This window comes from Mesoplodon mirus, assembly GCF_964341445.2.
Source record: "Mesoplodon mirus genome assembly, chromosome: 17".
NCBI classification, from domain to species: domain Eukaryota; kingdom Metazoa; phylum Chordata; class Mammalia; order Artiodactyla; family Ziphiidae; genus Mesoplodon; species Mesoplodon mirus.
Window position 1 is genome coordinate 50,756,437 of NC_138993.1, and position 72,089 is coordinate 50,828,525.

General features: G+C 40.8%; 3 protein-coding genes across 16 annotated transcripts in view; 1 reads left to right on the plus strand and 2 right to left on the minus strand.

The window, feature by feature from the left end:
- Positions 1-17,248: 17,248 nt before the first annotated feature.
- CLN5 (CLN5 intracellular trafficking protein) lies at positions 17,249-26,508 on the plus strand. The gene is given in 5 exon segments (XM_082602393.1): positions 17,249-17,629; positions 17,631-17,803; positions 21,018-21,183; positions 21,731-21,956; positions 24,226-26,508. Coding segments are annotated over 5 exon segments (1,443 nt in total). The 5' UTR covers positions 17,249-17,263; the 3' UTR covers positions 24,738-26,508.
- FBXL3 (F-box and leucine rich repeat protein 3) lies at positions 23,070-49,072 on the minus strand. 2 transcript variants are annotated; one of them, XM_082602395.1, is made up of 7 exons: positions 48,724-49,072; positions 43,766-44,117; positions 41,018-41,140; positions 37,647-37,818; positions 31,139-31,409; positions 28,049-28,102; positions 23,070-23,885 (listed from the first exon to the last, which is right to left on the minus strand). In XM_082602395.1, exons 2-6 carry the CDS (start codon positions 44,114-44,116, stop codon positions 28,087-28,089), a joined length of 933 nt encoding a protein of 310 aa, XP_082458521.1. In that variant the 5' UTR covers position 44,117; positions 48,724-49,072; the 3' UTR covers positions 23,070-23,885; positions 28,049-28,086. The 2 variants fall into 2 exon arrangements, with proteins under 2 accessions (XP_082458521.1, XP_082458520.1); XM_082602394.1 differs by lacking the exons at positions 23,070-23,885; positions 28,049-28,102 and having other exon boundaries at positions 28,882-31,409.
- Positions 49,073-60,409: 11,337 nt separating this feature from the next.
- Positions 60,410-72,089, minus strand: part of MYCBP2 (MYC binding protein 2) — a 265,407-nt gene continuing 253,727 nt past the window's right edge. For all 13 annotated transcript variants that reach the window (XM_082601985.1, XM_082601982.1, XM_082601988.1 and 10 more), the window contains 9 exons: positions 71,619-71,747; positions 71,123-71,255; positions 69,735-69,838; positions 68,753-68,941; positions 67,600-67,707; positions 66,068-66,277; positions 63,955-64,062; positions 63,155-63,320; positions 60,410-61,244 (listed from right to left, as the gene is read on the minus strand). In XM_082601985.1, the coding sequence (XP_082458111.1) occupies positions 61,129-61,244; positions 63,155-63,320; positions 63,955-64,062; positions 66,068-66,277; positions 67,600-67,707; positions 68,753-68,941; positions 69,735-69,838; positions 71,123-71,255; positions 71,619-71,747 (1,263 nt within the window). In that variant the 3' untranslated portion in view covers positions 60,410-61,128. The remainder of the gene's footprint in view (positions 61,245-63,154; positions 63,321-63,954; positions 64,063-66,067; positions 66,278-67,599; positions 67,708-68,752; positions 68,942-69,734; positions 69,839-71,122; positions 71,256-71,618; positions 71,748-72,089) is intronic.

Sequence of the window (72,089 nt, forward strand, 5' to 3'; positions counted from 1 at the left end):
GATTCCTGCACAGAAAAGGTCCAGAAACAGACAGTCCTCCACTGTGATTCCCAGAACCCAAATGTGGGCCGCACGCCACATGCCACCTGTCACCTAAGAGCTGAATCAGAATCACAGTGGACCAAGATCTCCAAGTGATTCGTATACTCATTAGGTCTAGATTGGTGGCTCCCTAACTTGCTTGCATATAAAATTCATCTGGGAACCTTAATTCCAAAATCCAGGCCCTAAGGCCACAGGCCTTGATGGTTTTGAAGCCCACCAGGTAAGTTCAGGTGCAGCCATGCCTGAGAACCACTGGCCACTCTAGGTAAAGCACTGGTTCTCAAACTCGGCCACAGAGTAGACACCTGGGGAGCATCAAAACCCACTAACGTCTGTCTCTACCCTCAGAGTCCTATGTAACTGGTCTCAGGTGTTACCTGGGCATTGGGAGGTTTTAAAAATTCTCCAAGTGTTTCTCATGTGCTGCAGACCCAGAGCCTGGAACAGAGGTTCAAAATGGTAGCTGAGCCTGCACCACTCTTTCAGGAAGATGGTTTGGAAGTCAGGGAGCATTAATAAAAATGAACAGTTGGCCTCACAGTTTTCAGCTCACTCACCAGGTATCCTGACTGCATCGAGCTTGCTGAAGTTCAGGTCTGCCAAGTCTTGTGCATCTCCATGGGCCCTCCTGGCACTCTCCTCCGGCATATTTCTCTTCTCTTCTGTTGGGCTCTCTTTCAAGTGATTAATAATGTGCATCTGCTCGACATTAGGAGCAAATATCTTCACCTTCAAAAACAGAAATAAAAACAAATGATGTCATTACCTCTATGAAAGCAATTAAGCAAATCAATCTCACATCCTAAACCAGAAAGGAAAGTCAGAAAACTACTAAGTAATTCTGTGTGTCTTCACGGCCAACACCAACTGCAAATATTACAGGTCAACTGCAAGGGAGAAACTGCAGGGGATTTCTAGAGGAAAAAAAAATAGAGCTATAAATTAGCTTCCAGAAAGGAAGCCGAACAGAAAGAGGTTGGTTGCCTGTATTGTGTGTGAGTGTGTGTGTGTGTGTGTGTGTATTTAAAGAATATATATATGCTTTTTAAATGGATGAAAGGATCCAATTTGACAGACAGGAACAAATAGGGCTCCAAAACATGGGAGAATTGATTAAATCAGCCCTTGAAATCTTTCCAAAGCAGTCACTCTAAACCCTGGCTGCATATTAGAATCCCCTGGGGTGTTCGAGGCCCAAATAGACTATTTACATGGGAATCTTTGGGAGTATAGCACTAGCCTGAGCAATGGTATGTCTTAAAACCTCCCCAGGTGATTCCATCATTTGCCAGGTTGGCAATCCAGGATTTAAAGCAAATGAGATATAAAACTCACAACCTCAGGGCTCTGAGTTAAAATCCCAGGGCTTTTAATACCAAGAGCCCAAAGCAGATTTGGAAGGTCTCACTTGCCCCACTTCTATGCATCTAGCCACACCAAACTCTGGATTAACACCCACCCCCACCTGCCATCAGAAACGCTTGGACGGGGAGGGAATCACTGCAGTTCCCTTGCCCCCAACCCTTAAATCCTGCAGGGGCACTGATGTGGGGAGATATGAGAATTTGGAGGCTCAGGGCAGGCACCTGTATATTGGGGAGAGCCTTTGAGTCATACCTTCTTCACTGCCTTCTTGTCTACTCTCAAGCTTGAGGTTCAGTTCCTCTGGAGGTGGACAGGGCTGGTCTGAGTCAAATGTCCCCTGACTCTGAGAAGGCATCATTAGGGCTAGAAAGCATAAGGTCATGAGTCTCAGCCTTCTGTTACTAAACTTTGTATTTGATTAAAATATATATTAATATTCTAAACATGCTCTCTGCTCCATAGTTTTGTTTTTACAAAATTGAGTAATATCTCCTATCTTTGATATATGTGAGAGAGATTCTAAACACATACATATCCCATTATTTGTGAAAAGACTTAGAACATTCTGAAGGGAAAGAAAGACAGATGCAAACAAACATGAACTGGTTTTTAAACCAATAATTCTGGAAACAGATTGGCCTGCAGTTGCTTCATGGAATTAATTGGATCCACCAGCCCAAGGTGGAGGTGAAGGTCAAACATACTTCCACCACTAGGGTGCCCCTTGGACCCTTTAACAACGTGTTGCATTGTAATCAAGAGTAAACAAGTCCCCAAAACCAAACAACCCAATCCAAAAATGGGAAGAAGACCTAAGTAGACATTTCTCAAGCAGACATACAGATGGCCAAATGGCACATGGAAAGATGTTCGACATCACTAATTATTAGAGAAATGCAAATCAAAACTACAGTGAGGTACCACCTCACACCGGTCAGAATGGCCATCATCAAAAAGTCTACAGAGATGGGCTTCCCTGGTGGCACAGAGGTTGAGAGTCTGCCTGCCGATGCAGGGGACACGGGTTCGTGCCCAGTCCGGGAAGATCCCACATGCCGTGGAGTGGCTGGGCCCGTGAGCCATGGCCACTGGGCCTGCGCATCCAGAGCCTGTGCTCCGCAACGGGAGAGGCCACAACAGTGAGAGGCCCGTGTACCGCAAAAAAAAAAAAAAAAAAAAAATGTCTACAGAGAAAGCTTCAAGATGGTGGAGCAGTAAGACGTGGAGACCACCTTCCTCCCCACAAGTATATCAAAAATACATCTACATGTGGAACAGCTCCTACACAACACCTACTGAATGCTGGCAGAAGACTTCAGACGTCCCAAAAGGCAAGAAACTCCCCACGTACTTGGGTAGGGCAAAAGAAAAAAGGAAAAACAGAGACAAAAGAATAGGGACAGGACCCGCACCAGTGGGAGGGAGCCGTGAAGGAGGAAAGGTTTCCACACACTAGGAAGCCCCTTCGCGGGCGGAGACTGCGGGGGTGGAGGGGGGGAAGCTTCGGAGCCGCGGAGGAGAGCGTAGCAACAGGGGTGCGGAGGGCAAAGCAGAGAGATTCCCGCAGAGGATCGGTGCCGACCAGCACTCACCAGCCCGAGAGGCTTCTCTGCTCAACCACCGGGGCAGGCTGGGGCTGGGAGCTGAGGCTCGGGCTTCAGAGGTCAGACCCCAGGGAGAGGACTGGGGTTGGCTGCGTGAACACAGCCTGAAGGGGGCTACTGCGCCACAGCTAGCCGGGAGGGAGTCCGGGAAAAAGTCTGGAACTGCCTAAGAGGCAAGAGACCATTGTTTTGGGGTGCGCGCGAGGAGAGGGGATTAAGAGCACTGCCTAAACGAGCTCCAGAGACGGGCGCAAGCAATGGCTATCAGCGTGGACCCCAGAGACGGGCATGAGATGCTAAGGCTGCTGCTGCAGCCACCAAGAAGCCTGTGTGCAAGCACAGGTCACTATCCACACCTCCCCTCCTGGGAGCCTATGCAGCCCGCCATTGCCAGGGTCCCGTGATCCAGGGACAATTTCCCGGGAGAACACACGGCACGCCTCAGGCTGGTGCAACGTCACGCCGGCCTCTGCAGTTACAGGCTCACCCCGCATTCCGTACGCCTCCCTCCCCCCACCCCGTCTGAGTGAGCCAGAGCCCCCGAATCAGCGGCTCCTTTAACCCCGTCCTGTCTGCGTGAAAAACAGACGTGCTCAGGCGACCTACACACAGACGCAGGGTCAAATCCAAAGCTGAAACCCAGGAGCTGTGCGAACAAAGAAGAGAAAGGGAAATCTTTCCCAGCAGCCTCAGGAGCAGTGGATTAAATCTCCACAGTCAACTGGATGTACTCTGCATCTGTGGAATACCTGAACAGACAACGAATCATCCCAAAATTGAGGCGGTGGAATTTGGGAACAACTGTAGACTTGGGGTTTGCTTTCTGCATCTAATTTTTCTCTGGTTTTATGTTTGTCTTAGTTTAGTATTTAGAGCTTATTCACATTGGTAGATTTGTTTATTGATTTGGTTGCTCTCTTCCTTTTTTTTTTATACGTATATATTTTTTTCTTTTTCTCCTTTTGTGAGTGTGTATGTGTATGCTTCCTTGTGTGATTCTGTCTGTATAGCTTTGCTTTTACCATTCGTCCTAGGGTTCTGTCTGTCCGTGTTTTATTTGTTTGTTGTAGTATAGTTCTTAGCACTTTTTATCATTGGTGGATTTGTTTTGGTTTGGTTGCCGTCTCTTTCTTTTATTTTTTATTACTTTCTTATTGTTAATAATATTTTTTTATTTTTTAATTTAATTACTTTATTTTATTTATTTTATTTTTTCTTTGTTTCTTTCTTTTTCCTCCCTTTTCTTCTGAGCCATGTGGCTGACACAGCCTTGGTGCTCCAGCCGGGTGGCAGGCCTGAGCCTCTGAGGTGGGAGAGCCGAGTTCAGGACATTGGTCCACCAGAGACCTCCCGGCCCCACATAATATCAAATGGCCAAAGATCTCCCAGAGATCTCCACCTCAACACTAAGACCCAGCTCCACTCAACAACCAGCAAGCTACAGTGCTGGACACCCTATGGCAAACAACTAGCAAGACAGAAACACAACCCTACCCATTAGCAGAGAGGCTGCCTAAAATAATAATAAGTTCACAGACACCCAAAAACACAGCACCAGACGCGGCACTGCCCACCAAAAAGACAAGATTCAGTCTCATCCAGCAGAACACAGGCACCAGTCCCCTCCACCAGGAAGCCTACACAACCCACTGAACCAACCTTACCCACTGGGGGCAGACACCAAAAACAACGGCAACTATGAACCTGCAACCTGCAGAAAGGAGACCCCAAACACACTAAGTTTAACAAAATGAGAAGACAGAGAAATACACAGAATACGAAGGAGCAAGGTAAAAACCCATCAGACCAAATAAATGAAGAGGAAACAGTGGGTCTACCTGAGAAAGAATTCAGAGTAATGATAGTAAAGATGATCCAACATCTTGGTAATAGAATGGAGAAAATACAAGAAAAGTTTAAGAAGGACCTAGAAGAACTAAAGAGCAAACAAACAATGATGAACAACACAAAAAATGAAATTAAAAATTCTCTAGAAGGAATCAATAGCAGAATAACTGAGGCAGAAGAACGGATAAGAGACCTGGAAGATAAAATAGTGGAAATGACTACTACAGAGCAGAATAAAGAAAAAAGAATGAAAAGAATTGAGGACAGTCTCAGAGACCTCTGGGACAACATTAAATGCACCAACATTCAAATTATAGGGGTTCCAGAAGAAGAGAAAAAGAAAGGGTCTGAGAAAATATTTGAAGAGATTATAGTTGAAAACTTCCCTAATATGGGAAAGGAAATTGTTAATCAAGTCCAGGAAGCACAGAGAGCCCCATACAGGATAAATCCAAGAAAAAACATGCCAAAACACATATTAATCAAACTACCAAAAATTAAATACAGAGAAAATATATTGAAAGCAGCAAGGGAAAACCAACAAATAACATAAAAGGGAATCCCCATAAGGTTAACAGCTGATCTTTCAGCAGAAACTCTGCAAGCCAGAAGCGAGTGGCAGGACATATTTAAAGTGATGAGAAAGAAAAACCTACAACCAAGATTACTTTAACCAGTAAGAATCTCATTCATATTCGATGGAGAACTTAAAACCTTTACAGACAAGCAAAACCTAAGAGAATTTAGCACCACCAAACCAGCTTTAGAACAAATACTAAAGGAACGTCTCTAGGTAGGAAACACAAGAGAAAGAAAAGACCTACAATAACAAACGCAAAACTAAGAAATTAAGAAAATGGTAATAGGAACACACATATCGATAACCACCTTATATGTAAATGGATTAAATGCTCTAACCAAAAGACATAGACTGGCTGAATGGATACAAAAGGAAGACCCATATATATGCTGTCTACAAGAGACCCATTTCAGACCTAGGGACACATACAGACTGAAAGTGAGGGGATAGAAAAAGATATTCCATGCAAATGGAAATCAAAAGAAAGCTGGAGTAGCAATTTTCATATCAGACAAAATAGACTTTAAAATAAAGACTATTACAAGACACAAAGAAGGACACTACATAATGATCAAGGGATCAATCCAAGAAAAAGATATAACAATTGCACATATTTACGCACCCAACATAGGATCACCTCAATACTTAAGGCAAATGCTAACAGCCATAAAAGGGGAAATCGACAGTAATAAAATCATAATAAGGGACTTTAACACCCCACTTTCACCAATGGACAGATCATCCAAAATGAAATTAAATAAGAAAACACAAGCTTTAAATGATACATTATACAAGGTGAACTTAATTGATATTTAAAGGACATTCCATCCCAAAACAACAGAATACACTTTCCTCTCAAGTGCTCATGGAACATTCTCCAGGATAGATCATATCTTGGGTCACAAATCAAGCCTTGGTAAATTTAAGAACATTGAAATTGCATCAGGTATCTTTTCCGACTACAACGCTATGAGACTAGATATCAATTACAGGAAAAAATCTGTAAAAAATACAAACACATGGAGGCTAAACAATACACTACTAAATAACCAAGAGATCACTGAAGAAATCAAGGAGGAAGTCAAAAAATACCTAGAAACAGGGCTTCCCTGGTGGTGCAGTGGTTGAGAGTCTGCCTGCCAATGCAGGGGACACGGGTTCATGCCCTGGTCCGGGAAGATCCCACATGCCACAGAGCAGCTAGGCCCATGAGCCATGGCTGCTGAGCCTGCACGTCCAGAGCCTGTGCTCTGCAACAGGAGAGATCACAACAGCGAGAGGCCCGCGTACCACAAAACAAAACAAAACAAAACCCAAAAAACAAACAAAAAAAACTACAATGAGGTATCACCTCACACCAGTCAGAATGGCCACCATCTAAAAATCTACAAACAATAAATGCTGGAGATGGTGTGGAGAAAAGGGAACCCTCTTGCACTCTTGATGGGAATGTAAATTGATACAGCCACTATGGAGAAGAGTATGGAAGTTCCTTAAAAAACTAAAAATAGAACTGCCATATGACCCAGCAATCCCACTACTGGGAGCATACCCTGAGGAAATCATAATTCAAAAAGTGTCATGTACCACAATGTTCACTGCAGCTCTATTTACAATAGCCAGGACATGGAAGCAACCTAAGTGTCCATTGACAGGTGAATGGATAAAGAAGATGTGGCACATATATACAGTGGAATATTAGCCATACAAAGAAACGAAGTTGAGTTATTTGTATTGAGGTGGATGGACCTAGAGACTGTCATACAGCGTGAAGTAAGTCAGAAAGAGAAAAACAAATACCGTATACTAACACATATATATGGAATCTAAAAAAAAAAATGGTTCTGAAGAACCTAGGGGCAGGACAGGAATAAAGACGCAGACGTAGAGAATGGACTTGAGGATATGGGGAAGGGGAAGGGGAAGCTGGGATGAAGTGAGAGAATGGCATGGACATATATACACTACCAAGTGTAAAATAGGTAGCTACTGGGAAGCAGCCATGTAGCACAGGGAGATCAGCTCTGTGCTTTGTGTCCACCTAGAGGGGTGGGATAGGGAAGGTGGGAGGGAGATGCAAGTGGGAGGGGATATGGGGATATATGTATACGTATAGCTGATTCACTTTGTTATACAGCAGAAACTAACACACCATTGTAAAGCAATTATACTCCAATAAAGATGTTAAAAAAAAAAAAAGCCTACAAACAACATGCTACAGAGGGTGTAGAGAAAAGGAACCCTCCTACACTGGTGGTGAGAATGTAAGTTGGTACAGCTACTGTGGAATACAGTATGAAGCTTCCTCAGAAAACTAAAAATAGAATTACCATATGATCCAGCAACCCACTCCTGGCCATATATCTGCACAAAACTATAATTCAAAAAGGTATATGCACCGCTATGTTTATAGCAGCACTATTCACAATAGCCAAACCATGGAAACAACCTAAATGTTCATCAGTAGTTGAATGGATAAAGAAGATGTGGTACACACATGCAATGGAATACTACTCAGCTACAAAAAAGAACAAAATAATGCCATTTGTGGCAACATGGGTGCAACTAGAGATTATCATACTAAGTGAAGTCATAAAGAAAAAGACAAATTCCATATGATATCACTTATATGTGGAATCTAATATGACACAAATGAACCTGTCTATGAAGCAGAAACAGAATCATGGACATAGAAAACAGACTGGTGGTTGCCAAGGGGGAGGGGGTTGGGGGAGGGATGGAGTGGGAGGCTGGGGTGAGTAGATGTGAGCTTTTATATACAGGATGGATAAGCAACAGGTCTTACTGTATAGCACAGAGAACTGTATGAAATATCCTATGATAAACCATAATGGAAAAGAATATTTTTAAAAAAGAATGTATATATATGTATAACAGAATCACTTTGCTGTACAGCAATAATTAACACAACACTGTAAATCAACTATACTTCAATAAAAAATGAGTAAACAAGTCCCTCTACTTCTGAGGAACTTCGCCTCAAGGACAGACACCTGGGTTCATTAAACAACAACAACAACCCAGAGCTGGTAGGATGTTGCCCTGCACCCTCCAGGAAGTCAATAACACCCTGTTGAACAAATGAATGAATAACAGCCACATAAATTTTAATACCCTTCAAGGTAAAGAGGTGCTAGGTTTAAATGGTTTCTTCTCCTAAGTTTTAGAAGCAAGAGACTTGTTTCTGAAAGGAGGAGCTTTGTCACTACCTAGTAATGACTTTAAGCAAGTCATTTTTCCTCCTGGGGAAAGTCAGTGAGTTCCTCATGAATAGAAATATTCTCTGACTTCAAACTTCAAGTCTTGCAGTCAAAAAAATGAATGGGTAGCATATCTTAAACTATTATTTAAAAGAATGGTGTAGCCGCTGTGGAAATCAGTATGGTGGTTCCTCAAAAAGTTAAACATAGGATTACCGTATGATCCAATGATTCCACATATAGGTATGTACCCAAAAGAATTAAAAGAAGGTACTCAGCAGATACTTGTACACCAATGTTCATAGCAGCATTATTCACTATAGCCAAAAGATAAAAACAACCCAAATGTCTTGGACAGGTGACCGGATCAATTAATGTGATAGATGCATACAGTGGAATATTATTCATCATTAAAAAGGAATGAAATTCTGATACACACTACAACCTGGCTGAGGCTTGAAGACATTATGCTAAGTGAAATAAGCCAGCCACAAAAGGACAAATATTGTATGATTCCATTTACATGAGGTACCTAGAGTAGTCAAATCCATGGAGACAGAAAGTAGAGGTTAGCAGAGGCTGGGAGAGCGGGTAATGGGGAATTATTGTTCAATGGTAAGATTCTGCACCCACCTCCAGACTGTCCAGGTTTTTTCCACCTGAACCGACAAGCAATTCTCATAACACCTGCTGAGTGTCCTACAAATTCAACTCAATTCTGACACGATCTACCTGGAGATAGCGTTAGATCCCATAGGGTAAGGACTCACCCTACAAGACTGCCCCCACTTCACACACTAGTCTCAAGTCCAGGTTGTCACCTGTGCTTCTGACCAACCAGCTATAGATCAGAGACTCCAATGACCCCCCCCACCCCGCTCCATGGATTTGATTAATGTGCTAGAGCAGCTCACAGAACTCAGAGAAACATTTTACTTCCTAGATGACCAGTTTATTATAAAAAGATATAACTCAGGAACAGCCAGACAGAAGAGGAGCGTAGGGCAAGGTATGGGGAAGGGTGCAGACTTTCCAAGCCCTCTCTGAACCTTCCAATCTTCCCAAATTGCCACGTGTTCACCAACCCAGAAGCTCTCCCAACCCTGTCCTTCTGGATATTTAAGGAGGCGTCATTTATAGGCATGATTGATTAAATCATTGGCCATTGACAACTGAGTCAACTTCCAGCCCTTCTCCTCTAATGTGGACATCAGGGGAGGTGGGACTGGAAGTTCCAATCCTCTAATCATCTGGTTCGTTCCCCTGGCAACCAGCCCCCTTAGGTGCATCCAAAAGTCACTTTATAAACATAACAAAAGACATCTTTAAAGTTCACTTCACTTAGGAAATTCCTTGGGTTTTAGGTGCTTTGAGCCAGAAACAAGAGGACGACCATATATATATTTATAAAAAATCACAATATCAAAAACGGGTAGAGTTTCAGTTTGCCATGATGAAAAAGTTCCGGGAATGGATAGTGGTATGGTGGCACAGCATTGTGGATGTACTTAATGGCACTGAATCGCACACTTAAAAATGCTTAAGATGATAAAATTTGTTATGTATATTTTACTGCCAGAAAACCCAAACCAAACCAGAAACACGCTGTTGGCCATGGGCAACCACGTGGAGGTGCCTGTCAGGCTGCTGCAGATGAAGGACGGGCCTCTTAGGCTGAAGCCCTGCCTTCACACTAGGATGGTTAACATTCCCAGGGAGCCCGCTTTTCTTTGTCTAAAACGCAGTTCAGTAGCTGGCGACCGAGTGGAGGGGACAAAGGGGGAGAGTTGAATACAGTTCAAAATTAGAAAGAAGTAAACCGCACGAAAGGAAAAAGTTCACGGATGCGTCTGCCCCGCAACTCCGCAGAGGGAAAGCGCGCCCTCCTCCTGCCCTCGGGCTGTCCTGACCTTGCCCTGGTGCCTCAGCCCCGCCAGAGTTTGATGGGCTGCCATAGAAAGGGGCTGCCAGGGCTGCCACAGAAACGCCACATCCGCCAGGACGAAGGTGGGACAGCTGAGCCTTGCTGCGGGATGGGACGGCAGCGGGCTGCACTCGATCGCCGCCTGGCGGCGGACCGGCCTCGCGCACAGCCTGATGGAGAGGGTGTTGGCCAGGGGTCACCAGTCCGGCGGGAGAGAGAGCGCGCCTGATGAAACTGCACATCAGGACTAGGGGAAGCTGCAGCTATTGTCCCTTGTGCTGGGAAGGAAGAAAAGGTGTGCCAGGCAGCCGTAACCCAGATTTTATTAACCAGAATGTTTCATTTCAAAATTATCTTTAAATTTAAGAGGGGAAAAAAATACGGAATCCTACCTTTAGCTGGACCAAAGTAACTTCCATGCAATTTATTCCAAAAGAGAACATCAATATTTATATACAATAATTGTTTAATTTTAAAAAATTCAATAATACAAATGAATCTGTATACAAAACAGAAATAGACTCACAGACATAGAAAACAAACTTACGGTACCAAAGTGGAAAAGAGGGGGGAGGGATAAATTAGGAGTATGGGCTTAACAGACACAAACTACTATACATAAAATAGATAAGCAACAAGGTTTTACTGCATAGCACAGGGAACTATATGCAACATCTTGTAATAACCTATAGTGGAAAATAATCTGAAATACATATATATATATATGTATATATGTATATATGTATAACTGAATCACTTTGCTCTACACCTGAAACTAATACACTATTGTAAATCAACTATATTTCAATTGAAACAATTTTTTGCATCGTGTTCAATAGATTTTTTAACTGCTCAGCTCGAAAAGCAGAAGTTGAAGTGGTGTTTTTGACACAAAAAAAAACTGAACGAGAAGTGCCACTGCACCCTTTCATCTGCATCAGAGCTGAAGGACAAATAATTTCTTAGGTCACTTAAAATGGAAAGGTTGATGACCAGATACAGTGTGGACTGTAACTGAGAGCGGTGAAAGGAGCCAGTCTTGGCTAGGATGCTGTGCTCCTCCTGATATTTTGCGTTTCACAAATGTAGCAAGTTTTTAGAAAGTCCAATAACCATATCTGTAACCTAGTTTTCTTCTACGATCACAGGAAAGCAACAGCAAAGAATATGTTTACCTTGTTTAGCTAGGATGCTCCCCGAGTTTCTTTTGTATGACCTCATATATTGACCAGATATTTGAAAGAAATTTAGTCTTGTACTATTAAAGGGTGAAATCTACAATCTCCATCAATTACATCTCTACTTCCCCTGTTAGATTTTTAAATTACTAACCCTATCTTCCTCCAACAAAAATTTACTAAGCCCTTGTTATGTGCAGTGTTATAAATAAAGGACTACATCTACTTTCAAGAAGAAACCTACCTTTCTTAGCCTGGAGATAGATGCTGGTCATAAGTCACGGATGGAAGATTGCAAACCCATGAGGCTGATTCTAACTCTTGACCCAGAAGGACATTTTCATAGCCTAAGACTGTCAGTGATGCCTAAATTTAGAAAGAAGTGTACATGGTACCGACATCAGGCAGGGGAAAGAGCAGCTGCCTATGAAAACGCAGAGGCATCCGCCCACATCATTGAGGATAAGGAGGAACAGGAGAAGAAGGAGGAGGAGATATTAGTCAACTCGAGAAGCAGGATAACCGGGTGGCCGGAGCAAGTTCCATGTCTGCCTGCTGGGGATCTACCTTGAGTGATGTTGCGAAAGTTACTAATATCTCTGTGTCAACACTTCCGCAATCTGCAAGAGGGAAGTAGCACCTTTTTCGCAGGGCTGTTGGGAGGATTAAATATAGTAAATGTCAAGTGTGTCAAAACCTTAATAATGGGCTTCCCTGGTGGCGCAGTGGCTAAGAGTCCGCCTGCCGATGCAGGGGACACGGGTTCGTGCCCTGGTCCGGGAAGATCCCACATGCCGCGGAGCGGCTGGGCCCGTGAGCCATGGCCGCTGACCCTGCGCGTCCGGAGCCTGTGCTCCGCAGTGGGAGAGGCCACAACGGTGAGAGGCCCGCGTACTACAAAAAACAAAAACAAAAACAAAAAAAAACTTAATAATCATGTATTTCTGCTCACTGAATGGTAGGCACTGCTTCCTTTTGCTTGATATACATGAAAGCAAAGAGACGTTTTTGTTCTGAAGCTTTCTTGACAATATTAACAAACTGTTCACAACAGAAGTAAAAATATATGCAATAAATAACTAGAAGATTGTAAAGAATTGTTTAAAAGATTTAAAGTAACAAGTAAAAGAGTTTAAATCTGGAATTACTTGATTTAGGATTAGGGTAGAGGGTTAACTATAGCTCCACAGTCGTTTGTTTTAAAGTATCACATATTAAGTATGTGACACTAATTCCTTCAAGTGGATATAATTTGTAACTTTATTAAATTCACACTAAATTATACTGTTAAATTATCTTTGACCTAAAATAAGTTATGCTGTAGGTAAGTGAAACTGCCAATAAAAATCTGAAAATAGGGCCTATATATTGCTATATAGTTGATTGTATTTGTTTAAGCCAGTTAAGCACCTGTAAAACAGGTACGTGTACCCAAGTTTCATAGCTTTGGGGGGAGGGGGGGCTGTTAATGATTTGATTAACATCAAGATACTATTAACCTCTTGCATTAAAATTAGTACAGGAAATTAGTGTGCCCAGGGCAAGGGCTCTTAACCTTTCTTCATGTTCCATGGATCTCTTTGGCAGCCTGGTTAAACCCCTTCTCAGACTAATGTTTTTTAGTAACTAAAATAATATTAACACTGGATTTACAATATTGACACTGCATTATACGTGTCAATGAAAAAACTAATCAACAGTCTAAGAAAGAAATGGAAAATCTCATTCAAGTCAAACTGAGGATTATAACCCAGGAGACAGTCTCTCAGAGAGCTCTGAGAACTGTTCCAAAGAGTTAAGAGGGGAGGTCAGTATATATGTGATTCTGGGGAAGCCAGCATGTGCAATCAAGTGCACAGCTTGGTAGAAGTTTGTTGCTAGTCACGAGGAACAGATATCTTAGTTAATGGTTTTTTTTAGTATTTTTCTAAATATGGGAAGATGTAAGAATCCAGGTTCATAAAATTTTTTCTTCTGAAAATATCTAACTCTCTGAAGGCCAGTTCTGTCAGTTTTCCCAGAGCACAGAGTGCCTTATCCTGATCTTCACCCTTAATTCCTTTTAGGGTGTATTGTAGGTCAGGGACTGCAGTGGCTAATGAAATGATTCTTGTAGAACTGGATGGTGGGCAACATTCTTTGTTTTCCAATCCCTTCCCTTACAGTCTTAATTTCAGCCAAGGTCTGGGAGGCATTTCATGACCAGTTTGTCCCAAGGTGCTAGGAATGCTCATCCTCAGGTTAGGCAAGGATTTCCTTGGTAGGCCACTTAGTGTGTTGTTACTAAACTAGGCCCTGTTAACCATAGGCAAAAGCTTCTGTACCACCTGTTTTATTAGTCTGTTATGGTCCAGGACATGGTCCCCTCTTGTTGCTTCTTCCCATATCTACAGTTACACTATTACAATCATTGATCTTACGGAACTGTATATTTGGCCAATCATTTTAAGTCGCATCATCACCATTAATTTTATCTGAGGCTTGTCACACATTTGGTAATGCAAGAAACAATAATCTTGTAAAAGAGGCAGAATATTTACTAACATAGCCAGTAACATTAATAGGTCTTATATAAGTATTTAAGCTAAGAACTTCCATTAGGTGTGGCCCAGGATCTCCCCAGATCCTCTGACCAGTCTGTTCTGTACCAATCCCTATCTTTAAGGGAAATGATATATTGGCATTGTACATAAAGTTCATTAAAGATGTCTGCCCATATAAGGCCAGTGGTGAGTCATCGTGACCTCTTACGGGATTGAGAAAGGAATGATATCTTCTAAGGAGTTACAACATGGCTGGCGCCAGAAGGAGAAAAATTGATCTTTATGTTGAGCAGGTATTTCTGCCACCGGAGAGGTCTCGTTAACACATAATGCAGATGCACAGTGCACACTAGAGGGGAGCGAGGAAGCCCAGATGGAGAGAGAAAATATTTACATTTAAATTTTTCTTGTCTTGCCTTAAAATATGAATTTTTATTTCATCATAAGTGAGAAAGTAAAATTAGCTTGGACTGTAAAAATCTGCCCTGCCATCCAGGAGCCTGGAATAAAAGGCTGATAAAATCAGTTGCAAAATTAACATAAAGCAATATTTCTCCACAAACAGAGCTGTAAAGTGTCATAACCACCTCCTGCTTTCTGACTCACTGAGAACATTTGTTCTCTGAAGTTAAAGACTTAGAGAGTTTTTGCTGTTGGAAATTACATCAGTAAAAATGAAATATCTCACATTTACCTGGAGATTCTCAGCCCCTTAACACAGAGAAGCAGCTTCAATTTACAACCTTTACAACCCAGGTGCAGAGCTTGCAATAAGGGGTTTCTAGACACAAAAATTCCATCTCTATTTAAACTTCGTAGTATCCAAGGAAATAGGACCCCAGGTCCACTTTGTCATCTAAGCTGCACGTTGACTCTGTGTTGACACACAGCCTTGCTTTGAGCCTACCAAAATACTGCTCACTTAAATTTCACTTAAACTCCACCTTACCTCAGAATCCTATAACTCTATCTTTTCCTTTGCTTGGGGAGATGCCACGCAGTTCCTCTGTGAGCAACCTCCCACGATGCAACGGTTAATAAACCTGATTTTACTAGACTACAGTATTGTTCCACTATTGTGGTCTTAGGCTAATTGGAAAAGCCTGCAAAATAAACCAATTGGATTAAAATTCAGTCTATTTGTTGGGCCCTCAAAGTTTAAAAACGTCGGACTAGAAAGAAGTAGCAAGTATGATAAGGGCTCAGGCAACAATAGTCTGGAAGCCTCCTTAGCCTGGGGTGCTAGGGTCATAGCCAAGAAGAACAGAAGGCAGACCATAGCAGAGCAGATGGGAGCTACCGAGAGACTGAGTCAGGGCTAATATGAGCAAACGCTTTGTTAACCATTAGGGCTCCTTGCACACAGAGTGGAGAGACTGCACACCCAAGAGGGGAGATCCCCACCACAAACCAAGGTCGATCTGAAGCTTGGTTTTGTAGCTCTGGGAAATCCTGAGCAGGATAGAAAGTTCCACTGTGGCCCTCTAGTGTCTGGCCTCCTTATTTGTAAAGTCTATAATGTTTCTTCGGAGAGCTGCTGCTTTTAGCTTTAAGCCATGCTCAAGTGCGGGCCCACTCAGAATCCTGCAGGTGCCCTTCAGATCAAGCAGTACCCGTCCGCTGTCACCGCTAGGATGAGTTTCCCTCTCATCTTGGGTGGGTCTTTGGAGAAGCCTGCTTAGGTTTGGTGATTTTGAACTGGGTGGTGGTATTCGGAGGAGGGCTAGGGTTGGAGCCATCTAAATGCTTAGGTAAATGAGGGTTAAAATGAAGCCCCGCCTGAACCTCCCCAGAATCCCCAACCTGCCGCAGCAAGTGGGCAAAGGCGTGTGTGCATGTGTGCATGTGTGCGTAGAGGGGAACAATTCCCATCGACCCTCAGAAGGCCTGGCAGGCGTGGGGAAGCCAATGACACTCCCACCTCTCACCGTGCCCTCACCCCCGACCCCCCGCCCACCGGGTCACAACAGTCCCCTCTGGCCATTGCAGTCACCCTGCTCATTCCAACATACTTACAAATACTATGCTGGTTCATTCATGGTGTGGGTGACGTGAAAGCGTTGGAAAGCCCTGGTCTGAGTCCTGCAGGCTGCCCTTTTGTGAAACGAGTGACTGTAAGTGACCATAAGTGACTATAAATGATTATAAGTGTCTTTAATGCACTATTTATTTATTTTTGGCCGCATTAGGTCTTCGTTGCTGTGCGCGGGTTTTCTCTAGTTGCTGTGAGCGGGGGCTTCTCTTCCTTGCAGTGCTCGGGCTTCTCATTGCGGTGGCTCTCTTGTTGTGGAGCACGGGCTCTAGGCGCGCCGGCTTCAGTAGTTGTGACACGCGGGCTCAGTAGTTGTGGCTTGCGGTCTTAGTTGCTCTGCAGCATGTGGGATCTTCCCGGTCCAGGGCTCGAACCCTTGTGCCCTGCATTGGCAGGCGGATTCTTAACCACGGCGCCACCAGGGAAGTCCCTAATGCACTGTTCATAGACATACGTCAACCTCTGTCTATGAGAGCAGGGCAGGCCGTGAGTGCCTCATCAGAAGCAGGGCAGCTGATCCCGTTGTTTTCTTCAGGTGGTTCAAGGGTCAAAGAAGACAGAGTAATGCAGAATCTCCTTCGCAACTGAAGCGGTAGATATAAGGATGAACATGGTGGGGGGGCGGGCGGGGGAGGTGGGTGGATGTGAGCTACTTGTTAGTGCGGCCACTGTCATCACCGGCTTAGTCAGGTGAGGACCAGTCACTCCCGCATCATTGTCTTCCTCACTGCACTCACCTCCCCCATATATTCTCCTTCACTCAGATGTCTGTTGTCTCCTAGTCTGGGCCCTGAGGGATGAGGTAAGTGTTCAGTGCTAGAGAATCCAAAAGAGACCAAAGCTGGACTTTCTGTTTGCTTGTGGTGACTGTAGGGGGGAGGTCAGCAGAAGCTCCAAAGAAGCGGTGACCTTTAAACTGAGACATGAGGCCAAAAGAACTCGGCATTAAGAGTCAGAGAAAAACAAGGCCCACGGCCTGTTTGGGCTGCTCGGGGGAACTGGACCAAAGCGCCTTCCGGGTCGGCCAAGTCCAGAAGCCGCCCGCGCTCGGGGCACCGGACAGGAGAGGAGACGGGCCCGCGCGGAGACCCTGCGCCTCGCCCCTTAGGGCTCCGGGCGGCGTGAGGAGGACCGAGTCGCCGGGAGGGGCGCGCCGGGCAGGGGGCGGAGCCGCCGGCGGACAGTCGCCCGGGTCCCGGATTCGCTTGAGGGCGCGGCTCTACGCATGCTCGGCTCGCCGGCCCTCCGCCGTCGTGGGGCGCGGGAGGGGCAAGCAGCGGGAACCGCCTCATGGCGCAGGCGGGGAGAGCTGGTCCGGGGGCCTGGGGGCGGCGGTGCGCGGGCGGGGATGCGGCTCCGGTCTGCGCGCCTTGGCGCTGGGCCTCCGCGCTGCTCTGGCTGGCGACGGCGGCAGCGGCGGCGGCGAGCGGCCCCTCCCGGCGCCAGTGGCCGGTGCCCTACAAGTGAGTGCGCGGGCGCGGCGGGGCGGGAGTTCGCGCGCGCGGCCGAAGTTCGCGGGTCAAAGGCGGGGGGGTCGGGGAGGGGATTGTGTCCCGGTCGCGCAGTTGTGCGGGGGCGGCGCTCGGCGACCCTGAGGGCGCGGCGTTGAATGAAGTAGAGAGCTGTTGAGTCGCGGCTGTTTGCTGCGCGCCGCCCTGGGGTCACCTCCTCCCGGGACCCTTGAGCCATTTACGAGATGACCTAGACTCAGGGCTGCCCCGAATCGTGGATGAAAACGGAGTAATGTTATTTCGTCGCGTGACTGTCGGATACAAGTCGCTGACACTTCGAATAGTTTTGGGAGACCTTTAATATCGCATTTATTACTGTGTCATGCCCTCTCATTTAGTTATCTTGAGTGCATAACATTTGCGCGTCAAGTGTCCAGTTTACCCAGCTTGCCTGGGTTTGCCTGGGACTTCCCGTTTTTAGCACTAGAAGTCCGGCGACCCGGGAATCCACTCGCCCCCTCGGTTGGCGACCTCGTTTGTCCACTGTCTTTAGCCTGGAGGTAGGACGCTGGTCATAAGCTGAGGACAGGGAGACTGCAGATATGCGAAGCATATTTGAGCCTTTGAACTAGAAGAGTATTTACATGGCCTAATTGTCAGAGATGGCTAAGCAGAGAGAAGGAAAGAAAACATGGTGTCAACATCAGGCAGGAGAAGGGCCAGCAGCTTTTGAAAATGCACAACTATTTTGGATGACGAAATAGTGAGTTGGGAGACAGGATAACCTAGGGGTCGCGAGTGAGTTCTGGGCTCCGACCACTGCGGATCAAGTCAGGCTCCACCATCACTAGCTGTGTGATCTTGGGAAAGTTGCTCAGTATCTCAGTGTCCACATGTCCTGAGTCAAAAAGTAGGAACAGTAGTTACTTCAGGTTTGTTGGGGGGATTAAATCTAGTAAATGCTAGCCGGCTATTTTCAAACCTGAATACAGTATTGGTGTATTCTGCTCACTAAATGGCTCGCAGTACTTCCTTGTTTTGCTTGATATACATGAAAAGAGAAATTTGAGTTTGAAGCTGGTTTTCTTGAAAGTGTTAATAAAATGTTCAAAAGAAGTAAAAATTTAATATTCAATAAAACAAGGAAGAGATTGGAAATCCAAAACTACTTGATTTAAGGACAAGATATTGACTATGACTTCTTATGTTTCTTTAAAAGTTTGAAGTGTTAAGTACATGCCTTCATCTAATCCCCATCATAAAATTTTAACTTTATTAAGTTCACACTTAAATCATACTTTTGAAATTACCTTTGACCTAAAATAGATTTTGCTGTGGGTAAGTGAAACCTATATGTAGTTGCCCATTTGCTTAAACCAGGTAAGCACCTATAAAACAGTTAAGTATATCCAAGACTCGTAAGCTTTTAGGAGAGGTTGTCAATATTTTTGTCTAAATAAAGTTTTTTTTTTGGCTGTACCGCAGGGCTTGCGGGATCTTAGTTCCCTGACCAGGGATTGAACCCAGGCCAAGGCAGTGCAAGCACCGAATCCTAACCACTAGACCACCAGGGAACTCCCTAAATCAAGATTTTAACTCTTTAAATTAGAATAGACATTTTTGTTGATGTGTTAGGACTGTAAAGCAATAGATTGGGCTAGAACCTGAGGGAATCTAGGATTCTTAGAGGCTAGATAGAGGAAGCTGATTTCTCTTTCATCTTTCTCTCCAGTGGAAGGTGTGTAGTGAGTGTCTGCTGATCTGAAATCACCACAGTCCCCGCTCCCCGGTCCTACTGCCTTGGCCTTCTCAGGCTGCTTTCTCTCTTGTATTATTGCCCTGAGCTCCTCACTGACCTCTCAGCCTTAATTTGGCCTTTCTCCCCGCCCTTTTCTAATTCATAAAGTGAGGCTTATTTAGAGCAAATTCAGTTATATCACGTCTGCTACTTCAGATCCTTTCATTGATCTCCCTCCCGGGCTCAGCCCTCCCCAGCTGTGGCACTCTAGAGGGTGTCCTTCACATTGTCCAGACATACCTCTCGTTTTATTGCACTTCTCAGATACCGCATTTTTTACCAACTGAAGATTTGTGGCAACCTTGTGTGGTCAGATGGTAGTTAGCATTTTTTAGCAGTAAAGTATTTTTTAATTGAGGTACATACAATATGTTGGGTTTTTAAAGACATAATACTATTGCACGCTGAATAGACCACGGTATGTTGTAAACATAACTTTTATATGCACTGGGAAACTAAAAAGCTCGGGTGACTCCCTTCCCTTTACAGCGTCATCCGACGTATCGTGGTGGTCTGGAAGCGACCCACGCTGTCTCCGAGGTGCACCTGAATTAGGGCGAAGTGACAGTCCCTGCCTCCCTCTCCTCTCACCGCTGCTGCCTTGAAGCCTGAACTCCAGTCTTCCTTACCCACTTGAGACTCTTCCAGCGTGTCATGCTTGTCTTAGAGTATTTAGTGTTTTGTTTCCTTTTCCGTACTGACTTCCTAAAGTATTTTAAAAACCTAGGCTAGGCCTTCATCTCTTCCTTTGCCTCCTTACCCCCAGCCATCCCGCAGCAGGTAAAAATGATTTCTCCCTCTTTTGCACCCTCAGGACTTTGTGTATTTATTTCTTTGTAAGCACTCACCATGCTGCGCTTCATCGCTTGTTTAATGTCTTAGCAGCCCTCCCCCAGAGCTCCTGGAGGGGAGGAACAGCATTTTAACTTTTGTTTCCCTCCTTTCTAGTATAGTTGTAGATCCTCAGTAATATTGGTTGAAGGGGATGTCGGCTAATCCTCAAGAAAATAGAAAATGTGTTCTATTTAATTATGATTATCTTTGAATAATCTTAACATATGGATTGTTTGGGAAGTTCAATATCATTTGAAAGCTATTCCTTTATTCAGTAAATATCTGTCTACTAAATAAGATGTGGGGCTATAAACATTTTCACATGTGGTCCCTGTCTTCAGAATTCTCACAATGGGAGCGGGGAACCAGGAAGCATGCAATTATCAGGGCTTTCAATGTATCATTTGCTATTAAAGACATCATTGGAGTTTGTTCACAGGATAACTTATAAAATGTATATTTATACACTATGGCTGAGTTTTGGGTGTTTTTTCTAAAAATGTGATTGACAGTGAAATTAAAATCTGGATTCTACAATGTGCGAGAACCAAATTCCTATTAGAATCTAAGTTGATGATTTTTTTTCTTTGTCAGACGCTTTTCCTTCCGTCCAGAACCAGATCCTTACTGTCAAGCTAAATACACTTTCTGTCCCACTGGCTCCCCTATCCCAGTGATGAAGGATGATGATGTCATTGAAGTCTTTCGATTACAAGCCCCAGTGTGGGAATTTAAATATGGAGACCTCCTGGGACACTTGGTAAGGCTGCATCTTGATCTTATAGCTGGTTAATTAAGTGATTTGATTAAGTGGATTTGAGGGAATAATCTCTATTCAGTCACTAGTTTTAGATTATGTTTATTGGTGTTCCTCTTAGCGAATTTTAAATAAGTAGTCCAAAAAAAATCAGGTTTTATGAGCCTGACAATAATCAATGCAATTGCTTTAATCCATTTTAATATTATGAATCCAAACGCAATTCCTGTACCCAGATCCTGGAAAGAAGGAAAGGAGGAGGCCCCGAGCAAGGGGCAAGGCAGGTGGGAATCACTTCTTCATATCCAGTTCCTATTGTGCACACTTTTCCTAGGTTAGCTCACCATTTAAGCCTCTCATCACCTGAGAGGTACACAGACTTCCTTCCTGAGTCTGGGGCATGGAGGCTCCTCAACGTGAGAATAGCAACAGGGAAGGCGAATAACTGGTCTACTCTATATGCAGTTGTGGTATCGCACTTTCTCCCATCTGGCTCCTGAACCAGTGGTTATGTCACAGATGCTTTGATACATGTATGATCTTTACACAGAAAATTATGCACGATGCCATTGGATTCAGGAGTACTTTAACTGGAAAGAACTACACAATGGAATGGTATGAACTTTTCCAGCTTGGAAACTGCACATTTCCCCATCTCCGACCTGAAATGAATGCCCCTTTCTGGTGTAATCAAGGAGCTGCCTGCTTTTTTGAAGGAATTGATGATATTCACTGGAAGGAAAATGGGACGTTAGTTCTAGTAGCAACCATATCAGGTAAGTTTCAAAAATATGGCAGCATTTGATGATTGTATCAATATCCAAAAATGACAGAAATTACTTTCATTGAGGCTTCTCAGTAATGGTCTACTCGTCAGAGGTCAACTTATAAAATATACTTCTGGAATCACTAACCTTTGATCCAAACTATTACTCATGCAAAACTTCACCTTATTTACAGATTATCTTTTCTATTTTCATAATAAAAATAAATGATATAAAGCTGTACAATTAAGTTGGACTTTCTAAATAAAATAATAGAGGTAAATCTCTATTTTAGAGGTGACCACCAGTTTGTTCTCTGTATCTGTGGGTCTGTTTCTGTTTTGTTTGTTCATTTGTTTTATTTTTTAGATTCTGCATACCATATGAAATCATATGGTAATTTGCCTTTCTCTGTCTGACTTACTAAACATAATATCCTCTAGGTCCATCCATGTTGTCACAAATGGCAAGATATCATTCTTTTTTATGGCTGAATAATATTCCATTGTATGTACATGCCACATTTTCCTTATTCATTCATCCCTCGATGGAAACTTGGGTTATTTCCATGTCTTGGCTATTGTAAATAATGCTGCAGGAAACTTAGGCGTGCTTATATCTTTTCAAGTTAGTGTTTTCTCTTCCTTTGGATAAATGCCCAGGAGTGGAATTGCTGGATCATATGGTAGTTCTATGTTTAATTTTTTGAGGAACCTCCATACTGTTCTCCATAGTGGCTGCACCAATTTACATTCCCATCAATAGTGCATGAGGGTTCCCTTTTCTCCACACCCTCAACAACACTTGTTATTTGGTGTCTTTTTGATGATGGCCATAATGACAGGTGTGAGGTAATATCTCATTGTGGTTTTGATTTGCAGAATTGTGTCTTTTAAATGTAATCTGGGAATCTTTTAACTATATATCATGCTGTTTTCTATCTTTCTTCCTATTTTCTAATTGATGTGCCCCAAACCATCCAACAATATGAAAGTCCATTTCTCTTTTAGCAATGCTCAGTGTGGTAAATAGCTATCCTTCTTTCATTCCAGGCCAGTTCACATCTCTCCTTTCTCCATTTCCACCTACCTCATTATCCACAAAATCTTCCTTCTGACATCAAAGTATGATCATATGAACAAGTGTGATCACTATTTTCTGTAGAAGAGTTTGCAATATGCTGGTACTTAAGTCTTGTAAGTTATCCATCTGCCTTGTGATTAATCCTGTTCGTTGACCTTTCTTCACATTACAGAGTAGGGTTTTGAAGCGTTCTTTCTCTTCATTACAAGCACTGGCTTTTCAAAGTTGAAGAACACTAAGAACAGTATCCCCAGCTCTAAGAAAACAGGATTTATATTATTTCACCATTTTAATACCATACAATTGATAAAAGCAGCCACTCTGTTCATTCTGTAGGGCTTGAAATATTGATTTTATGGACTCAAGTTGGAATAACCTAAGAAAGATTCACACACAGTGACAAAGTGAAATGTTGGGGCCATGCTGTTTTAGGCCCAGATGTGGTTGCAACCATGCAGAGTATTTTGTTAATATTTGGAGAGATTCCTCTGGTCTGGTACAAGGTGGTAAGAGAGAGTGTTAGCCATCCTGGAGTCTGTATAATCCATGAACTTGGTCAAAAACATTTCCAGTTTAGTTGATTCACTGGAAGAATTTGTGTAGTGGGTAGAAAGGTTGTAAGCAGTAGCCACAGTACAGGGAGCAAAGGGAGATAGCAGATATTCAGGGTGAATGGGGCACGGTGCTTCCTTCTCAAGTAGCTGTTCCTCAGGGCAGCCATTCATACCTTGCTTTGCACAGAAAAGCTTTGTTTCACCCTCCTCAGTTCTTCTTACACTGTCTTTGCCTCATTCACTTTTTCCTCTTCCACAATTTTTCCCTTGCTTCTTTTTTCTCTTTTGCCTCTGAATCCAAGATCTGTTGAGTGGAGTAGAGAAAGAGGGCTTTGGCACATGTACAATTAGCTTCTGACTGTAGCTTAAATGATTATAGAATTTGTATGTAAGACTCCTCTTTATATACCTATTATATCTACTGTTGAGTTCAGAAATACCTTGTGCCTTGAAAAATGGAACAGAAATTGGCTGAGCTTGGATTCCTTTTGTGAGATGCAGGTTTGGAAATTCAAAAACTGTTGTTTAATCATGTAGTCATGGCCTTGATCTGGTTAGAGCATTTTACTTAAAACTAACATGATTAGCTTTGATGTTCACATAGTGTTGTTCTTTGTTTTTTTTGTTCGTTTGTTTTTAACTAGGAGACATATTTAACAAAATGGCAAAGTGGGTAAAACAGGACAATGAAACAGGGATTTATTATGAGACATGGACTGTCCAAGCCAGCCCAGAAGAAGGGGCAGAGACGTGGTTTGAATCCTACGACTGTTCCAAATTTGTGTTAAGGATGTATAAGAAGTTGGCTGAACTTGGAGCGGACTTCAAGAAGACAGAAACCAACTATACAAGAATATTTCTTTACAGTGGAGAACCTACTTACTTGGGAAATGAAACATCTGTTTTTGGGCCAACAGGAAACAAGACTCTTGCTTTAGCCATAAAAAGATTTTATTACCCTTTCAAACCACATTTGTCAACTAAAGAGTTTCTTTTGAGTTTCTTGCAAATTTTTGATGCCGTGATTATACACAGACAGTTCTATTTGTTTTATAATTTTGAATATTGGTTTTTACCTATGAAATTCCCTTTTATTAAAATAACATATGAAGAAATCCCTTTACCTAACAGAAACAGAACACTCTCTGGTTTATAAAACCTTAATTCTACTGCTTTTTTTTTCTACTAGCACATCAGTTTTTCAGGGAGTGGTTTTACATGTGTGGATTTCTTAGGCCTTTCTTCCTTGGGACAGAAAGGTAAAATATACAGGGGCAGAATTGCTGCATAATAATATCTCGGGAATTTTTTTGGAAAGAAGATGAAAACGCTTATTGTGTTGGCCAAAGTTGAAACCATTAGGTGATCTTGATTTCAATCTCCAAGGCTTTGTTAATATGGAGAATTATATCATATCATCAGATATACAGGATCTTTGGACTCAGAATGTGAAATTGTGGATATGCTGTGCCAAAACTTTAAAAATACTGTCAGTGACTTTGTCATGGTGGGAGCTACTTTTTGCAGATATGGTAGTTACACTTTTTCATTTAGGTACTTTCTGGTAGTTTTGACTGACTTTACAGCCTTTGTAACTTATACAGCTAGTCCTAGTAGTTTGATTTCCTTCTATTCACTTAACGAGTAATTTGGGGGCTTCCCTGGTGGCGCAGTGGTTGAGAGTCCGCCTGCTGATGCAGGGGACACGGGTTCGTGCCCCGGTCCGGGAGGACCCCACATGCCATGGAGCGGCTGGGACCGTGAGCCGTGGCCGCTGACCCTGCGCGTCCGGAGCCTGTGCTCCGCAATGGGAGAGGCCACAACAGTGAGAGGCCCATGTACCGCAAAAAAAAAAAAAAAGTAATTTGGACACCACAGCTAGAGTGGTCATGCTTCCAGATGTGGTAAAATCAGTGATAAAGAGCACACATTTCTGGCTAGCATTTTAGAACTAGCCAGTAACTGGTATTTTGTGATTTAAGCAACTTATCATTTCCAAACCTTAGTTTCCTTATCTCGAAAATGATTCATCTGTCATGACTGTCGTAAAGACTGAAGCCATGTATAGTTTGGCCTAGTAAGTTATCACAGTAAGTAGTAACTATAACGATTGATCAAAGAACAAACTGCATTGATCTTGCCTAATGTGGTTTACATGCCACCCTTTCCTGGTTTTGTAATAATCACCTAGACTTTGAGCTGGCAGCATAGTGCTTCTGTGGTTCTTCACACACATGGAACATGGAAGTATCTGACTGCAGGTACATCTGGGTGAACAGGTACCCTTTAACTAACTCCTTCACTGCTTCACAGTCCCTCCGCCGCCCACTTAAAGCTGCCAGCAGTGGAAGAAGGTACACTTCCCAGAGAGAGGGCAGGTTTTTGTCAAGGATCTCCAAGTAGCCATGCTTCCATTAGGGCCACCAAACAAGGTTTCAAGGTCCTTTAAGTGTCTGATAACTGAACACCTTGTTTCTATTCATGGAAAAAATACCTACCAGTCAGGAAAATGATGAGGCAGAGATCAGAGAAAACTATCTGTATTTAATATGTAAATGTACCAATTCTATCCAGTTTCTGCCCACATTTGAGTGCCTCCTAAGAGGTTAGTACATTGAGTTCTCATAAAAAGCTTAAGCGTAGGTACTCTACGTGATTCAAATGAGTAAACTGAGACTTAGAAAGGTTACGTGACCTTTCCACAGCTACCCACCTAGTGGTAATGGAGCTTCATTCTGAACCAAGTTCTGCTGACTGACTGGGATGCACCATCAAGCAGGTTTTTCAGCGTTGCATCAGACCAGTGCCTGGACCATAAGTTACTAACACGCATATGTTCTGGTCTGTGAGGAGGAACTGTTAAAGCAACTTGTTGGACTAATTTTGTTTCTGTTGAATCTAATTTAAAAAAAAACCGGGGGCTTGTACTTTGCTTTTATTTCATTTGTCTAGGAATTCATTATTGTCTTCAAAACTACAGGCACTAAAACGCAGTCTAAAAATAAAAACCCAGCCCTTCAGCACAGATAGCGTAAGCGCTGCACCATTATGATGATGCCTGCTGCACAGAGGATGTCTCACCCTCGAGCACAGGGAGAACTGGCTTTCACTGCCTACAGTTCAGCCTTGTCTACTCATGTTAATAGCGCCAAACATTCCTGATTACTTTAGCCTCTTTAACCTACTGTTGTCTTCGGAATATGTCACAAGAAAACTTGGATCTTTGCACTAGCACCATCTAGTGGCTAAAATCGGGCAATGTCAACCTCTACGGATTCTCAGGAAAATTGCTCTGGAAAAAGTGTTTTGGATTTCCAGAACTGCATTGGGGTAACAAGCAGAAACTCCTATGCCAAGTTTGTATTAACTGTAAATCACAGAACTTGGTTCCACGGCAACAACAAATGAGGACATCCGTACATGGAACTTGAATATTAAAGCAAGAATCTACTAGTTACATTAAAAAGCATTCATGATTTTCCACTGTTCCTAAGAATACTGATAAGTGAAGAAAGTCTACTGAGAATTTGACATACAGACTCAGGATACTATAACAGAGTGTGTAGCATTCATATAAGTAAGTACTTCTTAAGAATTTATCAAACCTGTCAACAAGTTGAGGTAGGGCTTTGAAGCAGAGATGATTCAGGAAAAAGCTTTTAAAATGGTAGCTGGAAAACCAAAACACAAGCCAGGCAGGAATTTGCCAATTAAATTTTGCTGTCCTTTGAACTTCTATATAACTAACTTAAATGTGATTTCTGTTTTTCTCGTTAAGTTGTAAAGGTATAAAATTTCCTCTACAAGAAACCATTAGTTGAAGTCTAAGTTATATTAGGGCTTTAGAATAATCTTATTAATAACTTATTAATTCTGGCTCCATATTAGGTAAGTATACCCACAGTGTGTCATCAGTTGTAGGTACAGGAAAATTAGGCAAAAGGTGAAAATAACTCAAACTGTAAATATTTGGAACCCTCAATCAATACTGGCTCCTTATTAGAAATCAGAAAAATAAATAAAAATTTAAAATCTTATGAAGTTGGGCTTCCCTGGTGGCGCAGTAGTTGGGGGTCAGCCTGCCGATGCGGGAGATACCGGTTCGTGCCCCGGTCCGGGAAGATTCCACATGCCGCGGAGCGGCTGGACCCGTGAACCATGGCCGCTGGGCCTGCGCGTCCGGAGCCTGTGCTCCGCAACGGGAGAGGCCACAACAGCGAGAGGCCCACGTACAGCAAAAAAAAAAAAAAAAATCTTAAGAAGTCTCATCCAGTTTTATAATCTGCTCTGGTGGCACTTAACGAATTCCCTAAGACTATTTCCTTTAAGAAGACGACCTTTTTTTTTTTTAGAAGAAATTGTTGGTATGTTACAAAAACAGCAACGTTCCCAAATCCCACACACGCTTTTCCCCTCACAGCAAATGAGTTGGCCAAAGTTTGTTTCCAGCATCTTCCTCGTGTTTACCTTTTATTGTCCAAATAGCATCCTGCTTCTTAAACCTTCTACATTTTCTCTCCCCTATTTAAAACAAGATAGCATGTTAATCATATATTCTTTTACTGGACTGATTATTCTAAGGATAAGCTCTTAATTCACTTTGGAGTAAAAGGCTTTGTGTTTTTATATATCATATGATATGTCCTTTTTTTTAAAGGAAAGTTGGGTATCACCAAGTAGGTAAAATTTTTCTGGCTGCTTGGTAACATTTAAAAACCAGCCCCACAGATAAACTGAGCTGGAATTTGTGCAAAGATTGTGCCCAACTGTGTATGGGGTAGAGATTACAGCTTATTAAAGGACCTAGTTCAGGCCTGAGCCTTCTTCATACCAACCCTTGCCTTCTAAGCTTTTCCATAAATATAAAAAATTCTCCTTTGATTGCAATAAATTGACTTAATCTTTAGTCATGCCTTTTTACTGATAATATTGTTAATAAAATAGCCCAGATTAACATTACCAAGGTAAACTGAAGTTATTTTATGGAAGCTGGAGATGGAAAATAATTTCAGTAGTTTAAAAACTATTCTGATTGTATGGATTTATATAAAGGTGTTTCTCTCTAAAAATGCTAGCTGGTTTCAAGGATCCTAAGAATTCCATTCCTAAACAATCTGTTTTTTAAATTCTTATTCTAAATGTCTAATCTTGTATCTCAAAAAAACCACTCTATCATAAGTATTTAATATTAAACATTACATCCATCAGATATGGATTTGAAACTATAAATCTGTAAGTTTAACTTGTTTTAAAATCAAATAAGTACATTTGCTAGGGTAGTTTTAAAAAATAATACAACAGCATTTATAACTATCTTTATTCTAAAACTGATAAAAGCATTTAACATATACTTTACAGTATAAACAAGTGCTATGCATTTTGCTTAAGAAGTGACTTGAAGTTTTTCAAGCATTATATAATTCAATTTGTACAGAAAGTAAATTTCCAAATAAAGCTTTGGTTAGTAGAACTGATTACATACTGTCAAATCCATTTTCCAAAGTTGTTCAAAGAAAAAAGCTTCATCCACTAACAGGTATTTCTTGTACAAAGTTTTTCACTGTTTATAAGAGGGAGGAATATTACAATAATTGCTTTTGATTTCCATGTCTGAACCAGCCTTTTTTCTTCTCATTTATATGCGCTCAGAATACCATCACTTTTGAAAGCATAAATTATGCAGAAAATCACCTTTTTACTTGATTCTTAGGAAGGTAATGTATTTTAAAAATAGATTAGATCCGTAAGACTGTTAGCTTCCATATCTACCAAGATGCTTTCTAAGTTTCAAGCACTAATACATCCCACTGGGGGTAAATCACTTCTAATTTCCCTTAGGAGGGTAATATCTACTAGCACTAGTGCTCAGAATCAAGTTCATATAATATCTAAAAAAACCTAAATATAGCCCCAAACTTAATATCTTTACAGTTTCTACAATGTACGGATTACCTTTATTCATATGAAAGTAATAAAAATGCTGCCTAACTTAAATAATATAAAATATCAGTTTAACCAGATTAACTATCACAAAACTGCAGACATTTTTCTATTAAAATTTTCCAGTCCACTGAGCAATATTTACTCAAAAATATGATTATTAACTTAAATATATGCTCTTTTAAATTTACTGTTTATGCTGAACTGTACATTGGTGTTTTATGATTTTTGAAAATTCTACTTACATAACTATATAGTTCCAAAATGTAAAAAGAAGCCATCACTAAAATTCACTGGAGACTAATATTCTTTCATGGAAACAATTTATAAACATTTTAAAGTTCTACCTTTAATTATTTCAATTTGGCTTTTTAAAATAGATAAAACTTCTCATTTAAATTATTGTGTAATACTTCAAAACTAGTTTAAACAAAGATAAACCCAAGAAGAACTAGTAAAAGCATTCCTTACTTTACATATGATGCCCCAAGTGCCACATACATAGTAATGTATCACAGAAAAGAATTTATATACTTTAGCAGATTATAGAGCAATCCTAAAAGTTCATACAAAGCTAAACACTGCCTCCCTTTTATTCCACTCATTTTCTTTTAATTTAATCTTGGCTCTATTTATTATCTTTCTACAATAACCACTGTGTGACATTTATCTGTTTTTCTAAGTGTTCCAATTAACTGTATATACTTCTTTAAACAGCTTTGTAACATTTTAGAACATTGAACCAAACTTTTTCATTAGATACAATACATCCTACATTTTTCTCACAAAATGCTCACTTTCCTGAGCTATATTAAACACCTTAGAACAGGTGTATGTATAACTGAAGACCCTAAAATGTCAAGTTTACATTTTTTAAAAATGCATAGAGAACATAACATTTTGGAAAACCTATTAGTACTCACTTATTAGATATTACAATATATATGTTTTGTTTCCTTCAGACTGTAAAATGCTTAATCTTTATTACTTTCAGATCTGAATCACTTTTTTAATTTTTTGAGATTTAACTGCTATTAGGCTAAAGAAGTACATGAACTTTTCTGACCAAAACTGGTCCATGAGTCTTCCAAAAAACAATCCTTATATACTCAATGAAGATATCAAATTTCTGTGCCACAAAATAGTAGAATTATATCAGACCTACAGGAAATAAACTTTTATTATAATATAATATGCTTAAAATTAAGGTGCTATTATTCATCATGCCCTGTGTCATCTGGTCTTTACCAAGTGGGCATCATGTCTGGAAACCACACTCTACCAAGATGCTTAGACACTTCCCAGTGAATCTGCTCCAAACTATACTTTTGGTCAGGAATTAATACTTCTTCCATAATGGATAATTGAGACAGGCGGCCACCACACATCTTCACAAACTCAACAAAGGCACTGCATGAGACTTCGCATTCCCCTAGTCCGACAGCCGACAGATTTTTGCAACGCTCTGCAATGCGAATTAACTCTTCATCAAGCGGCCGTAATCCATTAGCACACACTACTAGCTCAACTAGTCTAGGACATGTCATTCCCACACGGCCAAGCACATCTTTGCTTACCGATCTCCCAAAGTAAAGATGGGTGGCAGGTATTTCATACCGAAAGAACGGATCAAACTCCTCTTCATATAAAAAAAAATACATTACTAAGTTCACTTTGGGTGAATGTCTGATGAAAGCATCCCAGCTGCTCTTCTGAATAGCATGGAAGTGTGTCTGTCCAGGATTCTCACTGACCACGTCAATGCGCAAATGTTCTAATCGAACGTGTTTTTCAGAAGATAGAGCAAGCAGCAACTCATCGCTTAGCAAGTGGTAATTCAGGGCCAGTTCACGTAAGCCATGACACCGATCTGCCACACAAAGGACACCTTGGAAGAAAGAAGACCCAGTTATTTATAAAGTTTTCTACAAGTCCACCATCTCCAAGAATTTGATCAAGTACATGGCCTACAATAAAATTTTACGTTTCATTACCACAGAGCTATACAATTAAAATCTAGTTGTACTGACTGAACCAGCAGGAAGTCACACACATTTAAAAATCTATTACCAATTCTGTCCGTAAGAAAATGAGACCAATTCTAAATCTGATACCTTAAAAGAAATGAAGCTCACTTACCAACTCAGAAAAATCATAAATTATTCACTATCATTAAAAATATACCATGACTAAAGAAGAATTATCTCAGTAACGCAGTGTCATATTTTTTAAAAAACTGATGACTAACACTAAGTTTATAGGTTAAGCAAGAAAAATCACATAATCATTGTGACAGAGGCTAAAAGACATTTTTTTGAAATTCAAAATCTAATCTTAATGAAAAAATAAGGTAAAACCAGATAAAATATGATTTATATAACTAAATAAGACATTTGAAAAATTAGAAAAAAAACTTGCATCAAATGAGCAAAGAGTTTAACTGCTAATAATAATGTAACAAGCCTGTCAAATTTCTAAGAAAAAAATACCAAGATATCAACTAGATAGATGAATCAAAAGATAACTGCTCAATTCACATCAATGGAAATATACATTATGACTTTTTTAAACCTCTAACATTCTCAGAAAGCAATTCCTTATATGGTTCCTTATACTTCGGGCACTATGCTTCAAAACTGCCCAAAACCCCTAGCGTAGGAGGTTTTACCAAAGGTCAGTATCTGATCTCTGAAGTGGTCTAGTTTAAGAACTCTGCCCCAAAGGGACACACCCTGATACTACTTGATAAATGACCCGCTCAAACCATTTCTTTTCTGCGTTTAGAAACGAGGTTAGGAACAACAAAACAGAAAACATATTATCTACTATTTATTGTACAAGTATGATTATGTTAGGTTCTAGATATGTTATCCCACAAATACTCAAAAAAAATCTAGAAAAATAAGTGTCTTTTTTAGTTTGAAGTTGAGTCAGCTAGCTAAAGATAGCAAAGCTGGAATTCAAACAGAGACTGAGTGACTCTTAAGTGCACGTGTTCACCTACTGCCTAAGAAGCAACAAGACAGGTCACCAATAAGCCAAAGCTTTATACAGCTGTGGGAAGAGAATATAGGCAACAGAATCAATGACGTGATAAACTGCATCACCAGTATAAGAGAGTCACCAGAAGAGGGAGTAAAAGACATCTGTGCTTCACTATTCAGCCACTGCAAAACTTCTGTTCTCCACAAGGTATGGATATACTTTGAAATAAACCCTGATCATCCAAGGTAACCTGGACACATCTCTGTTCTTTGCAATCTCATAAAGCCTGATATAAAAAGAAAATAAACACATGGGAAATGGTAACCAAAGACGCAAATAAAAGAAACCTTGAGGTATCATTTAATAACTACTAAAACAGTTGTGGCAGGCATAATTCTAAAAGTTGTCCTCAAGATTCCATGCCCTAACATCCAGAACCTGTGAATGTGATAGGATGATCACTCCCATGATTTTTGTTATGCTATAGACAGCACAGTTAGCTTTAAAGTAAGATTAGCCAGGCGATCCTAATCTAATCACATGAGCCCTATACACACAGTTTTCTCTGGCTGGTTGCAGAAGAGGAAGTCAGATTCAGAGCTTCTCTAGCTAAACAGAGAAGCCCTGCTGAGCCATGCCTCTAGCTCTGACCTACAGAACTGGGATGCCAATAAATGGGTGATGGTTAAAGCTGCTAAATTTGTAGCTGTTGGTTATGCAGCAATAGAAAACACACAGTTACAAGTGCTTAAATACTTAACACGAAATAGTGACAAAGATAAAACTGGTAAACTATTACAACTCAATAATACAAACATAAGTAACCTAATTAAAACATAGGCAAAGGATCTGAATAGACATCTCTCCAAGGAAGATATATAAGTGATCAATAAGCACATGAAAAGACATTTGAGTCATCAAGAAAATACACATCAAAACCACAACAAGATACCAGTTTACATTCACTAGGATGGCTATAATCAAAAAGACAAATAAGTGTTGATGAGGATGTGAAAAAGTTGGAGCCCTCGAACACTGCTAGTGGAAACGTAAAATGATGCAGCTGCTTTGGAAAACAGTCTAGCAGTTCCTCAAATGGTTAAACAGAGTTAACTATATGATTCAGCAATTCTAATTCTTGTTATACACCCAAGAGAAATTAAAGTGTCCACACAAAAATTTGCATATACATTTTCATAGCATTATTCATAATAGTCAAAAGGTAGAAACAACCCAAATATCCATCAACTGATCAACAGAAAAATGTGGTATTATCCATAAATGGAATACTATTTGGCAATAAGAAGAAATACTGATAACGCTACAACATGGATGAACCTTGAAAACATCACATTAAGTGTAAGAAGCCAGTCACAAAGGACCACATACTGTTGCATTTACATGAAATGTCCAAAATAGGTACATCTACAGAGACAGAAAGTAGATTAGTGATTGCATAGGGCGGTTGGAATGAGGGTTTTGGGGAGTGACAACTAAGAGGTACATGGGACCTTTTGGGGATAGTAAAAGTGTTCTAAAATTCACTGTAGTGATGGATGCACTACTCTGTCAATACACTAAAAGTCAATACACTGTAAACTGTATGACATATGAATTGTATCTCAATAAAGCTGTTACAAAACTGGTACAGAAATCCATTGGTGGTGGTGTATAAACTCATACAACTCATGTTGGAAAAAAACACAGCAAGAAGCATTAAAAAAATCTAAACCCTTCGACCTAGCTCTTCCACTTCTTAATAACTTGTCCAAAAGAAGAAATTAACAGAAGCAAACTATATGCTAAAATAGTTCATTTTTTAAATCACAGCAAATAGTAGAAACAAGTTAAGTGATCAACTGTAAAAGAACTATGAGGGAAATGTTGGCCTATCAACAAGACAGAAAACTAAGTAGCTAAATGTTCATTAGTTCGGCTGATAATTAATGAGCGTCTTATATGCTAACAACTGGTGCTAGGATGGTAAAGAGTCAACAGAAACAAGACATCCTTATCCTAACAGAAGCCAGCAGATAATTAAACAAGAATGCTCTGGGAGTCACAGCAAGGAAATCAGGGAAGAATTTACAGAACTAACACAAACCTACAGAATGCAGAAGGATCAAGCTAGGGCAAAAGGCGAGTAAAGAAGCAAAGAGAATAGCATTTCTGTGCGAATTCTCAGACATGGACGAAAACACAAGCACTGTAAGAAATGAAGGGAGCTCAACATACAGTATGTAAGTAAAAGAGTATCTTAAAGGCCGAAATCCAATAGACAGGCAAGGACTAGATCATATGGGACCCTGTCAGCCTCAGTAAGGAGTTTGGATCTTACCTAAAGTATAGTGCAAAGTTTTGAAGGAAACTGGAGGGAAAAAAATCAGATTTATATGTTAGAAAGATTACTCTGGCTATACCATGGAAATCAAATTAGAGAAGAGCAAGGCTGCAAGTTAGGAAACCAGTTAAGAGGGTACTCAGAAAGATTACAGAGCTAGATTAGAGTGGACATGAAGAAAGGTAGGGTGTATTAGTTTCAGCTGCTTAAAAGAATACCACAGACTGGGTGGCTTAAACAATAAACATTTATTTCTCACAGTTCTGGAGGCTGGAAGTCCAAGATCGGGTGCCAGCAAGGTTGGGTTCTGGTGAGGGCCAGAACTCTTTCTGGCTTCTTGCTGTGTCTTCACATGGCAGAAAGAGAGATCAGATCATCGTTCCTATCCCTTCTTAGAAGGGCACTAATCCCATTTATGAGGATTTCTCCCTTATGACCTATAAATACCTCCCAACCCACTTTCAAACACTGGGGAGTAGGGCTTCAACATGTGAACTGGGGCAGTGGGTGAGGGGTGGAGGAGAACAATACAAACATTCACTAAATAGCACAGAGATTCAAAGCATGTATCAGTGATGGAGTCACTAGACCTCAGTGACTAAAGGGATGTAGAAAGTAAGGGTAGAAGAGATCAAGGATATCTGTTCGGTCCCTGACAACCAAACAAGCAGTACCATTCGCTGAGACAGTAAAAAGGGAGAAGCAAGAGATTTCAATAGGGGGAAAAGGAAGTTCATTAATCTGACGTACCAGTGAGACATTCTAGAGGCACTAAGCCATCAGCAACTCAACACATAGCTCTGGAGTTCCAGAAACACTAAACGTAGGAGGTGTTAACATATAAAATATAACTGAAGCCATTGATGAAGATGACACAGCCCAGAGTTTACAGAATAAAACAATAAAGGGCCCAGAACAGAACACAATGAAACACCAAAATTTAAGGAATGAAAAGAGAAACTAGCAAAGGAAACACAGTTGGAACAATCAGAGAGGAAGGAGGAAAATCAAGTCACTAGTGTCAAATGGTGCTTAGAGGTCCAGTAATAGACAATTGTAAGGACTATATGAAATGGGAAAAATTTTTTGATAAAAATTGAACTGAAAAACTGTTCAGTGAAGAAAAAGGCGTAGAAAATTGCCCTTAATTACAACTTAGAGAAAGAAACTATCTAAATATACAAAATATGGATAGAAAAACAATACACAAGTGTTAGAGTTTAAATTAAATCCTGTGTTTATACTCTTAAGTTAAAAAGTATTACAGGTGCTCTTTCTCTTCCCTTCCCAACAACTAATCCAAATGCCATTAAAGCTCAGTAAGACCAAGCAAGCTTATACTGTATTATGAGCATTGATATGTATATTTAATAAAAATAAACGAGCATGAGATGTACCAGGATAAAGAGAATAACGAGCTCAGTTTCACAGAGAAACCAGAGACCCAAAGCTTCTCGTACAGTGTGGTAAGTGCTACAAGCTATGTTGAGAGTGCTATGGAAACAGCAAGTGGGGCTTCTAAACCAGAGGGGAGGAGGAAGAAACTGGAACAGCTGAACTAAATTTTGAAGGCTGGACTGGAGTTAGCCAGGTGAAGAGGTAAAAACAAATTTTTTTATAGAGGCATTCTCCAAGGTACAGTGTACTGGCCACACACACATACAAAGAACTGTTGTTACATAGGGCTCAAATAAAAGCTACACGTGAGTAAAAAGCAAACAAGATTTAAGAGAGAGGTGGGGGTCAGGATACAAAGATCTTTGTACACTATGAAGTATGGACCGTACTCTCATAGGAACCTATATACGGTAGACAGTAAAACGTGACCACGCTCACATAAGGAGCTGCCAATGCCCGATCTTCTTAACTTCTATTTTATTGAGATTATCACCTTCAATGATAATCTAGAAGCGGCAGAAAAAGATAGGAAAACACTGCAACAGACCTCATCATTCCCATCACCAGACCCTCCGTGTGGGAGACATGGGAGGATAGAAAGTAATCTCCATTCAAGAGGGAATCATTTTCTTGGGGGAAGGCCAGGCTTTAGTTATGGCAAAAAGGTGGGAGGTGTTCTGTAAAGAGATCAAAACAGGTTTTCCAAAGTAACACAGCCAAATGGTTGGGAGAGATGTCAACAGTTGGAGGGCAAGTCAGGAATGAAGCAGCAGACTAACACAAAGTGTAGGTTTATAACTGCTTTATAATACAAACCATTTGGAATTTAAATGCTCTCAAAGTGAATAATCTAGTAATGCTTAGTCTATACAAGAAAAGCTGGGAAGAGCATTAATAATGCTACTCCTCCATTTGATGCACTCGGCTCTAAAACTCAACTTAGGAAAAGGACTATTTTGCAAAATGTAAGGCGATAACTTCAGCACAACTCCTCTCCCTCCACGTAGTGAGACAAAAAGCAACTGTGAGATTTCTATGACTCAAAACCTACCCTGTTAGCTCAACCACAACTAGAGAAAATTCTACTTTACCTAAAGGGCCACCTCAGGCTGACCTCGCAGTGTCCTTTCCTTTTATTTTTTTAAATTTATCCATTTTCTAGCACAGGTTGGACACAAATTGCCAAATAAAAAGATTAGAAAATAAGTTGAAAGTTAAGTGTCTACACTAGGAATGCTACAGAATTTATGCTATTGTAGTATAACAATAAAAATATTTTTATGCAATAGAGGAAATAATCATATGAACTCACCTTCAAGGTTAATGATCATGATTCTCCTTAATTTGATAAACACATCAATATATTTTACTAAAATATTACCTGGCAAAAGCCACACAAACCTGCTGGAGAGACGTGAGGACAGCTGCTCATTTTTAGCAACTTGAGTGTATCACTGTTGTTGGCCACTAGTACTTTGAGGGATGGATCATCTACTGGGGTGTCATCTATCTTAAGGGAGGACAAGGATTTGGAGTTTACAAACACAACCGTCAGTGCAGAGATAAAGTGAGACTGAAAAACAAAAAATTAAAACACTGTTTCAATTTTTACAAATGAGAATTGAGGGGTTTTCATATAATACACACATAGTTCATCTGAACCCTAATATATTTCACAACTGTTTTGGGGTAGCAGCCCCTCACTCTGCTGTGGGAATATGGTAAAAAAGAGAGGTGACTTCCCACCATCTTTGAGAACGACCTTTTTACGTGGGGGGAAAAGGATTTCAAACCTCAGGATGGGTGTCTCTGAAGCACAACAGTCATTGGTAAGTAAAAAGAGGAACTCTGGGACCCAGAATGAGAATACCTCTCAGACACTTCACATCACCTTATCTGGAAATCTTACTCCAGTGTATTATAACACTGAACTGCATTCTTTTTTGGTGATAGTAATGACCACTAAAATAGTTAATAACTATTAGCAAAATCATCAAAAATTAAAACAACAGTCAATCAACTTAGGAGCTATGAAAGACTTATTTGGAATATGGAAACTCATACAAAATTTGATTCTAAAATAATAAAAATCATAACTAAATAAAATTCCAAACTTAAAACTCCTTTAGGGACTTCCCTCATGGTCCAGTGGCTAAGACTCTGTGCTCCCAATGCAGGGGGCCCAGGTTTGATCCCAGGTCAGGGAACTAGATCCCACATGCCACAACTAAGAGTTTGCATGCCACAACTAAAGATCCTGTGTGCCGCAGCTAAGGGCTGGAGCAGCCAAATAAATAAATATTTTTTAAAATAAACCTCCTTTAAATATGCTAAATTATCTACAATTATCTATATATATACGATATTCTGTTGGACACAGAATCTGATCTAAAGACCATTGTAGGAAACCATTTCTTAACCATTGTAGGAAACAGGAATTAAAGCACAAAGTATGGGACTCTGGATCAGAGCTAATAAGCCATAACCAATGGACTCACCACAGCAGTGAAAGGGAGGGATGAGGGCAGGCTAGTAGCCAAGAAAGTACAATGAAACATTATCTTCTTGGTCACGTTCCCTAAATTACTTTTTTCCTACTGTGATTAAATAACTACTTAAATTTTGATTAAGTATCTGTTTAACAACTTAAATGTTAACATCTTTCTCCTAATATTTCCATATTAAATTCAACTATATCTGTATTAGTATATGCATGACTCCATCACTGCCTTCTTTTTCCCATTTCCCTCAGAGTTAGCTCTGGTCAAATACAGTTCTTTCACGTTCTCTTCAGTTCGCCCAGGATTTCCAAGATATAGCAATATAGGCTTTCAATATTCTACGAAAGGCGTAATAGGAAAAGAAAGAAAAACAGCATAAACATCCTAGGCCCATTTAATAAGGAAGAGTCCCAGATGCACCCATAGTTCCCAAAACCAAAATGACTGCATGTAAGTATAATGCTAGTACTAGATATGCATAATGATTATCCTGAGTAATAAAAAAGAAGGAAATTATGTTCAACATACATTTTACTATGGTATATTTTACATACTGTACTTGTCTTTTAACTATAATATGTACACAGAAAAATCAATTCAAAGTATTTCATTTCCCATATGAAGCTTGAACAAGGCACTACTATACCACATAACTCAGTGCTTCTTAGAGGGCCATGAACCATCTTAATCAGAACCACCTGGACTGCTCTTAGGAAAAGGAAATTTGGAAGGATACCCCAAATTTAGAAGTTCCTCAGATGATTCTTATGCATATTAAGTTTGAGAACCACAGTGACTGAACTCCTATACTTAGAACCTTAAAATGTTGACATGAACAGACTCTTGCTGATTTCCCTTATGTTACACATGAGGAAAACAATTTATCTCAAATGTACATATTTAATGAACCCTTTAAAAAATCAATTAAGACTTTGAAATCAACTGGTGATACATTTGTTACTGATATTCCATTGAACAACCTGGGTTATAATATAAATTCAATTTAGTAATACAGACGTACCTCGGAGATACTGCAGGAATTGGTTCCAGACTACCACAATAAAGAGACTGTTACAATAAAGCTAGTCACACAAGTTTTCTAGTTTCCCAGTTCATATAAAAGTAATGTTCACACTACACTGTAGTCTATTAAGTATGCAATAGCATTATATTTAAAAACACAATGCATGTACATTAAAAAATACTTTATTGCTAAAATATGCTAATCATCACCTGAGGCTTCAGCAAGTTGTCATCTTTTTGCAATAGTAACATCAAAGATCACTGATCACCATAACAAGTAAAACAATAATGAAAAAGTCTGAAATATTCCAAGAATTACCAAAATGTGACACAGAGACAAGAAGTGAGCAAATGCTGTTGGAAAAATGGTGCCAAGTGACTTGCCTGACACTCCACAAACCTTCAATTTGTAAAAAATGCATTATTTGTGAAGTGCTGAAATAAAGTGAAGTGCAATAAAAGGAGGTATATTTCTTTCTGAATCATCCTAGTAAATTACATGATTAGGTGTTTAAAGGGGTGTCTATATTTTAGTTTGTGGCATATTCTGATAAAATCTTACAGATTACTGCTGGATACTAACCTAACTGAACATGAGCTGACATACACAGGGATTTTATCAGTTGCCTTTCTAAAAATGCACACTTCATATTTTTCTATTTTAAGAGAATAGTTATTAGAGAAAGAGACTATGTCGAATTACACGCAGGATCATGTTAGAACATATATATGAATATAAAATTTATATAAATGTAAATTTCACCAAAAAAAAGTTTTAAGTCTGTAAATTAATCTAAGCTGTACTTACACTAACTCTGCTCAAGAACAAATCTTTACACACTTACCAGAAGATTTTCTAAGCGAGCTCTAGCTGCTCTTAATACTGGCACTGTCTACTTTTCTTTGATTATAATCTCACCAATCTGCTCTGAAAGTCCAAAAGGGAGCATCTGTATGTCTCTTTTTTTCTAATACGTTTATTTCTCAGTTTTACTTAGTCTCTTTCAGTGCTTCTTATAGAATCCTCTGCAAATTCACTCACTCTTTAATATTACCCATAAAGAAACACAAAGTTTAAAAAAACGGAAAAGTACTCTAAAAAAAAATCATAATACTTAACATTCTAAATAGTAACTGGTTTTCCATTTTACATACCACTTTTCTTACATTCTCATTATCAGTACAAGAAATGGGTAGGGTTTCACTGGATTTCTCAGTAAAAGCTAATAAAACAAAACCAGCAGATACCTTTGGTAAATCCATAAAGCTTGGCCGAGCAGTTGAAATAAGTCCAAGTGTCTTTAAAGAGCAATTCACAAGCTGTGATAATATATCACAAGCTGCTTCAGCTGATTCTTTGCTGCTGTCCACCTAGGAAAAGAAAACGTCCTTTACACATGAATATGGTCACATTTCTCCGTGCATATTTTAACTTTACAAAAGCAAGAAATAGTTATTAGTTTATTGCATTATAATTTAAAGAATATTTATCCTTTCAATCATCTACCCTCACATACAATGTCAACCTTCTCTGAATCTCCCTGAAAGATTGTAAGGGCAACTGTCAAGACTTAACTTTCACTATGATAAGATATCTATTTAATGTTAAAAAGACCTGGCTTTTAAGTTGATTTATTGCGAACGGACTATATAACCTAATGGTAATATGAACTTACAATCTTTGAAAAATAATTATATATTTGGCAGTGGATCAGATCATACATGTAAATACAGTGGCTACGGTACAAATGCTTCAAAACAAACTGAATGAGTATTTACTCAGAAGGTTCTAGTGAATCACAACCTGGGATTTACCATTAATGTTAATTGAAAGATGAATGTGAAGTAAAATAAGGGTGTCCAACTAGTCAAGCATGAAAATCTGAACCAAATGAGAAGTGGCTGCTCCCATTCACTCTTTTGCATAGACATTTCCTGGGGGAAGGGAAATATGGCCAAAAAACTCCTTAAGGATATAAGAAGGAGCTCTTCTATTAAAAAGGAAGCTGTTCCCTGGGCTAAAAAGCATCTTAGAGTAGTTAAAAGTAATATTCCTTTAATTTCCAGATTGATGTACATTACCTTAACCCAAAAATGTCCTGAAGAGCTCGTTGTAAAACTGATATACCAATTTACATTACACAGTTTCAGAACTATTTTCAATCCCACCCTTTGGCTAAGTTTCTCTACACCAGCGGTTCTTTTGAGAACTGCTGTGCTTCTGGACCAGCAGCATCAGCTGGGGACTTGTTAGAAATGCACATTCTCACGCCCAATCCAGATTATCCGAATCAGTAACGGAGCACTGGAACCCAGCAATCTTTGTCTTAGTAAGCACTCCAGGCATTTCTGATGCACATAAAATCTGAGAACCACTGTTCTACACTAATAACTCTGACTATAAGACTCTGGCCTATGGTCAGTGATGAATTAAACACAAATATTATCAGGAGAGCTCAGAAGAATCCTGGGATGTGGCTCTTTCTACAAATCAGAAATTTCCTCAGAAAAATAAACAATCCCTAATAAAAATGTTTAAACTTATAGGACAAATGGTTTTGTGAAGGTTACACATGTTGGATACAGCTGAATTGTGTCACAGGTTAACACTGACCCAGCCAATCCATTGGATGGAACTGGTCTTTAGACCCAGGAGGTTAATGTATTATACCCATCTTTTTATAGGATTTACCATAAGAACACTTTTAGACAACTCAAAGATGACTGAAACCGAGGGGAAGGCTCTTCAGGTTTCCTCATGGGCAGGCGGAGAGGGACAACACGTAAGGAGTTCCTGGATTTTTGTTTGTTCTATCCTCCCACTATTCCCCCACCCTTGCCCTCAGTTAGGGTTGCAACATAACATCCAGGACATCCAATTAAATAAGTATTAAGTATGTCCCAAATAATGCCAGGGATACTTACACTAAAAACTATCCATTGATTATCTGAAATTCAAATTTAACTAGGCATCCCCTATTTTTATTTGCTAAATCTAGCAATCCTACACTTGGTGGCCTAAGTGCCTTTGTGCATTTTTCTGGAAAGACAGCCATAATACACCCAACCATTCCCAACACCAGGTCTCTCTCCTCTTGTGACACATATGGGAGAATAAACAGGTAATCCCCATCTTAAAAGGAATGACAGTCTTGGAAGCAGACAAGACTAGTTTTGGCAAGGATCTCTGGGTTAAGAACCATTGCTATATATGGGTTTAACGTGACCTGTTTAACAACAGCTGTATATGGCAAATCAGGTATTCATGTGTTACTTTTCAACAATAATTATCAGGTGTATTAAGGATTTAGTGAACATACCCACATTTCATTATTGAACCCCCAAACAAAACGCTACAAGCCTCTGTACTCATACAAACCACTATGATTCCTTAAACTATTCTGGACACCTCAAAAAGCCACCCCTCTTCATTTATCTCATCACTGCCTAATTTCCAGTATGTCCCTGCTGGCAATGAAAAGAAACAAACAGTTCTCTCTGGCATTCTTCCATGTACCTTTTTCTATTTCTCTCTAAAATATGTTCATCCAAACCTTTTACATAGAGTTTCTGTATCTCTTTTTTCTTTAAAGCCTCCATATCACAAAGCCATCAATAAGCAAAACTCAGTCCTATTAAATAAAAATAACAATTAAGTTTTAGTGAAAATTTCCACATCTTTTATTTATTTTACTGTATTATTTCTTTTGGTTCAAATTTGTTCACCATAATTCAATGTGACAGCTTTGGTATATGATTATGTTTATTTAATGGTTGCTTCTACTCTTTTAAGAAATTAGTAAAATTTATAATAAAATGGAATAATTTAGATCAATATAGTTATTTGTGATAGCCTCTAAGGTACACGATTACTCTAAATCTTTCAGCACTTTCCCTAAAAAGGCAACCGTTTAAAGACATGAGAAGATGTATTGGTTTAGGACACAAAAGCCACTAAATATGCTTTACTTTTAAAAGAAGGATTTAAAGTATTACCTTGAAGCTGACATATTGTAGATGGTTTGAATGTCTTTTAATAATCTGTTTGATCAGCTCTGGATGTGTTGCTTTCAAATAAGATGTAGCTGGCTGATTCAGTTCAAATTCAAAACATCTCCACAAGTCAGGCATGTGAAATACCTGGTTCCAGTTGCGGCAAACTTGTGAAGCATGAGCCCGGTCAAGAAGAGGCAAATACTTAAACACTTGGAGAATAATGTCCTGAAGGAGATTACCCCAATCACAAGTCTGAGAATGCTCAGTTGTAGTCCTCAGTTTCTTGGATTTCTCTGCAGTACCTTCTTCTGATGAGTTATGGTCACTATCTCTTCCTCCTCCTCGTTTCATCCTATTCAGAAAAAATGCATCATTTTTTTATACTTAACTTTTCAACAGAAATAAATCCAAAATTCATTCTTCTGTCACTGAGATGTGTATACAAATACCAACAGAAACATGCAGGAAGAACTGGATCAGTAATTCAAGGAGAAGAACGTCAAAACAAAATATAATGAAAAACGCCAGCAGAGACCAACTGTCATTTTACAAACTTGTCTTTGGTAGGTGCTTTTAAACATTTGTACTGTACTACCTGGGGGGAGAAGTTGATCATAATTTTGAAGCTAAACCAAGAATCTATATTTCAAAAGTTGCAGTCAACTAGAAGGAATACAAAAGAGAACCTACAGTGACACTTTCTCAAGATTTCTTAAAAGTCATCTAAGGATACCTACTATATTTGAATTCCTGAATTCATGGCAGAGTCCCAGGAACCTCCAGAGAAGACCAGAATTAAGTAATCAACAGATCTCGCCACACTGGGTAGCCTGTGATACGTGTTACTGCCAGACCCAATCTCTGCTTAAGATGAGCAAACTCATCCCCACTGTGCGTATTTGGTCTGGAATGTGGCTGCTTCTTCCAACACATCACTTGCTGCTGCAATGTTTTATCCAAGTTGTATTTCTGAATGAGAGTTAAGTGTTTATTCTATCTGTTTGTACAACCTTCATTCCATTTGATTTTTTGAAAGTAGTTTTGTTGTTGTTGTGTAAAATAGTAGTACGGTTAAAGAGAACGGGTTCCGGAATCAAGCTCCCTGGTTTAATTCCTGGCTCTGACTCTCACTGGTTATGTGGCCTTGAACAAATTACTTGACTTGCCTGTGCTTCAGTTTGTGAAATGGGAATAACAGAAATACACAGGGTTCTTGTTAGGAATTAAACAGTTATTAGGGCTTTTGAAAGGAGATATCGATGATTGCCGAACTCAGGTATAGGAAAGCAGTCTAGTATTAAGGACATTAAAGTGCAACACAAGAAGAAACAGAGGTTACCAACCAGAAGGCAAAGAATGATCCTAGATTTGTTTTAAAATGAAGTGTGTATGAGAGAGAATAAGAACGCAAGCTTATGTATGAGAAACATACACTGGAAGTAGATTACCACATTAATATAGTAACTATAATAGTGGGATTATATAATAATAGTGGGACAATAACAGTGGTGGGATTACAGGTGATTTTTTTTTTTTTGCCGGTATGCTTCCCTATATTTTACACGTTTCTTTTAATGTCAGTGAATTAAACTGTAATCAGATAAAAGGTCTTGTTTTGATTTATTTGGAAAAATAAATACTGCAGGCTCTAACTAAATGGGGATAACTGCAGACCACTCACTGGTATCCCTATTTAGAGCCTGCAATACTTTTGTCTCTAGAGAGCAGTTCTGGCAGGGTATGGTTTGGATTTAGAGTCACAACTTTTTCACAAAGGATGGCTTGTAGCTCTAGCTCCCTTCTTCTGGCACCTCAGTATGTAAGAATTCTGACTCCTGTGTGGGACACACGTACACAAGCATGGCTCTTAACCAAATATGTCTCTGCAGACTCTCTCTCTAGTAGCTAGCTAAAATTGTGAAGGAGGATTAGGGGCTGGAGGAAAATGGCAGAGGACCCTGGCTTTCATGCCATTAAACTCAGCCCAGGAGGTCTTAGTACACGTGCAGCAAACCACCTATTCCTCATTACTCCTACTTCCAACTCTAAGTTACGTAAATTAAATGATGTATATAATATTGTGCAGGGGGAGAGGAAGGGAGAAAACAGAATGACAGAGGTGATAGCAAGAGGGTAGTTTTATAGAAGACTAAAACTTACATCTGAATCTAAGAATACATTTTTAAAACGTGTTTAGAGAAAAGGCAGTATAATCTACAATGTCATCTTTAATATTAAAAAAAAGTCTCTCCTAGGAATAATTCTCACTAGAGGTTGAGATAACACTGTCATTATGACCCATTTTTCTGCTTTAACTTATCCTGAAGGCTTACTTTAGTTTTAGCATATAAAATCTGGGTCAAAGAACAAAGAGTTTGCTACTCAGGGCTTATAATTTCTCTTCTGACTACCTAAAACTACTCAGAATTTTGAGAAACAGAGATTCAAAAAATAATGAAGTTATCTTTATAATTTCTACTTATTATAGAATGCTGATCTATTTCTGGAGAAAAGTCTTCTAAAACCAGAACTATTCAACTTAAAGACAGAATGATTCGGGTTTCCCTGGTGGCGCAGTGGTTGAGAGTCCCCACGGGTTCGTGCCCCGGTCCCAGAGGATCCCACATGCCGCGAAGCGGCTGGACCCTGGACCCGCGAGCCACGGCCGCTGAGCCTGCGCGTCCGGAGCCTGTGCTCTGCAATGGGTGAGGCCACAACAGTGAGAGGCCCACGTACCGCAAAAAAAAAAAAAAAAAAAAAAAGACAGAATGATTCATTTTACTTTAAAGTATATGGACATACAAACAAAAATAAAATGACAGCCTTTTTTACACAATTATCTTTGCTGATCCTAACAAATACCTTCTTTTGTCTGTTGCAGCCTTGTTTTAAATAAAGTATATTTCAATACCTTTCCAAGTTGAGGGGAGAAAAGTTGACATATTAAAAAGGAGTATGCAACATTGAGGAAAAGTATCTCTTGGACTAGATATATAACACTATATGATCACCAAAGTATATTTTAAACACTTACTAGTCTCTGACTAGCTGAACTAGTCTGTAAATTGTCATATATGACTGTAATATGTCAGAATTACAGTATATTAAGCAATAGAAAAAAATGTAAGACCAAATGCCAATATAAATGTCTCTGTATTATCCTCATGTATGCATAAAAAATGTGAGCTCATAGTAAGCGCCTAAAAAATTTTAATGTCTAATTTTTTTCCACGATGATCTCATTTATTCATGCAAAAATTTACATTGCTTTCAAAAGTATTTTATTAAATCTATTTACACATGAAGCTTTGTTTTACAGAAAGTTAAACAATTGTGAGCATCCACCAGTCTGCAAAGAATTTACTTCAATGGATTATCTCATCTCCTACTTTTAGTCAAAGTGAAAATACCTCTCACACTTGAACAGGAGTGCAGAGAAGCTGGATGATCAACATCTCTTAGATTTTGTAGAGCAGCCGAACTAGGCCTCGTCATGCCTCCGGCAGTTCAGTTCAAACTGTAACTTTTCCAGGCCCCAAATAATCGATGCAACTTAGGCCACTAAAAGCATCTGGTGAGGGACTTATACCGCTACGAAGCACCAAAAAGCAAACTAATGAGCAAAGACTCTAGCCTCGTTGAGCAGCACAGGGAGTTATGCAATTTACTCTTCACATTTCCATACACTCTGAAAGGAGCAGTCCACTTGCTCATCAGATGAAAAGTAGCAGAAGAAAACACTTAGCCGTGTGCCCCTCGTTGTATTTTTAGTACATCGCACTGGTAGTAATTTTAAAAGCCCATGTGTAGTTAGCTCTAAAAAGCCTGTTTTGGGCAACACATTTCCTTTCCATTTATGTTCTTCTTTGACTAATATCACAATTAATATGCATTCTTTGGCTGGAACACAAGACTAAAACAGCGCAAAGAGCTTAACTCAGGACTAGATGGTATAAGAGAGTGTGGTGGAGCGATCATTTGTAGATACTAGAAGTTGGTGGCGTTTTTATAAAGATTTCAGGAGTAGAAGGAAGACGACTCTAAAAGATCTAGGCCGGGCTTCCCTGGTGGCACTGTGGTTGAGAGTCCGCCTGCCGATGCAGGGGACACGGGTTTGTGCCCCGGTCCGGGAGGATCCCACATACCGCAGAGCGGCTGGGCCCGTGAGCCATGGCCGCTGAGCCTGTGCGTCCGGAGCCCGTGCTGCGCAACGGGAGAGGCCACAACAGTGAGAGGCCAGCGTACCGCAAAAAACAACAACAAAAAAAAAAGATCTGGGCTGTTCGATTGAACATGATCAGCAAGAAAATAGCTCATCTCTTAGCTTGGAGATACAGGCCAATCATTTAACAGACTGTTTTCCTGATCCCTGTACGCAACCCCACCTGAAAGCGGTGCTCTTGCTCAAAGCAGGCGTGAAGCTGCTCATCACAAGTTGACCAACTTTTCCACGTGGCTACGCGCGGCCCGGGCGTCCCCTCCTCCCGCGCCACCTCCACGGATTGGCTTTCCCTGACATTTCTGCTGCGCCCTACCCCGGGCAGTCTGTTTTGACATCTTAATGCCCCTCAGTTCTCAAGCTACAAGCACGGCCTTAGCCGACACCGGGAAGAGCCGGACAGAGCGCAACCTCAACGGTGTCGGTCACCAGCCCCCGCCGAGGGTTAACAAAGCCGGGCGACAGGCTCGGCGGTGTCGCGGGGAGGCTGCAGGCCGCCGCCGCGCACGCACCACCCTTGTTGACATGTTTTAAAGCAGGCTCTGCGGGGAAATGCCCCGGAGCAGGTTCCGCTGTCCGGACGCCGCGCCGCGCCGCGCCGCGTCCCGCCCCGCGCTCCCTAGGAGCGGCGCGCGTGCACCCGGGGCCCCGCGTACCCCGGCCAGCCCCGCCGCCCGCCCACGTCGGCGACCCTCCCCGGCCCCGCCTACGCCCTGGGGCTCGGGCCCTCGGCCGTTACCTGCTGCCGGGGGCGGCTTCCACCACACTCCACCCCGGGCTCCGGGAGCGGCTTGGCTCGCGGCTCTCACATGAGGCCCCGCGCCTTGCGCTCCCGCCGCCGCGGCGCCCCGTGCTCCACCCGCATCCGAGGCGCTGGTCCCGGGGCGGGCGCCAACGCGGCTCCGCCTTTGCGGCTCTGGCTGCCCAGGGAGAAGCCGCCCTTCTCAGTCCCGCGCCGTCCGCGTCCTTCTCCCAGGTTCTCTCGTCGCCGCGCGAGAGACGCCTTCAGCGAGCCGCAGCCACCATGTAGGTACCCTGCGCTGCAGGCCAGACACCGAATCCAAAATGGCGCCCGCGCTCGCGGCCGCGCGCTTCCCCCGGCGCGTCTCCGCTGAGGGGGGCGGGCGCGTCTCCGCCGCGGCGCGTCCGCGGAGGGCGAGGCCGGGGGCGGAAGGAGGCCGCGCCCACGTGGGAGCGCGCGCCGCCCAGCGCGGCCGGGGGCCTCAGTCGCCTGGTTCAGGCAGGAGGAGCTGCCGCTTTCCTCCCGGAGACGTGACTGCGGCTTTTCGGGGTTTTTCGTCTTCAAACCGAAGGTGGGAGGGCTGGAGCCAGCTAGATGCCTAAGAGACTCTCTGCGGTGGAAACTAGAAGTTTAGGGAGGTGGAGCAGCGAGAAGAAAGAAGGGCGAGTCTCTGGAGCCGGCTGTAACCCAGCAGCTGGCTCGGGCCGAAGGATAAACAGTAGCTGCTGCAGCGGACACACCTCCGCGCGCGAGGCGGGAACTCCGATAGCCACACCTGCACCGCGTAACCCGAGGGGGTAAAATACAGCTTGTAATAATACACACCATATAGACCATGACAGGTATAGCATAATAATATGCATCATGTATGCATAAGGTGTCTTTTAAAACTGCGGGGAATTAAAGCAGAATGGTGACAGTGTTAACTCTGGGATTACAGGTGATTTTTTAAAAATCGCCTTTATGAAGTAGACTCCTGAAATTTGTAAGTTGCTTTCTGAAACACAATGAGGAGAGTGTAAGGGAGTATATGGCTATTTAAAAGAAAACTCTGGTGAAGCCTTTTGTAAGTAGAGGCATCTTTGTAACTGCTACCTGGTTAGCTTGTTTTAAAGGTTTGGATTTGGGGGATACTGGGTTTTCTTAAAGTTAGAACTGTCCTTAGGTGCAAAATCATAACTTGAATCATGCACCTTCCCTCCCTCAAAAATAAAGTAATTTTTCATCCAAACATGGATGTCTTTTCAAGGATCTGACCCATGTGTAAGAGACTGGAAGGCAATGAAGCCCAGGCAGCCCTCCACAAAACTGAGCTAGGAAGCCATGTGTAAGATGACAGCAAGATTCATCGCGGGGGCTTCCCTGGTGGCTCAGTGGTTGAGAGTCCCCCTGCCGATGCAGGGGACACGGGTTCGTGCCCCGGTCCGGGAAGATCCCACATGCCGTGGAACGGCTGGGCCCGTGAGCCATGGCCGCTGAGCCTGCGCGTCCTGAGCCTGTGCTCCACAACGGGAGAGGCCACAACGGGAGAGGCCACAACAGTGAGAGGCCCGCGTACCGCAAAAAAAAAAAAGATTCAACACGGGAAGATGCCACTGTTCTTCGTTAGGGCCTGGCTCTCTGATCATCAGGTCACAAGGAACAAAGTCCCTAGCAACATAATAATGTGTACCTGCACTGCAACATTTTTTAGGTTCCTCCGTGACTGGATGCTGAAGGACAATAGGAAGACAGGCTGTGATCATTATAAGAGGAAGAAAAAACAAGTCAAATACAAGCCCATTTATTGAAAGCTAGGTTAACAGAATAAATGATCAGCAAAACACATTAAACCAAATCAGCAAACATAGTATATATTACATCACATTAAAATTTTCACACTGTAATTGTAGTCCCCTTTTAATTCCTCATTACAGTCTATCCTCTCCCTAAAGAAGGCAAACATGGGATCTTGGCACACCTTGCCTATCTAACGCTTCCTTTTCTTTCCTGTTTTTGTTATTGAAAGATTTTATTTTACATTTTTGAAAAAAAGCAACTTGTGCTTATTTTAAAATCATTCAATACCTATTTAAATTTACCGTTGTGTCAGTCAATATGAGTCTGGAGGGAGGGAGAAGGGGCGGTGGAGTAGTGTGGTCCAACAGCGAAGAGTATTTTGTTACCAACCCTGTTGGACAGGGTTGCCAGAATTGCCAGTGCAGAGATTAAGAAAATTTTTCTTGTATGATAATGAAAATACCATATATATCAGTATTTGTGAAAAACATCTATGCTAACTCTTAGAGTGAAATTCATAATTTTAAATATAGTTACTCAGAAACAAGTACAATTCAACAAAAGCCAAATATTTAACTCAATAAATCAAAAGAAAAAACAACAAAATATCCAAAGCATCAAGGATAGTATAATGTTGTTTACAAGGTGGCTACCACCTACTCTTCCCTTGCGTATGGTCAAATGCTGCTTCTCACATTAAGAGATGAAGTCCAGGGAATTCCCTGGCGGTCCGGTGGTTAGGACTCTGCGCTTACACTGCAGAGGATGTGGGTTCGATCCCTGGTTGGGGAACTAAGATCCTGCGAGCCACATGGCAAGGCCAAAAAAAAAAAAGGAGAGATGAAGTCCAGTTCCCTTGCCTTTGAACCTGGGCTTGCCCTGGTGATTTGTTTCACCAGTAGCATGAGGCAGAAGTGACATTTTAAAACTTCTGAGGCTAGGTCTTAAGAAACCTTACAGCGTTTATTTGGGTCTCTTGGGATGCTTACTCTTCAGACAGTGTGCCAGAAGAACCAGTCACCATGTCAGAAGAAAACAAAGCATCACAGTGCAATGCTCAGTGAACTCCAAGAGACAATAATAAATACCCGTTTCAGTCCAGTAAGGCGTTAAGTGGTTTGTCATGCAATAGTAGATAACTGGAAGAGAATTAAATAATAAGGACAGGAATCAACAAAATAGGGGGGAAAATAGAGAAGATTATCAAAAACAAAAGCTGGTTCAAATAAAAGTAAAGTAGATACAACTCTAGTCAGATTGGTTAGGAAAGTGTTGCAAATTAACAAAATACAAAATGTTTTGAAGGGGGAACAAATATAGCCACCATAGGTATTTAAAACAATAAAAGTATGTTGTAAATAATTATTAGCTAATAAAATTGAAAGCCTAGATAAAACAAGTAAAGTCCTAGAAAAATATAAAATGCCAAAATTGGCAGGAAGAAGTAGAAAATTTGAATAGATCAATAAACATTGATGTAATTGGCAAAGCCCTTTCCTCCCAAATAACCCTAGACCCGGAGGGAATTATAAGTGAGCCCTACCAGACTCCCAAGTAAGAGTTAATCCTTTCATCTACAAGTTGTTTGAGAAAAAGTTTGAAGAAGAAAAGCTGCCCAGGTCATTTTATGAAGCTAGTATAATCATCACTCCCAAACCAAAAATGGAAAAGAAAGGAAAACCGAAGCCCCATTTTTCTTATGAAAATAGGTGCAAAAATTTAAAAAGAAATATTAGGTAATCAAATTCAACAATGTACTACCAAAACCAAAAAAATAAACAAAACGAGGACAAAACAGTGACAATAGCACGCCGGAGCCCCCTTGACCTCTTTTTCCTTTATCACAGCACGTTATCACCTCCTAGCATATTACATATTGTATGTCTGTTATGTAATGACCCAACTCAGATATAATAAGCACCATGAAAACATGAGTCTTAGTTTGGTTTGTTCGCAGATCCTAGGCTCCCGGAACAGTTCCTGGCTCGGTAAGTGTTTCTCTGAAGCGTGAAAGAACGTGACAGGATGGGGCTTCTGTTTGTATTACATGGTGTAGTGTCCCGGATTTGAGCCATGTTGCAACTAAAATAAATCTGTCATGGGGAGCAGACGAGCAGATAGATGTTGCAGGAGAGGGAGAATCCTGAAAGGTAAATGGGGATAAGCGAGTTTGATGATGGACCAGAGGCTCCAAATCGTACAAGGAACCCTGTGCTTTTGTGATTCACCAGTATGACAAGTCCCACAAGGAACGGGGAGCCCCCTCACAGAAAACAGGAAATCTGTTAATAGAACAGGAGAAAGAAACTCTAACTATCGTGGTCCTCCTCTTTCTCCTCCACTGTCTACAAGGTGCTTGGTGTGACAGAGGAGGAAAGGGACAAGGTCTGTGTCCTTCTATAGCCGTCTAAAGGGATAACATCCACCAATGAAACAGAAAACACTTGTACAGCGATGTCTTAATAAGTTCCTAATAAGGTAGTATACAAGAGTGCTGAGGGCACGGGATGCAGAGTAGAATGGGGATAGATGGGCAGAGCTCATTCGTTGATCAAGGTCAGTTTTGAATCGAATCTCGAAGAAAATAATGGAATTAGGGAGAACAGAGGCAGGCAGTCTATCCAACTGGCAAGGGAAGCACAAGGCCAGGATTTGGTAAGATGATAGAATCATAATTAGAAGGTCATTGTGTTCAACACCTGCCCAAGACTGAAATCTGTAGTGAACTCTTAGTTGTCGCCTAGTAGCTCTTTTGGGGAGAAGCCCCCCACCATCTGCTTGGTTTTAGTAGTGGTTTCCTGTAGCACGTGAACCTAGGCCCTGTCCACAGTTGATTGGTCCAGAAATGGACACGTCATTCAAGTTAAGACAGTCCTCCCCGCTGGGAATTTGGAATTAATACGGAAGGAAAGAGAGTAGTCCCTTCCTTGGGTGTTTGGACTGGGAACATACAAACACAGGGGTTATAGGTGGTCACTTTCTACCACATGGTCTGGAAAGCAGAGAAGCGTGGCCTGCAGTGAGAAGGAAGAAGAGCAAGATGGACGCAGAGAGAGGACCTAGAGGAGAGACGAAACCACAGCCCGAGCGCTGGTCCTAATCTGTTCTCAAGACCTGGCGGTATCCCAGCGATTGCCTTTTTTCTGGCTTGCTGAAGTTACTCTGCATTTGCTTTCTTTTGCGTGCAACCAAAACTCCTTACCAGTGCGGACTTGACCTGGAAAGGCTCCTCCTTGGTTCTTCGGCATTTCCTTTTAACTGAAGGGCGATCATGGAATTTGTTCCCGCTGTGTCCTGTGTCTGGGAGTGGGGCTAGGGGTGGCATCTCTCCATAGCTGCCATTAACCAAGCATGACTCTGCCAAGTAACACAGGGGTGGTGGCTGGGGGTACGCTCCTCTCGGATGGAGTTCTAGGAAAATGAGTGGGCCTGATGACTGCCTCTTTTTTTTTTTTTTTTTTTTTTTTTTGCAGTACGTGGGCCTCTCACTGTTGTGGCCTCTCCCGTTGCGGAGCACAGGCTCCGGACGCACAGGCTCAGCGGCCATGGCTCACGCGCCCAGCCGCTCCGTGGCATGTGGGATCTTCCCGGACCGGGGCACGAACCCGTGTCCCCTGCATCGACAGGCGGACTCTCAGCCACTGTGCCACCAGGGAAGCCCACGACTGCCTCTTTTTGCAGGATTTCCTGCCTTCCAAGTGGGCAGCTCAGCCACAGATCTTGTATGAGAAAGATGCATGGAGTTCTCTTCCGAGGTCAGGTAGCTCCCCGAGGAGCCGTTGAGCTGGGGAGGGACAGCAGCTTTAGCGGTAACTTAGTCATCCCTTTGAATCACACGAGGGAAGGGCCTTGTAGATGTACGGTTTTATACGGAGGATGCCCACAGGTTCCTTCCCACTCTTTGACCTCTTTTTCTCTTTCCCCAATTCCTCTCCTTTCTCTGAAGCTCTTTCCTTTCAGGTCCCCCAGTTTGGCGTTTCCCCACTAGAGGAGGAACTGGCGTCTCCTCAGGCCTTTCTGGGGTCCTGCAAACTTGAGAGCCGTTAAGTCTCCACTGCTCAGTCGAAGCTGCTCCAGAGTGGGATGGAGAAGGTCTGGCACCTGGGGCGGGGGCTTAGGTTTTGATCCTGGTTCTGCCTTTACTGGATATGCAAGCATGGACAAGCTACTGAATTTCTTTGTGCTTCAGTTTCCTCATCGGTAAAGTGGAATAATAATAGTAGGATAATATAATGTTATTAATAATTATAAAATGGAATAATAATGTTATTATTAATATTTTATATCTGCCACATAGAGTTGCCATTAGAATCGAATGAGTTAACGTACGTGAAGCACATACGTCAGTCGCAGGCATGTAGTCAACGCCCAGTGAGTGTTAGCTACGTTGCTCTTATTATCACCACTCCAACTCCGCAGATGAGGACACTCAGGCCTCTTTGGCGTCTTACCTCAGCAACCCCACTTCTCTCCTCTGAGTTACGCCAGCATACCTCTCCATCTCAAGTAGATTAGCCCAATGAAACTACTTCATTTTAGGCTGTCTCTTGGAATTTTAACTCTATCTAGGGCTAGACTGTAGACTCCTCAAACGAAAGAAGTCTGTTTTAAGAACCTGTGACAAGAATCTTTATCAACTCTTCCTGAGACTTCTCCAAGGGCAGTGTCTTTCAGACCACCTAACCCGCTTCTTGCGTTACCTTCCTAAAGCCCCTGTCTCTTTCTCAAAAAAATCCAAAGATGCGTGATAAAATCCAAACAGTTGAGAAGGAGATTCTAGGCCAGGATAGTTCATTTAGAAATATATGCAAGCCATATACATATAACTTAAAATTTCTAGACTCCACATTTTAGAAAAGCTAAAAAGGAATAGGTGAAATTAATTTTAATATTAAATATTTTATTTAACTCAGTATATCCAAAATATCACCAGTTCAATATGTAAGCAATTTAAAAGATTATTGAGATATCTTAAATACTTTGTCTTTTGATACCAAGTCTTTACAAAGCCTTGGGCTAGTTGTTTAACCTCTGTGAGACTGGAATTGCCCCGTCTGCAAAAGGAAAATAAGAGTTAATAGGTTTGTGGGAAGACGAAAATGCCATAATGCACGTGAAGCCCATTGTGTTTGTTTCTTATTACCTCAGACTTAGTGGCTTGAAATAACACAACTTTATTATTGCACAGTTCAGGGGGTCAGAAGTCCAAATGGGCTCAAATCAAGGTGATGGCAGAGCTGCATTCCTTCTGGAGGCTCTGCGTGAAAATGTTTCCTTGTCTTTTCCAGCTTCTAGAGGCTGCTTGCATTCCCTGGTTCCTGGCCCCTTCCTCCATCTTCAGAGCCAACAGTGTAGGGTCTTCCAGTCTCTATCTCTGAGCTCTTCTTCTGTCACCACATCTCCTTCCATGACTTTGATCTTCTTGCCTCCTGTTTCCCACGTTAGGACTCTTGTGACCCCATCGAGCCCACCAGGTTAATCCAGGAAAATCTCCCCATCTCAAAGTCTGTACCCTTAATTACATCTGCAAAGTCCCTTTCACCATGTAAGGTGACATATTCACACCCACTGGGGATTAGGATGTGGCCATATTTGAGATCGGCCACTGTAAGCCCTCAACAAACGCTCTCTCTTATTCTTAGAAAACTTTGATTATAGTTCTGAATAACATTGTGTTACTTACGTGGTTCCGTATTTGTGTTCTGTGGCCGTCTCATCCCTAGCACCTGGCCCAGTGCTGCATGTGTTTACTAACTTGTACAGTTCACTTATCAGGCAACTTCTGTGTGTAACTCATGGTTACTAAGCAAGTGGGAACACAGTTCCCATCCTTGTGAGCACGTACTGTCAAGTGGAAATAGAACAGGTGCTCAACTGTTTATTAAATGAATTGATGAAGCAAAACAGCTTACTTCCACTTTGGAGGAACACACCAACACCTTAGTTTTCACCACACTCTCTCCCTGGAATGCCTTTTTCACTTGTGCCTCTCAAAACTTATCCATCCTGCAAGACTGGGCTGAAATACCAGCTTTGCTCTTTTTGAGGAAATGGACCTTGTAAGTCCTAACCGAACATGTTTCTTGTCCTGCTTTGTTAACTAACATATTGTGAAGTTGATGGCCTTCTCTCTAGAAACTATGTAAGACTGTGTAACCATAGTTTATACAGTCACTTACTGGACACTCTCCTCTAACCTCGGCTTTGATTTTGTTTCATAATTTTTCTTCACTGTACCTCCCTCCAGTACTTCTTTTATAGCCTATGCATTTTTTTCTTAGCTCCCTTATGTCACTCGTGAAATGAAGCAGCCGTTAAGTCAGTCATTTAAAATGTATTATCCTTCTGTTTCACTCAGCCAAGTCCTCTATGCCAAGATAAAGTTAGAAGTGCAAGAAATGTGTTGGGAGTGGTGCCTCTGAAAGATCCAGGTGTGAGGGGGCAGGAGTAGGCGAGGGAGCGTTCAGACTGCCACGCACGTTTGGCATCTACCCCAGGACAGGGAGAAGGAGTGCCAGGCAGGAAAAGGCTCTGACTTCAGCACGGCTCCAAAGAACCGCTCTCAGCTGGGCTAGCCTGAGTCCTGGTGTACAGATGGCACACAAAGGAGCGCTTCTTGGGGCAGACATGGCCGGGCCCTGGTACCCTGCCATGCTCTGTCACCGGCCAGGGCTGCAGGGGAAGAGTGTGGCTTTGGATCAAATGCCGTGGCGGATCCCCTAGGTGGGGCAGGTGCAGGCTGGCAGCTGACCCCTTGCCCACACCTGCCATGAAGGAGGTGGGTGCTGGCTCCCTCTGGATCTTCCCTGCACGGTCCTTGAGGCAAAGCCTGTCTTGTTCCCTTGGCAATCTTGCCCATATTACCGGTGTCCAGTGACCGTTTCATGAGTTACTTCTTTTCATAGGACCAGTTGGTAATGTAATAGTAATAGCACGATGGGGTAGGAAGAACTTGGCTTTGAGACACAGAAAGATCCGGATTCACATCGCAGGTTTTTTCCAGCCAAAGCTGTATTAGATCAGCTGGCATCTAATGCAAGTTCTTTAACTTCTTTAAGCAGCTGAAATGAGATTAATAATGTTTTACCTACTCAGTTGTCTGCCTAGCAGCTCTTTTGGGGGAAGCAACAGAGTTGCTGGGAGGATTAAATAAAATGCTTATAATTCAGTGGCAGCTGTTGAGGAGGCGTTGAATAAATGTTCTCTCCTTTACTCTTCACTTTCAAATAATGCTTTATGTGGGATAAAGCACTTTTGTAAATGCTTCCTCAGCTGATTTAGATTAGGTATTATTATTTCCAAGAAGTTGTGACCGAAAGGAATTAGTGGCTGACTCAAGGTCACACAGCCAAAACCGAGGCAGAATCAGGGCTTGAACCCAAGTCCCCAGGCTTCTGTTTCAGCACCGTTTACGTACTGTTGGCAGTTTTCAGGAAAACAAGAGGCGGTGTTCCATCTGTCAGAAACACGTGTGGCTAGGTACTGGTGGAATTCAGTGACAAAGTGGCCAGGGAGAAACGTTGGGCTGAAAAATCTGAAAAAGTAGGTGAATAAGTAACCGTTGTATATGAGAAGTTAATAGTGAACTGTGTATATTTTTCAAATATGCTTACTGATGGAGTAAGGAGGTTTTAAACAGACTGGCCAGAAAACTGCTTAAGAAAAATGGCTTTTCCCAGGCCTGAAAATATAACAGGAAAAGAGTTTGTTTCCAGATTCCCCAACACCTGCTCTCATGATTCTGCTTTCTGTTTCCTGCCTGGTATCCTGCACAGCATTTGAAACCTTTGGGCACAGTATGCTTGAGCCAAACGTATGCCAAAGCCATCTGCCTTCTGTGCTTTGTCAGAACGTATTTATTCATAAAAGACTTTTCTGGTTTTGAGATGCTTGGAATATGACTAAAAATAGCTTCCTCATAAACGAAGATAAGCTGGAGTCATTGTGAGAATGTTTTAGGACTTTGTTGTTTTTATCCCTTCTATTACCAGCGTATTAATTTGAGATGGCTCATGACTGTCAAGCAATCTCCATAGTTTCCCCTTCTTTTTCCTTCCCATTTACACACTGCAGCTTACATTTCTCAGGTGTCCATGATGCCTCCTATCTGTGCGGCATTCTCAAGGTTAGTTTCATTACTGTGGCCGATGAATTTAAGTCAGATATGTTCACAATGGCCTCATCACATCTGGTTTTCTGGGGTAAACCTACGAACTGCTTCTGTCTCTGACCTACTTTGTGTTTTTGGGAAACACTGAAAGCCAATCCTGAATCTGTGCCCTCAGTGTTCTCCCAAGGCTTGGGCATGAAACGAGATTACGAGGTTACTGTGAAAGGCAGAGCTTCGCGAGCAGGTGCTGAGAGGTAGAAGCTGGGGCTGAGGGGTTGTCTGGGAGCAGTGTCACCATCCCTTCCTGATGCCTATTGCCCAACAACCTCATGGTAGAATGATCGCTTTGAAGAAAACAACTGTGTTGCCCTGAAGGTTCTGGAACCTCTTTTGAACATGGGTAGAGAATCCCAGCTAGCCCTTTGTCAGAAAGAGAAATGTGTGTGTGTTCGGGGGGCGGGGGGGGGGCGGATATAAACATGTGAGTGCCTTTAGGACCCTTTTCTGCTTCTTCCCGAATTATAAATCCAAAGTATTCTGGAGGTTGAAATTGAACTAGCCCTGCCTGCAACCGTTTCAGCTTGACTTGGGACCACCCAGAAGTGCCCTCAGTAACAACAAATCACTCTCCTGGCTTTTGAACGCACTGGGCAGTTAAAAGTTGCTTGCAACTCTGGGGCATCGTCACTAATAACAAAGGACGTTTGCATAATGTCCTTCTCTTGAGCGATTTTAAAAGAAAGTGTTATCATTACTTTTTCAGTGATGGTTCAGATGTATCTTATTTAGATGAAGAGGGACCTCTGTACTGTTTCAAAGTCCTTTCTTGCTCAGGAAGGCCCCGCGCCTGTACAAACAGTGGATCCACAAATTATATCATGAAGAGATCAGTCTTTGTGATCTTCAGATTTTTTTGTTTTTTTTGCAACACACAGAAAGTCGGACTATTCACACTGTTCTATCACATTCTAGAATTTTCTACACACATACTTTTTTCCTCCTGCCTTTCTCTACATCTCCACGCTTGAAATGCTACTTATTTTTCAAAGGGAAGCTCAAGGGGCCTCTTAGCTAACCGCCTCCCTCCCAACAACAATAACAAAAACAAAAAAACACTAATAACCATCTTTCCTAAACCCTGAAGCATTTGGTGTGGACATTTTTATGCAATTTATTAGAAGATTCTCTAAATAGTTATCTGTGCTCAGGCTAGATCTTTTCTTTATATTTTAAGTTGCTTCAAGGCAAAGATTATTTTAAATTTCTCACAAATGCTTAACAAAGTCATTAAAATAATGGTTATTGACAAATTATCTATTTTCAACAGTAGGAAGTTAGAACAAAACTGATCAGAACTTTTGATCAGTCTGTCTCATGAAATAAATATAATCTGATTTATGACTCATCGTAAGTCAACAATGCATCAATTTCATGAGTTAACTGTAAAAAACATCTACTAAAACACACAGTCTATAATAGATAAAGAAAAGACTAGTGATTCTGTTGATTGTTATATACGTTGAAAAAGGTGCTGGTTAATAAGGTGGAGGTTGCTGAATTTCCTAAATATTTTCTTCTATCTTTCGCATATGTCTGTTTATGAATATCTATCTATCTATCTCTCCAGTGTTAAGATTCCAACATTGTACTTCATTACTACTCTTATTTTCCCCAACAAACAGTTTTGAAGGTTATGATTGTGCTATGTTAGTAAATTTCTTTCCAAGGAAAATTGGATGGAGTTTTAGACCTTAGGTATTTAAATTCTGTTTCTCAAGCCAACACCTTACACACTTGTTAGACTTTATCACTGTATAAAAATGTACAGTGGTTTATTGACATGTACATTCCAATATGTTTACAGCTGCAAGATAATGAGGCACACTCAGTATTGCACTTCATTAAAATTTCAGGCTCAAACTTAACCTAGAAGTTTAAATGAAACTGCATTTGTAATTTAGTAATTCTTATACAGGACAAACATTGATATCTTTATATACAGTGTGATACTTATTACATTTATATGCCGTCCTAACACATTTTTTTTTTTAAATAACAGTCTAGGAAATAAACCAGAATATTCCTCTTTTTATCCCCACCCGTGATGCAATTGTACAGGATTACAAAAAGGCAGTATACAATAAACAATGATACTTTTTCTCTTTTGCTTGAAAGCCAGCATCATTCTTAGTCCATGGGCATGGCAATTCTTTGTTATCAATTATCTATAAATGTCCAATGCTTCACAGGCCAGTGACGATAATGGCCACATGCAAACACCTCACAAGTTTGATGTCCTGGTTCAAAAGAAGATAAACTGAAATAATAGGGAAACTTTCCATAGCAAGAATTATGTACATGGTATTTGGCATCCTTCTTGCACTGTGAATGGTTCATTTTGATGGATGTATAAATGGTCCCGTCCTTATCCTGAGCAGAGTTTAAACTTCACCACATCCACTTGGGGGGATGAAGGCAACTTTTCTCTCTGTAGACAAAGGAATCTGAGTGTTCTAAAAAGTGTGAGCATTTCTGCACACTCCACAACCCAGGGCAAACTCTTCTCCAGTGGGTGGATGCACAACATGGAGAGGACATTCAGTTCCTTCTAATTGTTTGCCTTTGGGACCTGTATACATTTTGAAGGAGGCAAAAAAATATAATTAAAACACACACACACATACAAACCTAATGAAAATATTAATCACCCATAAGTTACTTAGAGAAATAATGTGACTGTGGTTATGCAAATATAAAATTAAATGTAAAATTAAAAAATTATTTTCTTCTAACCACAAAAATAAAAACATTCACTATAAAAAATTCAACATAACACATACATGCAACAGAAAGGGATAGGGTCCCTATCCCAGTCCAGAAGGATTATCTCCTTCAACTTCTTAATCTGGACTCTTGTCCTCATCCATACAACACTGCCCCCTTTTCGTTCCTTTCATTCGCTGACCTCCAGCTCACTACCCTCCTCCTGCTCGTCGTGGCTCACGCCTCTATTCTGGCCATTTTCCTAAACACTATAGCCTCACGTTATTCTCATCTTGCTTCTTTAAAGCTCCTTGAAAAGCCCTAAAGTACTTCTACTGTAAAGGAAGTAGAGGAAGAATAGTATAACAAATTTTACTTGAGATGAGCAAATAGAAAAGAGTAGACGTACTTAAAAAAAACCCTATGTATCTTAGTATCCTTGTTTTTGAACAGATAATATACTTCACATGGTTTAAGAATCAAAATTAAAAAAAAATTACATACAAAAAGAAGTCACCTTTCCCCCATTTTTATCCCATTTTTTCCTGTTTTCCCCAATAGTTAATCAGTTTTATTAGTTTCTTGTCAATCTCCCCAGTGTTTTTTTTAAATGCATATGAGTATATATTCTCATTTCCCCCTTTCTTACAAAAGGCGGCATACTATACACACTGTTCAGTAACTTGGTTTTTCATTTAACAGTATCTGCTATAGATCTTTCCATATTAGTACACAGAAACTCCATCCTCAGTCACCTTCCTTTTTTAATAGTGTGTAGTATTGAGTGTTTAACCAACCTCTTACTGGATCCTTGCATTGTTTACAAGCTTGTGTTATTATAAACAATGATGCAATGAATAACCTTCCTATCTGCTCTTTTTTATTTTTCTCACATATGTGGGTATAACCCCAGAAGTGGGATTGCTAAAGGGCAGGTATATTGGCAGTTTTGAGAGGCACCGCAGGGTTCTGCCATTTGCACTCTGATAAGCAATGGATGGGACCGCATGTTTCCCAGCTTTAACAACGTTGTACACTGCAGTGTATGTGCTCTTGCATGTATTTCCACTCGTTTCAGATCTGTCTCTTCTTGGTCACATTTACCTCTCCTTCCACTCTTGTCACTTCTGTTAAGCCTGGTATTCCACCCCTCTGTGATCACCAGCCTCCTGACCTCTTCCAATTTTCTGTCTCTTTTTGGTTTCATATTCACTTTTTCTCAGCCTGACCTCCATAGACAATCATCTCTCCTGTATTCTCAGTGGCTTCTTTAATTCCCTTGGCTTTCTGATGCTCACTATGCTGCCCATTCCCAGCCATTCTAGATCAAATCACTTGTCCATTTTATGGTGCTGGTTCCAGGCTTCTTAAAAAATATCACAGCTGCTCACAATAAAGGCAGATGTGTGACCAAAAAAAAAAAAAAAAAAATCACAAAATCCTTTTAAATGGTTCTATTATCAATTTATAATTTCAAACTTCTCATGGCCCTTTAGTGCTGAACAGCAGTCCTTCTAGTAATCCTTAGCTGACTTCCTTCTCAGTCCCCACACAATTGCTTCTTACAGCTTTGAGCCCCTTATTCATGATGGTCATCTTACTTTTTACTCCACTCAGAAAGTCAGAAGCTTACAAGGGCCGAGGAATTCCCTTTGTTTCTTTAGGATAGTTTGAACTGGGTTTCTGCCACTTGAAACAAAGTGTTCTCATATGATCATTAAATAAAATGAGATACCATATACATTATAACCATATTTATAAATATTAAAAGCATACCTGCAGGACAGTGTGGTAGTTCTTCCTTAGGAATGCTAGTCATTCTCTGAAAATCATCATGACAAGCATTACAAAAATGTGTTGTTCCAAAACAGAAAAAGACTGCCACTGAACAGCAGTAGCGACATTTATATTCCAAAAAGTCTGTGCCATGTTTCGGACACATCTACAGCAAAAGAAAATAAATACAAGATTATGACGAGTCTATTTCAACTATACTTAAGAAAACCATACACATAACTCAGTGATTCATATTTTTAGAGTACACACAGCTCGAAAAACTGATGATACACACATTAAAATATTGAATAAATGTGTGGCTTGGCCTGAAAGGTTTGGACGAAGCCCCAAGTTTAAATCCCAGCTCCATAATAACCAATATTATTTAATAAGCTAGCCATTTAATTTCCTTGTGAATGTTTCTTGGTCAGCCAAATTGAAAAATTAATAGTATGTCTTCTATCTCTCAATCTCATAGATGTATTGTTAAGATTTCACTGAAGATGGGAAAACCTAAAAGAGTGACTGCAGGTTTAAGAAAATGAAATAAGTAAATTTATTACTTGTTGAAATATGGTGATTATCTTATGGGAGACAAAATTATAAAATGCAAATACCGTCCAAAAGAAATAATATATACAAAATGATCTGGAAAATTATACACTGCCCTACAAACATCAGAAAGCACTGGGGGAAAAAATGTACTATACTATCCCCATCATATTCATTATATTATTATTTCAAAAACACTGAAGTTTAACATTTCTAAACTGTCCTTTCTAATAAAATGTTCTGCCCACCTGAGCCCTGGACACATCAGAACAGGCACCGCAAATGAGCTCTCTGGGATCATAATCATCTCCCTGTCCAGCCTCAGCATCGCAGCGAGCTTCGCCACCGAAATATGCCTAAGGAGGGAATGTATTCAGATCACAGCAAGAAACAGAAAACTCTGCCATGGGAGGTTCAGTGTGGGTGCAATGGAAGTGAGATCGAGAGGCCTCAGGAAATACTATTGTCTATTGACATTCCCTTGTAATGCCCAGTGGATACCCATATTGCTGCCTGGAAGAAATAGATCAGGGTATGAAATAAAGCTACTTCAGTTCTGGAATGGATTCATACTTACAGTAGAAAGTTCAAACATTGTACTGTCAAAGCAAAATAACAAAAGAATGTATAATATTCCAAATAAATATCAAGAATAGGATATTAAGTAGTAAAGAGAAGCCATGATTTTCCAGGGCAAAGTTTGACTAGTTTTTCTCTTTTTGAAATATGAAATAACATATTCCCTTCTACTACTCTAAAAAAATGCCTAAAATAAATATTAGTGTAAAATTATAATCCTGAGGCTAATGGGAAAGAAAAAAATCAATTTTGATCATATAAAAATGTTTAAAAAGTAAAGGCAAATTTGGATATTCTGTTCAGGACATTGCTCATACTTACAGAGCTGCACTACATGTAGGGACTCAACAGTATCTAATACAGATACTTGAATATATGAAGTTATCATCATGGGTAATTCCTCTCTATTTGCTCTGGGCACAAAATAAATAAATTAGTGTCTAATAAGTGCCAAGTACTAGAGATAGAGAACTTAAGAAACATAGTCTTCGTCCTCATGGAACTTATCAAGGGGGACAGAGAGACACGTGAACCAGTCACTGTTAACGCAGAATAATGAGCGCTTAGACGGACGTATGCGAGATGTCCAAATGGCGTGGCGGTGGTGGGGAGGTCGGGGCATGCTGCAGAGGAGGCGAAACCGGAGCCGAATCCAGAAGTGTGATTGCACAGATCTGGCCGTGCCTACAAGCGTGTGCATGGGTGGCAAGCGAGAGTAAGATGCAGAGTAGGAGGCAGAGAAGAGCATTCCACGGACAGAAGAGCCCGGGCGACAGCGTGGAGGTGTGGGTGAGTGAGCCGACACAGCCCAGTCTGGGGCACTGCAAGTTGTTCGGTGTTCCGTTGCACGGGGCACAAGTGGTGGCATGCTGGGAGATGAGACTAGAGAGGTGGAGGGGCCACAGGATTAGAAGCTGAACAGTGACACGATCAGATCTGGGATCTAGAAATGTTCATCTGCTAGTGAAATTGTAAGTGTAAGTGTGAAGCATGGAACGGAGAGCTTAGGGGCTCCACACAAGGAGCCCAGTAAGAAGGCTACTAACAGTTACCAAAGAAAATGATGAGGGTTGCTAAAGATATAATAATAGAAAGAAAAAAGAACTCAAGAGAGATTTGGAGGCAGAAATGACTTTGTTCATTTGTTAATACAGACTGGAGACTGAGAGAGTCAGAAGTATCTGTGAGAAATCTAAATGTCTGGTAGACAGTTGGGTATCTGTATCCAAATCTGAAAAATTTTGGAGGGTCAGAACAATACAGGTGGTGGGCAAAGGCATGGGTATACAGGTCACCAAAGGTGAGGAAGTATGATCAGGCAAGAATGGGGGCTGGGGAAACAAATATGTAAGGAGTAGATGAATAAAGAGGAACTCTGTGAGGGGGTTAAAGACAAGTGACCAGAAAGGAAGGAAGATACCAAAGAGAGTCTTGTCCTGGGAGCCAAGGAGGTAAGAATTTTAAGAAGGGAATGGTCAAAAGAGTTAAGCAAAAGAAGTTTATTCCAGAGCCAACTGGATTTGGAAAACAAGAGGGGATTGCTGATGGGAAATAGCTTGTGTAGAGAAACACCTCATGTTTGTTTTGGAAATAGTCTGTATATGTTTTAAAAAAGCGCCCCAAAACAAATTAAGAAAATAAATTCTACTTGAAGCACAGCAACAAACTTTCTCATTTTTAACTTTAGACTTAAAACGTCAGAATAATTAGACATCACTATACTATTCAACTTCTTAATCACACAGGTAATCTTAATAATTCGTAGTATGATTAACAGCGTACCTTTCTGCATTTGTAGCAGACATAATATGCGTATCTATTCATGGCATAGCCAGCGGGGTCATTATAAAATCTCACACCAGGGGTTGTGATAGCTTCGCTCTTATGCAGACCTTCATATTCCAACCTCATTAGGGCTTTTCTTCTGACATCCTCATAGAGCTCTTTTATAGGATCAAGCAGGTCTTTTAACACGATATGATTTATTTTGTTCTGAAATTTTGAAATATGAACATTCTTTATTTAACAGAATCACTTCATTTATTAATTCAACAAACACTTAGTATTCACCTAAGTGCCAAGCACCGTGCTAGGACAGGAGATAACCAAACATTTCCTAAATAAAATGCCATTTAAAAATAATCCTGTAAGGTCCTCACAAGCCTATAGTTTCCCAAGAGCAGGGAAAGTGGCGGCAAGTGGGGCACAGAACACGAAAATTCCATTTGATGAGCTTCATATTCCTGAGCATGAAATGTATCTCCTGCTGCCGTAGCTGTTCTGGGAATAAAAGGTTACCCTGCTGCCACAAATACCCCTCTGTGTGTGTTTTGGTTCCTTGGGGGTGGGGCAGAATGTTAGATAAGAGAAATGAACAAGTAGTATTTTCTATATCCCTTTCATCTATCATTTCCTGAATGTGACTTTTCTTTGTGGCAACAAAAGAGAAGGGAGAGAAAATCCTATCATCTTTTTGAATATTGCTCCGTCTAAGCAATGACTGTGCTAAGTCCATGTTATACCCTAAACACCAGTCTGGCAGTACATTCTTTTTTTTTTTTTTTTGCTGTACGCGGGCCTCTCACCGCCGCGGCCTCTCCCGTTGCGGAGCACAGGCTCCGGACACACAGGCTCCGCGGCCATGGCTCGCGGGCCCAGCCGCTCCGCGGCATGCGGGATCCTCCGGGATCGGGGCACGAACCCGTGTCCCCTGCATCGGCAGGCGGACTCCCAACCACTGCGCCATTCTTAAACAAAAGTTTTTTGTTAAACATTATTAGCTTGCCAAAATAACCTGCTACTTTGGTTACTATCTTTGCAGAGACGTGTCAAAATGTCAAGAATTTTCTCCTTATTTTACCTGAGCTCTAAAGAATCTGTCCTAATGGCACTTTAAAAAGTTCCGGTTTCACTCTTTCACGGCAGGTATCAGTACCTACAAGCACCACAGGCTCATTCTTCTTTTTGGTAGTCACCCACTGACAAGTCACATGGCCTGAACTCTCAGGGGGTCTGAAAGCAATGATGCGTGCCCTTCAATGCATGATGATATCTAAATGAATTTTCTGATGCAATAGTTTAATTTAATCAGCTTTTAATGGACAATTAATGCCTTGAAATGTAGTATAATAGATAGAAAGATCTTATTCTCAGGTACTACCTGGGTGAAGAGAGCAGAAACTGATGGGGGCTGGTGGTACAAAGCAGACTAAGAAGGACACTGAGAGATGCTGCCATGTTTATTTTGAAAGATGAAAGATGAAGACAAAGATGAAAATTAATAGAAAGCAGGTAATTTCTGATTCTTTCCATACCTTGCAAATGGGACAAGATATAAATCCAAAGGTTATCCTTGGACCAAGCCATCTGTTTTCCAAAACTCGTCGACAGCACTGTAAGTGGAATATGTGACTACAATCCAGCTTAAATAAAGAAAAGAGAAGGATATAAGCAAATGTAATAACAATAAACACGAGTAACTGGCAGATTAGTCAATGTAAGGTGCTACTTAGGGCAGGTAAGAGAAAAATCTAGAAATTCAGTACACTGAAACTTCGGCACTTCTCTATTATTCATGCGACATTACGAACTATATCTTCAGCTTCTCCCAATTTTTACCATTCATGTATTAACGCCACCTTATAGAGAGTAAGCTTGGCTAGGGAGAACTGTGAAATTATTCAATTTTGTATCTCACAGGAAGAAGAGGAAACTACTGATTTAAAGATTTAAAATTTATTTTTGAGAATATTTATTGTCTTGGAATCACAAGAACTGGAAATATAAACAAACAACCAGTAAATGTTAAAAAAAACTTATTTAGCAAATTGTAACTTCTATAATATTACTAACATTATAGATATATGTATATATATTATATACAGAGGTATGTATCATCATGCATAGATCAATTACATAATGCTATAAAAGGCCATGCTGGATTCTGGAAATTAAGAAGAGAGAAGCTACTGGATAATCTAATTATTTTTTTTTCTCCCTTATGAGCATTTTATACATTCAATTGATTATACAGGCTCACACAAATCACAGATTAAAGCTCACTGCACAAAATGGAGACAGAACGTAAAGAGACAGCATTTACTCTGTAATAAACTGGTGGATATTAGTGGGATATTTTCTCCCAATGGTATAAGAAAGATTCAGTGGTATTTTTGTTTTTTGGTTTTTTTTTGCGTTACGTGGGCCTCTCACTGTTGTGGCCTCTCCCGTTGCGGAGCACAGGCTCCGGACACGCAGGCTCAGCGGCCATGGCTCACAGGCCTAGCCGCTCCGCGGCATGTGGGATCTTCCCGGACCGGGGCATGAACCCGTGTCCCCAGCATCGGCAGGCGGACTCTCAACCACTGCGCCACCAGGGAAGCCCAGTCGTTTGTTTATTTGACATGTATATTTATATTTCCTATTGAAAAATCTAGGCACACTTAACACGTTAAAAGCGGAGACAACCTGAATGGCAGGTGCTGCGGAGAGCGCTTCTGTGAAACAGATCATGCACATGTCGTCAGCGTCCTGCTTCAGGGTTGCGGCATTTTTATCACAGCCGTGTAGACAGGGCAGACAGCGCTCTTCGTTTTTAACACCTCCGCATGGATGGCCACAAGGATGTGTCTTGCTACAGGCTATCTTAGCATATTCCTGTTAAAGGTGAATTACAGCAGCACAGAAAATATCAAAAAAGGCACACATCCTGGTAATTACATCCATTATATTAATTTTCTAAGATACCTTCCCACGGGAAATAGATATAAGGCTAAGTAACCACAAAGTAAAGTTATTTTTATTCTTTGTTTGCATATAACTTAGGATTATTAACAAAGTCTAATGTGATTTAAAAAAATTTCACTCCACATAAAGGGAATGCTAATTAAAAAGTGAGCTGCAATTTTAATCTATTTGTTATCATGCATAGCCATGAAGCAAAAAAAATTCCTGACATATAATCATCCAATCACCACCTACCTCTCTCCAAAATGAAATGGGGATTAAAAAATATACAGGTATCCTTCACTATCTGGACACTATCCAAATTCTTGTTAACTAAATTGAGGAATCAAGAATATTTGGATAGCATGGAATGTGTACAGATGTTCATGCATAAACAACTTTAAGGAAACAAGTGAATAAAATGTGTAAGAAGAAAAGGAAAGGCAGCCCATAGATTTTTATCTGCTTCTAGCACAGAAGTAAATGTTAAATATATATGATGGTGGTAGCAGGGAAACATACAAAAGAGACTGATTTGGGTTTGAGAGCTTTAACTGATCCATTCTCCAGCTCTGATAAAGCATTTAACTCTTGACATGGGTAATACACTAATTTAGAAAACAAAAGTGATGCTGAGCTCAGAGTCCTATTTATATGAAGTGAAGGTGTCAGGAGGGAACACATGCTATTCCTTACATGATGGCCTAACTAACTATACACGCACCTGGCAATCTGCATCAGAACAAACACTGCCAACAGCAGACAGCTCTGTTCCACTCCTGGAACCACAGAAACGGCATGCTTCCGAGCTACTTGTGGTGGGTTTACCTAGGTTTAAGCAGAAAAGAAAAATCCTCCTTAAGTATAGGTTTTCTACATATTTTAATACAACTAACTGAAGAAAACAACTCAAGCAAGCAGGGATATGTATCAGTTACTATCACTGAGAAATCAGCCTGGCAGTTTTGCAGCTGAAGTGTTGTAAGCTGCCCTAATTATAAAGTAAATAATCACACACAAAAAAGGATAAGAGACTAAAGAGCTACCTGAAGCCAAATAAATTATTAACTGATTTATTTATACTTCTTCAGTACACAGAAACAGACTAGGCTTCTAGTTAAGACAGCAGGTCGAGCAGCTATGGTAAGCCCCCTCATTACAAAAGCACAATGCCAGACAAAAGATAACAACAAAAATTAAATAAAGATATATAGAAAAAAGGGAAATCATTAGGTACCTTTCCCAATGACAACATTACAAGGTATAGGAGAAAACCTATCAGCAGAGAATATGAAACGTGAATAACAGAAGAATCCCCACCCAGGGAACTAAAGATAATAGAAACATTTGAAAAGGAATTTAAATATGTTTGAAAAGTTAAAGGAGGAATGGAACCAATAAAACAAAGAACAAAAGGAAAAAGAACAAGATTTGAAAAACACAGACCAAGCTCATTTTAAAACACAGGTACAAAATTCTAAATATGATAAGTGAACTTAGCAATATTTACAGAAAATGTTTTTTAAAAAGGATAGTTTAGGTCATAAATACAATGATGGTTCAAACACTAGAACATTCATTAATGTAATATGGTATGGAGGGAAAATAGGAGAAAAAAAAATCAGCTGTGAGAAAAGAAAAGACCATGCTCTTGCAGCATGAAAAGTTATTCATATTTAAATTTGTCAGATTTACATCTAACACCAAAATCAGAAATTTGTGTCAGATAAACGGCAGACTACAGAGGTGCTGAAAATTGAGAATCTGTACGATTCAATGTACCTTTAAGCTGGGAATACACCAGACTTTAGAAAAAAAAATCAAAATGAAAAATGCATATTTTGGAGATAAAATGACTTGCCCAAGGTCACACAGCTAGTTCATGGCAAACCAACTTTCCTGACTTTTAATTTAATGTTCTACAATAGAACACTGAACACTGTCTAGTAAATATAAAAATACAGTGATCAATGATCTCATCATCACTTAATAGAAAACACTCAAAATTATTCACATTAAATAATTAAATTAAACTAACATCTAGTTTAATCGTAATCAGTAGGGATGGTTCAATCTATTTGTCAGGCACGGTTCACTCTTAAATCCTTTTACCTGTGTGTTCTCGGAATTCCACCATTGCCTTCATGGTTTTAGAATCTGCTAGTGCCATCAACCAGAACAATTTGGTTCTACCACAACCTTCATGAAGGTCAACCTTTATAGCTTCTTCTTCTTCTTTGAAGACCTATTGTATCATTAAATAAAAAGGGAAAATATAGCACTATGAAAGAAGTATACATTTTAATTATTCAATAATGAAAACAGCTTTTATTTATTAAGCACCCTAAGAAATTCCAGGTATCTCTAGTCTTGTCTTTAATCTTCACAACAGCCCCATTTTTATAAATGTGGAAACCAAGTCTCAGAGGTTAAACAACATGCTTGATTTACACAGCTGGTAAATGAGACAGCTGGGAACTCCACCAAGGTCTTTGATTCCAAGGTTCATTTTTCTCCCATTACACCAAGTCTCCTTCCCACATTATTTCTTACTGTATATACTTTATGTTACAGATACTATTCTGCATGTAAATGCAGAAATCTTCACCTGTCTTTGATGAGTTTTGGTTCGCCGATGAAGATGAAGGAATCTGTCACAGTCAGTACATAAGTTTCCACATACGTTGCACAAAATGATTGCTGCAGTTTCACCGTCATCATGGTTATCACACATAGGCTAGAACAGGACATTTCCATACATTACAAAAGATTAACAAGAAAGTCTTAAATACTCATACAAATTGAATGTGATTTATTTACAACAGGAACAGACTGTTACTCTGAACTTGAATAAGAATTTAGAATCTGAACATTAAACAGAATTATGGCAAGTGTACTTAACTATAAAAAGCCCTTGGGCTTCCCTGGTGGTGGCGCAGTGGTTAAGAATCCGCCTGCCAATGCAGGGAACATGGGTTCGAGCCCTGGTCTAGGGAGATCCCGCATGCCACAGAGCGGCTAAGCCCACGTGCCACACAACTACTGAAGCCCACACACCTAGAGCTCCGCAACAAGAGAA

Bases quoted from the DNA above. Each gene is read 5' to 3' on its own strand.
- FBXL3 (XM_082602394.1), bottom strand. From the start codon at position 44,116: ATGAAACGAGGAGGAGGAAGAGATAGTGACCATAACTCATCAGAAGAA. The intron at 41,141-43,765 runs GTAATACTTTAA...TTCTTTTCCTAG, and splicing joins TACAATATGTCAGCTTCAAG to GTGGACAGCAGCAAAGAATC. The intron at 31,410-37,646 runs GTTTGTGTGGCT...CTTTCTTCCAAG, and splicing joins TCCTCACGTCTCTCCAGCAG to GTGTCCTTTGTGTGGCAGAT.